Source organism: Oryza sativa, chromosome 1 (genome assembly GCF_034140825.1).
Source record: "Oryza sativa Japonica Group chromosome 1, ASM3414082v1".
NCBI classification, from domain to species: Eukaryota; Viridiplantae; Streptophyta; class Magnoliopsida; order Poales; family Poaceae; genus Oryza; species Oryza sativa.
The window spans coordinates 28401635-28471573 of record NC_089035.1 but is presented as its reverse complement, the minus strand read 5'-3'; the positions used below and the strand labels follow the sequence as shown (position 1 = coordinate 28471573).

Sequence of the window (69939 nt, the reverse complement as noted above, 5' to 3'; positions counted from 1 at the left end):
CTGTAGTATCCATGGAGGACGAAAGATGCGACCAGCTGACTCACCAAGTAGCGATGGCGCCGTCGGCGGGCGCCGCCGCCGCTGCCATGGTCGCTGGATGGCCCGTAAAGGGCAAGCGTGGCAGCGACCTCGAGGATGGCCGGATCGGTGGTGTGAGCAACCTTATACGGTGACAAGGCGAACGAGCGTGGGATATAGGCCGAGTCGTCGTCGGGAGCGAAGAGACGGTCGCCGCCGGAGAAGTAGCCCGTCGTGATCTGAAAGGAGCGGAGGAGTTCGCGCGCGTCGTTTCCTTCCGGTACCTCATTGGGTACAGGGGAGGGGTTGGAGCAACGGAAGGTGGACGCCGCGGCGGCGGTGGCGGGGAAGACGATAACGGAGAGGAGCACGAGCTGGAGGAGGAGGAAGGAGACGTGGCAGCAAGGGCGAGGGGACTTCTTGGCCGGTGCCATTGTTGTGTGATGCGCCGGAGATGAGGACTAGGAGGACGACGGAGGCATGAAGATGAAGGGCGACGGCGAAGAAGCAGAGTGCACTGTGCACCACAGAAGCTATGGTGCGAGTGCGACAGGACCAGATATTCTCAGACGATGGTTCACTGCCGTGAGTTTTACTACTAACCTCTGATTTAATGCATTATGTCGTTGACAGTTTAGTTATATTTAATCATTTATCGGTAGCGCTATTCCGAGCGCTTGAGCGCGGGATATTGTTCCGAGCACCGCACATCGCGCCCAGAGTCCGCAAAAACTAGTGTTCGGTTGCCCACGTTCGATCTGTGTAGATTAGATCTATTTGAATTTGGGGTAAATCAATTACAGATCCGTAAAATCGGTGGTCGGTTGAAAATAATCATTGTAATTGGTTTATCTCTGTTTCTAATCGATGTAGTTACGATATGGTGTGCAACAAACTGAGACCAAATCTTGTAGTAATCGAATTACTGTCGATGTAAATGAAAATTGATGGTGCATATGCCTGTAGTAATTGGATTAACGACAACCATGCTTGGTGAAATCTTGTAGTAATCGAGTTACTATCGGCATAAATAAAAATTGATGGTGCATGTGCTTGTAGTAGTTGGATTATGAACAACATTGGTTGATCAAATCTTGTAGTATTCGTATTACTGTCGATGTAAATGAAAATTGATGGAGCATTAACTTATAGTAATTGCATTATTGCTAGCCTTGGTTGATGATTTCTTACAGTGAATGCATCAAGCAAGAAAAAAAGGAAAATAAATAAGGAGGGAGTTACTGGGCCTAATTAGTTTACCTCAAACAATACGTGAATAAATTTTTTACTTATACATTGAATCACTCAATCCTAAATCACAGGACAAAAAATAAAGATTTTACATGCACATCATAGTAAAAGCACAAGAATAAAAATTTTACACACAAACACAACAATACACGCTATGGCCAGTTCCTTGTGACGGCTGAATGGAGTTTTTGTTCTGCTAGAGAGAGCAAGAAGACAAAGCAGCGGAGATGTAGGCTGGAGCCGAGGCAGCATCAAGTCTGCCCGCTGCGACCTCAGTAGGAGCCGGATCCAGCGACGGAGCCAAAGATGGAGGTCGTCGTTGCTGTTGTCACCATCTCACTGTCATAAACTAGGCAACGACAGATGTGATGAAACAAATCACAATTTCTTGCCGATGTTACCAAATCGACTGACTATGATAAATAGGATCTCCGCCATGCAAGGGAGAATAGAGAAGCACGCCAAGATGAGTGCTCAACTCAATCGAAGTCAGACGGCATAGAATCAAGAAGGAGAAAGAATTTAATTAATCATAGATTGTATACAATTTTTGCAAGAAACCAAGAATCTCATTAGGAATTGCTGAGAGAACTTACCGTCCCCACGACGTCCACCTCGTTCTCCATGGGCCAGACGTCTCTTCAGCATCGATCTGAAGCAGATGCTGCGGCAGCGAGACCTGAAGCAGTGCCTTCGCCTCAAGCTCCGCTGGCCACCGCTCGCCGGCCACCGCCATCAACCACCACGGTGTCGTCCTCCTCCTCCATGGTGCGTTGCCAATCTATGGGCTGGGATGGTGGATCGATTCAGATCCGGAAAAAAAAGGAAAAAAATGAAGTGGGGGCGAGAGTGGTTGGTTAGGTACGGGAAAAATAGAATATATACCAGAAGTAGAGAAGTTGTTTTTATCGAAGTAAATCGTTTACTCCGATAATGGTGGGAGCACGATGCCGGACGTGGGGTGGGATTGAAAGGGAAGTTGTTTTTATTATCGAAGTAAATCGTTTACTCCGATAACGGTAGGAGTGGGATGATGGGACGTGGGGTGGGATCGTAACCAGAGAAGCTGTTTTTATCTAAGTAAATCGTTTACTCCGATAACGGTGGGAGCGAGATGATGGAACGTGGGGTGAGGTGGGCCTGGCTGATACACGTTTCGCGCTTGGAGCTCCCAATAGTAATTCTAATCATTTATCCTATTAAAAAAATAAAAATATTATTTATTTTGTTGTAATTTATTTTTTCAGAGAAGAAACTATAATCATTATTTATACTTCAACATATTCATATTAAATTTCTGAATAAGAATAATATTCAAATGTTATTAAAAAAAACTACGTCATACATTAAAAACTATTATTTTTTTGAAGGGAACTATGCATCGGGCGGCCGATTCATGTGTGAAAAATCGAATGCTCAAATATGGCTCCATGCAGTTGCAGCGTGCTCCTATGCATTTTGGAGGGACGTCTGCTACTGCTTTCTACTCCCTCCGTCACATTTTAAGTGTAACCATAAGTTTTCTGTGTCCAATTTTAATCGTCCGTCTTATTTGAAATTTTTTATAATTAGTATTTTTATTGTTATGAGATGATAAAATATTAATAGTACTTTATACGTAATATGTTTTTAAATTTTTCAAAAAAAATTTAAATAAGATGGACGGTTAAAGTTGTGCATGAAAAAATCATGGTTACATTTAAAATAGGACGAAGGGAGTATATTTGATGTGGAATGCCCTCTCTCCTCTCCATGACTACTTTATATAAATATACTTCTTTTTACCAAACATTAAATATTTTTTTTGCTAAATTATCTATCCGTTCTTTGATCCAATTATACGGTTGTATTTCTTACAATTAAATCACAAGATCTTACATGCTTATATTTCTCTGAAAAAAATTAAGTTGTTTCATCACCTATAAAAAATTGTTTCATTACTTGCTCATTATATGTTTCAGATCATATATAACATGTTTCAGATAGATGCGATATTAAGAAAATATTGATTGTAATACTAATGACCACTACACGAAACATTAAGTACTAATGAGTTAAACATAAAAAACTCACATGAAACATACTATATATTTACATATACTTAATTATCTTAAAACATATTCTATACCATGCATATATTATAACCGTTGAAACATAATAAAATATTTACTGAAACATCCAAAAGAATACAACATGTGCAAATATCCCAGTGAAACATGAAGAAATACTTACCGAAACATGTAAAGAATATAGTGTGCAATATAAAACTAAATCCATTGCAATAAAAATAAAATAAATATCAAAATATAATCGTACAAGATCTTACTGTAAAGATTTAATTGTAATAAATAATATGGCTAAATTAGATTTTAAATTAGATGAATAGTTTAGAAGAAAATATATTTTAAAGTTTGATGAGATACCTAATACTACTGGACAGGAAGGAGAGGAGAAGGGGGGGGGGGGGGGGGAGCATATGCGCAATAGCAGTAGAATGGAGAGAAAGCCTAATAAGCGACGGAGGCAGTGTGTGCAGGGAGTATGCACGCGAACACGGAGGGCACCCGTTATTTTCTAAGCTGTATCGGTTGTCCAATCCAAGAGTATTTCACTTATTTTCAGTGCGCACTAAATTTTACTGTTTTTCAGCCACCCACTTTGGTCCGGGGAGGTTTTCCATTAGACCCTTATCCACGCTGTTTGACTTGCTTGTCTGGAGTTGAAGACTTGGTGAATGGGACAGTGGATGATGGATTTTGGTGGAAGAAAATGCATGATTTAAAATCTCTTAATTCTTTTATGTGATTTTTCGTATAGTTTTAGACTAGTGCTTATTTTCTAAAAGTAAACATTTGTTTGAAAGTAATTTTATGTGCAACTAGATTAAAGTTTATTAGCATGTTTATGAAATAATTTTTACATTTTTGGTTATCGAACCATTTTATGGCTATGATGGTTAAGTTACGGATGATATGTCGTAGGAAAATAACAAAGAAATTAAAAAAAATTAGAGGTAGAATCTACTCTTGGTAGTTTAAAAGTCAGGTGGAAAATAATGTCGTAGAAAAATAACAAAGCAATTAAAAATAGTCTATAGGTAGAACTTATTGTCAGTAGTTTAAAAGTTAAAGGTGTAAAATAAAATATGATGTAAATATCCCAAAAAATTCGACTGTAAATTTAAATTCTGGCTACAGCCTACAGCTATACACGAACAAGCAAACAAGGACTAACACCTTCTACGTCACTATACGAAATTGAACTGAATATTCATGACGCAAGGCAAGTCAACAGCAGTCTTGGGGATATTGAGAGGAAGGCTGCATGGATTTATCTATCTGGTCCAACTATCTATCCAAACGCATGCGTACTCTTCAAAGTAAACGTCAACCATTTCAGTTTTTGTGAAGCTGCTAGCTAAGCTAGCCCACTAGTTAAAGCTAAATCTACTAAATTCTCAAGCGTAAAATGATCCACTTGCCAAAGAAGATCCGCGTGCGACATGGTGAAGCAGATAGACGGCGACATGCCGTGCCAATGCCGGTTTGGACTGAGCAGGTCCTCCGATCCTTGACCATTTGGTTGGGGTGAGAAAAACTGAAAAATGTGTACACCAGCTGAGAGGCATCTTCGGGAGACGCACACAAAGACCACATCCGACCGACGTGTTATTAGTCCGTCCCTTGCTATGTTAATACGTTTGTATTCCCGTCTGTTTTGGACAGAAAATTATATTCTTGGTCTTGCATGGCCCTTCAAAATTCCATAACAAGAAAGGAAAAATTATTCAAGCTCACCTGACTTGAACTTATCCACAAGTCATTATATTTATATTTTCAATATTAATTTCACAGACGAAAACATTAACAATTAACAATTCCAAACTATTGATTACAATATCAGTCTATCTATAATATGGAAATACATAATTTCTAAATAAATTATATAGTAGAGACCATTTCATAGGAGCCCAACCTGCTCCCTTGCAATGAAATCAAGGATGCACCTCCAAGCCTTTGTTGCAAGAATAACACCAATGCTAGCAAAGCTGCTCCCAACGGAATAATGACGTCCCATGCTGCACTGAACAGATCATCATGAGAGTTTGCATATATATAAGATGACCTCAAGCTCGGTATATAGTTTTGAGCCCTGGATAAATCATAGACATGGGGCATGGCACGGATCAAGGTGCCTCCAATGTAAAACCATGGTGAAATTGCTTGAACTCTAGAGCCAGACAATCTATTGAAGATAATCTGAGGGAGTAGGAAGCCATCTAGTATCAATCCTGCATATGACACGAGGTCCTCCCATATGGTAGCCGGCTCTTGGCTGATGCGAACAACTACTGGGCTCTCCCTTCTAGTGTGAACATTTATAATATGGATGATCCCAGCTAGGATTCCTCCAAGAAAGTAAAGTGATAAGCATATTTGCAATGCTTTCCTCTTGGCAATAGAAAATGTCTCAGCTTTGCTCTGGTGGTCTGGTTTTCGGCCATACCAAACCAGCTGAAGAAGCCGCAGATGTAACACAAAGGCGATCAAAGTAGGAACCCTTAGCATCACTTCGTTCAACTCAACCCGGTTGTTCCTAAAGAATGGAACATATTGCTTTCTTCTGCTCAAGAACAAAGCCTCAAAGTTGAGCACAAGAGGGGTTAAGTACCCCAAGGCTAGAGTGATAAGCATGGTGATTGATGTGGCTGGGGGCACCTCAGGGTTCTTCTTGGTGTGGAGAATCTGCAAAATGGTGAAGACACAAGACAATGTTGTTGATAGCACTAGCATGATGCTTTCCATGTCCATCCTCGATATTGCCTCAAAGAGCTGCTCTGTGTACATCCCGTATAAAGTGATATCGATCTTCTCAAAGAAAAGACGGTCATTCTTTTCTCTCAAGCTACTGATTGCTCCCACTCCATGCCCCTGCGTCTTTGCATCAAGAGAAGAAAATTGCACAGTTATCAAAACTAGACAATCTGTCGAACTATTTATCTCTCGGCAACCGATCATGCACAAGGTACCCCTCTTACGATCATATATACCCTCTGCTGAGATTCGCCGTTCATGAAGACTAATGGAGTATGATCCATTCTTAGGTCGAATCCAATTTTCCGGCGGGGCATAATAACGTATATCATAGCTGACATTCAACAGCTCATGCTTCATGCCAACCACCATAGGGTCGGATAAAGAATCATTAGCTGCTAGCCTATCCTCATAAACCATCATTGACCCAATAGTCATAGGATAGGCATCTCCAGATCCAACATGGTTCGCAATGAAACGGAACTCTAAGTCATGGTAAGAGTAGGTACCGTTGCCAGGAAATGACCCCTTGATCTTTTTCTTCTTGTTGCTCAAACCCGAACTGATGTAGTGCTTCTTTGCCTCATCAACCACAGTGTAAGTGTACTTCACATGAGAGATATTTTCCCAGTGCTCTTGGATACCCGACACTGATATAATACCGGGGATTGCTCGAGAGTTGTTAACAATCCCTTGGCTTGAGTTCCAAAGCATTCCAGCAATGACACTCCTATCACGGATTGTCCACACATCCACAAACCTGAAGCTCATCTTGATCTTACAGTCCTGCACCACAAAATTTGTATGGGACAACCCAGACACCGAGCGCACAATTGGACAAGCATTAAAGCAGAGTTGACCTGTTGTTGGGTCCCAATACCCATCAGCAACAAGTGCCTCCTCTACAACCATGAAACGACCCTTGTATGGTAACATTTTTGTGTCGTTGTAGAACTCCACATAAGCGCGCACTGCTCCATTCGCAGTGCAGTGCACGTGGTTGATGTACATTCTAGTGGCGTGCGACCACATATTGTAGCCTCTTGGTGCCAAGGGGTCATCAACCATGTATTCCAGCTTATACAACCTTCTAAGATGTGTCTTGAGCTGGTCACAATTGAAGTTTTCTTTGACTGCCTGAGCCTGTTCAAGCATACTATTCTCCAACATGAATGGTGGGCAGAGGGCATTCTCACTATACACATAGTTGTCGCTTTCGTCGTAAGCAACAAGCGAGATGGTCTCAAAGTTGGTGCCCTCGAGGTGACCGGTAACTAAGGGGTTGGTGAGCTTGGAAGGTCGAGGAACCCATAGGCGAAGGACAGAATCCTCATGTAGTTTTATAGAGCCATCTGCAGCATAGTTAGTGCCGAAGCCAACCATGCAAAGATCATTGGAGGTGAAAGAATAATAACCATCAAGGATAAACGAGATGGTTTGGGTGATAGAGTAACGATGGTGGTGATGGCCGATGTAAGTGCTGCTACGAGGGCCAGAGAGTACAAGGGTCGCAGTTAGGTGGATGATAGTTGGGTCCTTGGTGCGGAAAACACCATGGGGAACAAAGGAGAACGAGCGGGGATTGACGTAGTCATCATCAGCAGAGAATAAGCTATTGCCTCCGCTAGAGAAGTAGCCGATGGATATCTGGAAGGAGCGGAGGAGTGCAAGGGTGTCGACATAGTCAGTATGGTAGTCGGATGCAGGGGACGGGGAGGAGCAACGAGAAGAGTAGGAGGTGGAAATAGCCACAGATAGAGTGGTGGTGGAAAGGATGAAGATGAAGCAAAGGGGATAAGCATAAGAGATGGTATTCTTGGATGGTGCCATTTGTGTTTGCTGGGAAGAAAGGTGTGGTCTTGTGGTATTTATCACCGCCCTTGGCACGGATGATCATGATAGGATCAACTTGCAAGATCGAGGCTGAACAGGTCCGATCAGTCTTACAGTCCACCACATAGGATGCTAGTTTGTCACTTATAGCTACTAGTATAACGCATGTCATTTTCACCATGATAGCCACCCATTCTGCATGAAGTTTCCTACTCAATCTTTTTTACTGGAGTAGTATCGATTACTTGACCTAGTTGTCGCACTAACGGGCTACGGGCCAAAATAAAAACAAAAACTACTACAAAATGCAAATGGATTGTCATGATATATTTTGACGGTGTGAAGTCATCATCATTCTGTTGAAATGACAAAAGCCGTAAAATTCGCCGAGACGTACTAAGACCTGGTTTAGTTACCCAATTTTTTTTTCCAAACATCACATCGAATCTTTGTACATATACATGGAGCATTAAATATAGATTAAAAGAAAAACTAATTGCACAGTTAGGGAGAAAATCGCAAGATGAATCTTTTGAGCCTAATTAGTCCATGATTAGCCATAAGTGCTACAGTAACCCACATGTGCTAATAACGAATTAATTAGGCTCAAAAGATTCGTCTCGCAGTTTCCAGGCGAGTTATGAAAATAGTTTTTTCATTCATGTCCGAAAATCCCTTTCGACATCTGATCAAACATCCGATGTGACACCTATTTTTTTTTAACTAAACAGGCCCTAATCTCGCAGAGCAGATAATAAGTCCGAGGTAAAATTGCTTAACTACTCGTTTGCAGACAATTCATAAGCACTACATAACCTGATGCATGGCTAACAGTGTCCGGTGAATATTAAAGACGGAATAATCAGCCCGCGATAGAAATTCCATCCGGAAATGTAAAGAATTAGTGCAAGTGCCCATATATATATATGGACGAGCTTTGCTTAGCTTTCGAAGTAAACCGCCAGTGTATCCCGCTTGACCTGCTACCTTGATGTGAGGTCATCTGCGTGTCTAATCCCCGCATTATTGGACAACGACGGGACGAGGGTGGACCGTAGAAAAACTGAGGCAAGCGCGTCGCGGTCGCGCCATGAGCGAAACTCATCGCCAAGGTTTGGAGACGCGACGTACTCCGGTGCCTGCGTTCCGATCAAAATAGTGTTCCCTGCCTGCGTGCGGAGCGCCTCCATGCACGTTTATCACCCACAGGCCAAATGAACCAAAAGCTATAAAACACGACCTGAAACGTACGTGACCAACCGCTTCGCCTCACGCGCGGGCGCGCGGCGAGCAATCACGTTGGTCGGTATCTTTGAAATTGAATTTAAAAATATGCTGTTCGTTTATTTATTTTTCTTAGAAACTAGCATGGTGGCCCGCGCAGATTGCGCGGCTAGCATCATTATATTTTTTTCTCATATAATAGCATATATGTTTTCTCATTATATTATTTAAATATATTAAAATGACATCATAATTTTAAATTTTGCAATAACTTTACGAAACTACAAATGTGTAATATTCATATTGTATTTTATATACGTGTTAGTTATTAATTATTTTTAATATCAAATTTTAGTTATTTGCAAATTATATATATTCCTATATGAACTCTAGATTCGTCTTTTAATATTTTTTTTAATTTCGAATTTTCTGTAAATTGTGTTTCTATATATACTCTAGGCTCTTCTTCCAATATTATTTATTTTTATCTTTGAATTTTTATTATTTTTAATTGTATTTCTATGTGGACACTAAACTCATCTTTCAATATTCTTTAATTTTTAATTTCGAATTTCAGTTACTTCTAAATTGTATTCCTATATTGACTTTAAACTCTTCTTCCCATGTTTTTCTTAATTTTGAATTTTAGTTATTTGTAAATTGTATTTTTATACGGACTCAAAACTCTACTTTTAATTTTATTATGTTTATTCCGAATTTTAGTTAGTTTTAAATTCCTATATGGACTCTATACTCTACTTCTAATATTCCTTATTTTTTAATTCCTAATTTCTTTTTTTTTAATTATATTTCTATATGGACTCTATAATCTACTTCTAATATTCCCTATTTTTAATTCCGAATTTCTATTATTTCCTAATGTATTTCTATATGGACTCTATACTCTACTTCTAATATTCCTTATTTTTAATTCCGAATTTTAGTTATTTTCTAATTGTATTTCTATATGGACTCTAGTCTCCTCTTCTAATATTTCTTATTTTTTTAATTCCGAATTTAAACTATTTCTAAATTATATTTCTATATGGACTCTAGTCTCCTCTTCTAATATTACTTATTTTTTAATTCCGAATTTCAGCTATTTCTAAATTGTATTTCTATATGAACTCTGCCTTTTCTTTTTCTCTAATTAATGTGAGAATTTTTAGGCCATGAGAGCGAACGTGGAGGCTCCTTTTTCTATTCCTTTAATAATATAATAGATAGATATTTAGGATGTAATTTTTTTAGCAAAAATATACCCTTCGATATCGCTAAACTATTGCGCGAGAATAATAGAGCATGATGACGCGGACCATCTTAAGTGGCAACGGCACGAGACCGAGAGCTCACACACAACAACCACACGGAGACCGAACACTGCAGGTCAATTCAAATTGATTAATTATCTGATTAATGATTAATTAATTATTAATTAATTGCTAATAATTAGATAATTAAATTATTACTCCGTATTAATTAATCGCTGTTTTTTTTAAAGGAATCAGCACGAGAGTGTGCTATTTCATTAAAAATAGTACAATCCCTGGGGGTAAAGAAAAGAGAGGAAAATTGTACAAAACTAAAAAGGCCTACACAGTTCGAAAGAAAATCCCGTAGCCTCCTTGCTCCCGTCATGGTCCAAGCCTCTTCTTTTTTTTTGCCATAAGACTAGAGGCCACAGTCTCATTGTTTTCGAAAAACTCGTTGATTTCTTTCCTTTTAGATCTCCCATACTATTAAAAGAATTAGAGTCCGTAGCCTTTCTTGGGCACCTTCTTTGTGTTGGCTAGCATTTCCCACCAATTAATTTGGACGCGCTGGCATGGAGCTCAGTGGCACAGGTCCAGCTGTTGGTAAGCCACCTAGGCGGCATTCAGGCTCCAAATCCTTCTGGAATATCTACAATGGACAAGAAGGTGGCTTGCTAACTCGCTTGCCATGCGACAGAGGGACACGCCCCGCTGTTTTGCCATCCTCTGGCTGCTAGTCGGTCTGAAGTCCACACCTGTTTTGGATCACAAGGCACATGTAGAATTTACATTTTGGTGGGGCCCAAGCTCTCTAAAATAAGGCGTTGAAGTTGGTACTGGTGATTCCCAGGTATTGTGCTTTGTATGCCGACGAAGCCGAGTATTCTCCATGATTTGAAAGCTTACAGGTGATTTGGCCGGGCTCGCTTTGATTGAGAAGAATGTCCTAGGTTGCTTCCGAGAGGGAGACGAGCTAGCTAATCAGGTCCACAGTGGGGAGGGGTTTTGCCGTTAAGGTCTAGTCTAGGTCATCGATTCAAGAGTCGTTCCCAATGCCTTCCCTTAGTGTTTTTCCTCTTTTTTTGATATCGCATTGACTAGTCGCATGGCCTTTGTCCCTCCAACCAGGCAGAGTCCTAGAATTGAATCATGTTCTTAATCGTTGTTTTAGCCACTGTCGCTATTGTTGTTTTGGTGATGTCGCTATGTTGGCCGCGTTGTCGTTGTTTGTCCGCGTGAGACGGCCTCGCACGGTTCAACCATATCGACAGTATATTTTTGTTAGAAAAATTACATATAAGATATTTCTCTGAAAAAAAATGAATGATCAGTGTATTTTTAAATTTTTGCCGTATCCATTCCAGGACTTCAGCGCGCGGAAATAATCATTTCGTGAAAATTTCCTCCCAAAACCGCCGAAAATCATTCAATAGTGTACTAGCAAAACCACGTTTTTTCGATATCATTCTAGCAAAGATTATTTTTTTAATGTCCCACACTAAATTTGACGCATTTTTAAACATGAGTTGCAATTCCGTGTAAATATAGGACGTCCGGCGCCCGGGCCCTAATTGCGCCCCCTGTATTGTTTATTCAAACCGCACTAATGTCTACGAATGCCACGGATTGCCGGTCAACAGTTAAAGTGTTGACGTCGAGACTATCTCGTATGATCCCCCCGGCTTCCTTCTCTTCACACAACACAGGAAATCACCTCCGAGCCGCTGCTGAAAGAAGAGCAGCACGGCCAGCGCCGCCGCCCCGCACGGTATCACGACGTCCCACGCGACGCTGAAGAGCCCGTCACGAGGCCCCGCGTAGACGTCGATGTAGGACGGGATCCACCTCTGCACGTACCCCCGAGCCCTGAGCCCGTCGTACGCGTGAGGCGCCGCGCGGATCGCGGTGCCGCCCACGTAGAACCACGGCGAGATGGCGTTCACCCTGGAGGCCGAGAACGCGTTGGACACGATCTGGGGCAGCAGGAACCCGTCCAGTATCAGGCCGGCGTAGGAGAGGAGGTCGTCCGACAGCGGCGGCGGCGGCGGCGGCGGCACGTGGATGGCGGACTTCATCTGGCCAACGGCTGATGATCGTGCCCGTCACCGATGTGGGGGATCCAGATCAGGATGGCTCCGGCGATGTATAGGGGCAGGCATATCCAGAGCGTGCTCCGCTCGGCTGCCCACCGGTCGTCCCCGCCGCCGCTCGCTCCGGCCGTTGATCTCGCGGACAACGCGAGAAGCAGGAGGCGCAGCTGCAGCACGAACGCCACCATGGTGCTGAGCCTCAGCACGAACTCGTTCAGCTCGAGCCACCGGCGGCCGCCCCTCGCCAGCTCGATGAAGTGCCTGTTTCTGCTGCCGCCGTCGTCCACGAACATGGCCTCGTAGTTGACCACGAGAGGGATCATGTAACCCAGGGCCAGGACGGCGAGCATGGTGATCGACGTGGCCGGGAGCGCGTCGGGGTTCTTCCTGGCGTGGCGCAGCTGCAGGACGAGGAAGACGCAGGACAGCGTCATGGAGGTCACCAGCATGATGCGCTCCGTGTCCACCCTCGAGATCGCCTGGGCCGCCTCTATGGCGGGCTGCGCACCATACGCAGCAAAACCAAGCGTCTCGAAGAAGAGGGTGTCACTCTTCTTCCTCAGGCTGCTGATTGACCCAGTGCCGTCCTCGCCGCCCAGCGCAGGGAGTTGCACGGTCACTAGGATCTGACAGTCCGACGAACTGTTGATCACTCGGCAACCTACCATGCACAGGGTACCTGACTTGGTATCATAAACGCCTTCCGCCGAGACGCGCCACCGATCAGGCACACGCGACACATTCCACGCCCTGGATGAATTCACGCGACGATAGAGGTGGATATCGAATTCGTAGCTGACACTCAGGAGCCTCTGCTTGATCATCTCTGCCACAGCGTGGCGAGAGAACGCGTCGTCGGCCGTCAGCGTGCCACCGTCAACCATGGCGGAACCGAGCGTGACCGGCGAGGCGTACCCGTATCCGCCGTGTGTCGTGATGTACAAACTGAACGCGAAGTCCCGGTAGGAGTAGTTCCCCGGAAACCTGCCGTTCCTCTCCTTGCTCAGCTCTGGGTTGGAGTGGTAGTAGTTCTTGGCGTCCTCCACTCTGGTGTAATGGTACTTGATGTCGGAGAGATCGCCCCTGAAGCCAGTTCTTGACACCGATATCGCGCCGGACATTTTGTTCGTGTCGCCGTCGTCGTCGCTCCTCGTGTTCCGGATCATCCCGGCTACGAAGCTCCGTTGCTGGATCGACCACACGGCCGGGAACCAGAAGTGGATCCGGATGCCGCAGTCGCTCTCGCGCACCGTCGAGCGCACGGTGCGGCACGCCCTGAGGCAGAGCCGTCCCTGGGACGGTTTCCAGAACCCGTCGGCGACGAGCGCCTCGTCCCCGTCGGCCTGGAAGCCACGCCTCCACGGCGCTTCGTGGATGCCTAGAAGAATGGCGTCCGATGAGGCGTCGTCGAAGTCGAACACCATGTACGCGCGCACGGCGCCGTTCTCGCCGCAGTAAATCTCGCTGATGTGCATGCTGCGAAGGCGTTGGCGCAGAGGGAAGCCGCTCGGCGCGCGTCCCTCCGCGTACTCCATGGTGTAGGAGCCTCGGAGCAGCGCCCCGAGACGGTCGCACGTGAAGTTTCCGTCGAACACCTTGCTCTCGGACCGCACGGCGCCGGGCGGCGTCGGGCAGGAGGCGGCCTCACCGTACTTGTAGTCACCCTCGGCGTACGCAACGAGGGTGACGGCGCCGAAGTCCGGGCCCTCGAGGCGGCCGGTGACGAAGGGCCGCGTGAGGGTGGCGGGGCGCGGCAGCCGGAGGCGGAGGGCGACGTCCGGGATGATGACGACACCCAAGCCGTCGTCTCTTGCGCGGGAGCCTGACCCGACCATGCAGAGCGCCGCCGAGGCAGAGTCGTTGGAGTAGTAACCTTCGAGGTCGAACGACACGGAGTGGGCGCTAACGTTGGTGCGCCACGAGCGCCCGCCGAAGAAGCGGTAGCCGGAGAGGGTGACCGTGGCGACGAGGTGGGTGATGGCGGGGTCGGTGGTGCGGGCCGCGCGGCGAGTGAAGAAGGAGAAGGAACGTGGGAGGCGGTGGTCGTCGGAGGCGAAGAGGAGCTTGTCGCCGCCGGAGAAGTAACCGTCGGAGGGCAAGGGAAGATTGAGCCGGTCCGCGATGGACTGGTGTTCTCCGGCGGTGACGACGAGGTCGGCGGCCTCGGCGGGGAAGCTGCAGAGAGAGGAGTACGACGTGGCCATGGCTGCAGGAAGGAGGAGCAGGAGGAGGAGGGAGAGGCAGGCGTAAGCGTCGTCGGGGCACCACGGCCGCGCCATTTTCGAACAGCTAGCCGGGAATGGATGCGTGATGCGTCCTCGATCGATGTCTTAGCTGCTTGGAGGAAGTTGAGTATCGGTTGGTTTTTCGTCTACGCATGCATCTGGAATCATATTGCAGAGAGAGTATGTGAGTTTCAGACAGAGACTGGCACGTTGGCGACAGGATGAACTAGCAGGGAAAAAAAAACAGAGAAGATAGTAGAGGGAAGGGACTGGGAGACCAGGAGGGTGTGTGCATGCAGTAGCTTATGCTAGTCTTGTTTACTTGTCAAAGTAAACGTCAACTGTCCTCCATGCACTCCATTAACTCTTGTGGAAATTTGTCAATTCCATCGCACGGATAATGCTCCATTTGCAAAAGGGCGATCCATGACGCGAGGTGGCAAACTGGCAATATCCCGTGGTCAGTACGGTTTGGAAGTAAGCACTCATGGTGGCACTATTACTACGCTGCGCCAAACCTCCATTATTATACGGAGAGTAATGCTCCAATGTATTCTACCTGCAGTATTCTACTGCAAGTAGAATTAATCTCGACCGTTTATTTTAAAGTGTAGATTAGTAATCTCTTAATACAGCTTAGGGGTAATTTTGACATGGGATTAATTTTTTTTCTCATCTTTTCGCCTTAGGTCCGACAAAACGCATATCGCCTGCGCCCCCGACGCAGGCACCGCTTCAGTCATCGCAGGCGGCGACGCGGCGAAAATCGCCGTCGGCTCCGGATTCGGATCGCCGGCGGACCTCCTCCTCTGGCCCCCACCTCCGCCGCCGCTCCGCCCGCCCGTCTACTCCACCGGCGGCTTGCCGACCCAAACCCCCCCCCCCCCACCAGTCATCGCAGGTGGCGGTGCGGCAGGTCCGACGCAAAAGCTCCCGACTCGCAGGCACCGCATCTGATTGTTCTTGTAATTCTCTGATTTAGCCTTAACCTTGTGCTATTGTGCTGTGTGTATGCATGGTTAAATTCTTCTCGATAAGCCTGAAGTATGTAGTGTTCCTTTTGGATATTATGGTTGATGTATAAACGGCATATGCTTATATTTGGTGCTTGTACCGTAGGTGAGGTCTATCATAATATGCAGCTATTGCTTTAACTGAGAGCGCACATGCTAGTAAACTAGTACTATTTCAGATGCAAATACTAGTGCTATAAGAAAATTTTTTGCTAGTTTTTCAGTTGTTACTTAATTATAAACACATGTACTTTAAATCCTGACCACTTTATGAATCAGCATATTTGATGCAAACCATTTTCATTATCGGCTACTTATCAATGTCCATTGGCAACAAAATGCAGTAGGACAATATGACACCTCAATGCTGAAAAGTCTACCTGAGATTCATAAGCTTAAGGAAATGAAGATTCTGTCGCACTACATGGTTGTCTGGAAGCCTTTCTAAAAAAAGAGGAACAGTTGGGCCCAGAAGACATGTGGTGAGTGCCCCTTAGGAACAGCTGTTATGCTCTTAGCTTCACTGCTTATTGAATAGCCTTCTTTGCAATCTTCATTTCTTTTGTTAACCAAAATAGGTTGATGTGCATATGTATGATGTGGAAATATTACCTCAATACGTGGCTTGCTTTGGATTCTGAATTGGAAGTTACTGTTGTATTGTTGTTGCATAACTGATAACCACTTTTTTCTCTGCTTTGCATTCAGGTACTGCCCATGCTGCAAAAAGCATCAACAAGCGATGAAGAAATTAGATCTGTGGAGGCTACCGGAAGTTCTGGTCATTCATCTCAAAAGGTTCTCGTACACCCAATTCACAAGAAATAAGCTTGAGACTATCTTTTTCAATGTCTTGATAACGAGCAAGGCTGGTTGGTTTCTGCAGCATGAAGAAGGGAAGGGATGGTACAAGTTTGATGATGAGTGCGTGAGACCTATAACTGAAGACAGTATAAAGACACCTGCTGCTTATGTGCTGTTCTACACACGAGAATGATCAAGATACAGCTGCAATACATCAAATATTTTTTCGGGATGTTTTGCCAAGTCTAGATCTTCCTACATATTCAACAAATGGGGCACTTGAATCTCTCAAGTCACTAACCTATACAACAGCATGTACAGATTCAATTGCCGACAGGACAACAAAAGACCTAGCTAATGAACTATTCTTTTCCAGATTCTTTTTGTACATGGCTTGGGGGTCCTACAATGTAATAGCCTGCTAGTGATTAGCCTTGGTTCTACAAAATTCTTTTTGTCAACGAATTGTTGAGAATAATTTTAAAACGATGTAACCTCTCCTTTTAAATTAACTCGTATGATCGATCTGTTCCTGTCGCGAGTGCGACGCCATAGCTACTCCTGTGTTGCTCCATCCATGAATGGCTATTTGCCAATTCCTGAGAGTCAGATGACACTGACATGATGATCATTGAAGGTCTGAAATCCCCATTCTGTAGCTTTGCTTTATGGACCAGGGAAATATATCCATGATGATTTCTGATTCCGTCCTATCTCCAGAACTCTGCTGTTTGACAAATAACAGAAGATTATTGCTGCCCTCAGTTCTGTTTAGCCTGATTGCCTTGGACAAATATTCTGACATATCTCAAGAACATCTTTTCTGCCTTGACATATCACAGAACCAGACCAGGTTGGATGGGCATCAGAGCTTTATGTGCAACAGTATGTTGATTGCAATTGTCATAAATAAGAACAACAAAAAAAAAGTCTAACTGCTCATTAAAAACATCCCATACCAGAGTTTGATTAAAATCATCTAAATGTCTAACTACTCATCTGTCATCTTATATCATTGACAAGAGTGAACTATCAGACTGCCACTATCGCTTCCTTCTAAACCCATCAATTCGTTCCTGTGTAAAACCTTTGTCCAGCCGATCCCCATTCCAGTGCTCCATCCACTTGAGCATAAATAAGCCAGAAGACAGATGACGACAGAGGGAGTGGAGAAGGCGGCGAGGGCGGGGGAGACGGACGGCGAAGGAGGGGCGCTGAGAAGGCGACGCGGCCGGGGGAGACGGACGGTGACGGAGGCGGCGAGGGCGGGGGAGGCGGACGGCGACGAAGGGGGGTGGAGAAGGCGACACGGGCAGGGAAGACGGACGGTGACGGAGGAGGCGGAGAAGGCGGTGAGGCCGGGGGAGGCGACAGCGCTGGAGAGGAAGGAGATGCCGATGGTGCTGGAGGCGACGAGGGAGATGGACGGCGACGGAGTCGGGGATGGAGGGAGGGGAACTGGCGACGGAGAGGGATGATGGGGAATGACGTCGTCGATTAGGATAGGACAGAGAGAGGGTGAAGAGTTCGATAAAAGACAAATTACGATAATATCCATACTCGAATTTTGACCTCTAGACAAATATACCCCTCCATATTTCTACTCCTATAAAATCTGGTGGGAGTAGAACTAGATCTCAACCCTACGATTAAATACGATCAACGGTTCGGATTAATTTCTACTACAAGTAGAAAGCACCGGAGTGGGATACTTATACGAAATTAGGTCCGTTTGGCACAACTTTAGCTTCAACTTCATCTCTTTTAGAACTGAAACCCAACCAAACAGTTTTAGCTCTATCCAAAAGAGAAATGAAGATGGCAAGTGTGCTCTCGTAAAATAAACTAGAGATTTATAGTTAAATTTAGAAGTTAGAACCCTACCAAATGGACCACTCCATATGTTCACATATCTAATAATACTACAATGTTTTTAGTCCAATACTAGCTTACTATAATTTAGTACTAATGGGGTATATACGTTAAAATGTTGATTGTTAAGTGGATCAACGAAATAAAATAAAAAATTAAGTAGATCGAGTAAAGCAAAAGGTAGATTAAATAGAGATTTTAAAGACTGCATGAAATAAAAATAGACTAAAAGCAATAAATTCTTTTTAAAAAAGAAAATTCTAAGACAAGAGGTAGGGATGTGTCCTCCATTGATATCTACTTGAGGACGTTGAGTATCGGTTATTTTTAGTAAGAGCATCATCAAACATCAAACTTTTGTCACCAAAATTTTAGTTATAGGAATCCTACACAAAATTAGGTTGTGCCAGACTCCACAGTTCTTCTGAAACTAAATACTCCATCTGTCTTAAAATAGCCCAATACTAAATTTAACATATCATGGTACTATGAATTTGAACATGAGTACTGCAATGTATCTAATCCAGTACTAGCTTACTATATTTTAGTGTTGTGAGAGTATATACTTAAAATAATGGACAACAATGTAGGTCAAAAGAAAAAAAGTTAACAAAAAAGCCGATCGAGTAAAGCAAAAGGCAGACTAAATTGGAACTTTAAGTACCGCAAAAAATAAAAATAGACGGAAAGCACATGAAATTCTGAAGAAGAAGAAGAAGAAATGAAAATATTAAAAACAACAAACACCTCTCGCCTCTAACCTCCATCCCATTCATGCTGCCAATCAGGTGTACTAGTGTTGCCTCCATTTAAGGGATGAAGGCAACAACGATAGGTCTTGGGATGATGACTGTGTTTCGTCAGTCATCCAACACTCCATACTTCTGACTAACTATTATCATGGAACATGTCGGAACTTCGCGAACAATACCCACAACATGGTAAGGGCTCCCTCCTTCATGGGGGAACCTAAGCTTGAATTAGGGATGGCAATGAGGCCCCGACACCCGTTCCCCAACAGGGAATTCCTCCATTAGGGTCTACTAACGGGGTGAAGTCATCCCCCACGGGGGTAAAAACGGCCAAAAACATCCCCCATCGAGTGGGCCGGGGATGGGGCCGTTCTACATGTCCCTGGCCCTGAAACCCCATGGGGGCCGAGCAAATAGATGTATTCTTCTTAGCATATCACATATAAGCAAGAAATAGCCCACTTAGAGGACCAATTCGCAGCTTGGTATATAAGCATCCTGAAAACCCTAGGGCAAGTGGTCAACCTCTCTAGTCCCCCTCCCCTCTTAGTCTCTCACGGTCGCTCTCTCTCTCTCTCTCTCTCTCTCTCTCCCTCTCTCAGATCTACGGTCGTCGGGGCACCACCAGCCAACGTCGCTACCGCTCACAGCGGGTACACCCGCCGCCGCCACCTAGACGTCACTGATTGTCGTTGGTGCGCCCACCGCCGCAGGCTCGAGGCCTCGACCTCCCTCGACCCCACGCGCTCCTGTCCTCCTCGACGCACCGCCCCATCCACGCCCAGTTCGCCATTGTCGGCATCTCCAGCGGGCCCAGCTCCACGCCGCCCTCGCATCCCCCAAGTACAACCTCAAGCCCCCAACCGGCCTCACTTCAGCTCCACTGTTGACACCTTCCGGCGAAAGCCTCCTCCTGCAATCATGCTATTTGTTTGAGTGTTTGATGATCCACTCTTGTAAGTTTGGCTTAAGTTCTTGTTGTCATGAACCATTATTGTTCTTGTTTGTTGAGTGTTGTTTTCATCTTTCATCCACTTGTGTTCGATGCTACCATACTACTCTTAGTTTCTAAGATTTCAATGTCGGGTGTGGGGACCCAGTGTGTGGTCCGTACCCGCATGGGGACGGGGATGGGGACGGGGACGGGGAGAAATCATCCCCCGTCTACGGGGATGGGGATGGAGACAGGAGCTTTTTGTCAGTTTGGGGGCGGGGACAGGATGGCAATACCCGTGGGTACAACCCCGTTGCCATCCCTAGCTTAAATACATGATGGCATAGAGGAGAGGAAGAGAGATGATGGAAAAAATGAGAGTCCATGGGCTCTAACCCCCTTGGAGTGCCCCTTTTATTCATATATACACGGAAATTGCATTGTTTCCCTTGGACTTTACCTAGGGGTACCCATAGGCTCAAGGTATTTTAGTCATTTGCTCATGTGCATGTAGGGAACCATATAAAGCATGTTTCATATAACTAATCTACAACTTAGGAGTAAATAATCCATCAATAGAACCATAGTTGGTGAAATACTCAAGGAGGGGAGGGAGCAGACAATGTGGCATGGTGATAGGACAAGGCACAGTCAGCCATTCAGGAGGGTGTTGATGTTGGGCCTTCAAACTCTAGACTGAGGTGGACAATAATGATTTGTGGATTGGGGGTGAATATCACTAGTTTATAGGTTAGATATGATCTAATGCATGTCATTTGAAGAGTGAATCATTGATGGCTTTGCAAGGTGAAATGGCACATCTAAGCCATCTAGCTTTCTACAAATTGTGTAGGGATGCATGAGTCCTATGCCACAACAATCAACGAGGCCTACCGATCAAGTGAAGCCAATGTCGTCTGCAATTGCTAAATGAGTTTTCTAGCCAACGCAAGCAACACTGTTAACCTGAACTATAGAGTGAAAGAGAATTGTTAGGAATAAGTCTTTCATGTTGCACTTATTAAATAATAGAACTACCAGCTCATGATAGGCATAAGTTAACAAGATCAAGCTAGCCTACTTGCATTACCCAACAATCTGGGTAACATCACTAATTCTTACATGGATGGTGAAATAAAAGCCACATGTGCAACATATGTCTTGAAAATAGCAAAACAAATATATGTTCATGCAATCTACCAATAGAAATATGGACTATAGGTCCATATCTATTGCAGGCCTTATGACCTTCACTTTGAGTTTTGAGGATAGAATCAATAATTCTACATCCATGCCAAGAAAACCAAAATTGACAATATCATCAGTTATTTTTATTCTTAGAGCTTCAATGTGGTGTCTATCATGAATTCATGACAATCAACACCTATACCAATGAATTCCATCATAAGTTCCTCAAATAATTTCTTCAATGAACCCTTAAACTTTGTTGAGCAGCCTTTGTTGCCTTTGTCAATAGCCTTCACCCCTCCTATAATGCTTCCAACTTGGGCACCATCCATATAGGCATTGCATCCTATGAGGATACTATGCCCATATTTGTGAAAATGACCAATAATGAAGTCGTCAAAATGCTGCGGAAGTTGCAATCGGATTATGTTTGCAAGTACCAAGTTTATATAAATAATTGCTCATTGCAAAAGAAAATAAATCACAATAGGTTTGCCACCCACTTTTGTCATCACAAAAGATGATAGTAAAAATATGGTTATGTCAAAAAAAATCAATGATAAATATACCCACGGATATTAGAACATACTAGATAAAAGAAAATTATAGATTTTTCATACCTTTGGTGGATTGCGAAGAGAATACAACATTGTTTTGCAGGACAACAGAAAAGTCTCCTGATTATAAGCTATAGACTTCTTCTCTGCCCGAGGTGTATTAGCATAACTTTCGAAACCAGGTTCATTAAAATAAGGTTTTGCATTTAATACCAAGGCTTGAATGGAGACTAGGACTTGTAGCGTTGAATTGGATGGGTTCCACTTCTCACATCCATCACCAGGCCATGTGTTTAACAAACTGAGACAGACTTTCCCACAGGCATAGAGATTTGGATTAAGCCGCATACCTCCAGAGTGATAGATCACTAGCTGAAAGAATGGTCAAATATATGTCTCACATCTTGAAATTAATGCTTAGAACAAAAGAGGGAATATCAAGACAATATGTATGCATATGACATAACAAACCCTTACCAGAGGGTTTCTAGGATATTGGGGAGGGAAATAAACATCAAAAAAGAATAGCCCGTCATGGTAAGGAGTGCCTGATGGTCCAATAATGACTGCTCTAAGCAGCTCCAACCTATCCTCATAAACTCTTACAAATATATTATCTGTATAATTTGGAGGGAGTTTCAATTAGGACATGAAACCATAGCATCTAGTGTGCATGCACAAACGAAGAAACTAAAGAACAATAATATGAAAAAAAGAAGATAATTTATCAGTTGTGTATCCATAGAAAACTAAAGCATAAAAGAGACATTCGCTACCAACCTGGCAAATCTTTCTCTAGGACTTTCCATTCATGTTGAATCCGCTTCACCCAGTCCTTCCCAGGCTGCAAATAAATGAGAATACATATTAAAATTAAGGATATGAATGTACATGTAAAGCATACCAGAAAGCACAAATATCTACCTCATTAACTACTTGAACCTTCCTTTCTCTTGGGTTCGAATAGAAGTGATCAGAGTGATCACCTACAATATCAAATTGCTTAAATTCCACGTATTTTTCATCAATTTTAGGGTCCACATGCTTCATCTGTTTATGCTGGTGCGGCTTCTCAGCAGAAGTTTGTCCCTCTACAACAATACCTCCCTCACCAAGTGCAACCAAGTAATAATATGTATTTATGTTTAAGTTGATATCGCTTCCCTCCAGCTTGAGGTAATCGGCAAGTGACATAGCTTTAGGGAAAGCTCCTACTCCATCCGATGGATCAACATTCTTCAATGCAATAGAACTTGGGCCAGCAACATCCTTAGTGGAACCACTCTAAAATTACCAGATGCAAAAACAGATATTAATCGTTTGTATGGTGTAATAAACAATGGGTGGCTCCAAAATTGAAGTGCTCAACATAATTCACCCATGTGGTTCATTGGTGAAATAAAAAATGTCTTAACTATTCTAATTATATGTTTTTTTCCATCAATGATCTTACATCCATCGGAATCATCAACACCAAGTTCAATTAGCAAATGGGAAACAACCTTTTGATTCAATATGTAGCATTAAAATTGTGCACAACATAAAAACACACAGAAAAAAGTGTAACACACATAATGTATATTCAAGCATAACTAACCCTACATAACATTTTATAAGGCTAGATAGGACACAACAATAAAGTTACAAAACATTGCACTAACTAAACATAAAATGTTTAGTTAAAATACAATAACATTTATTTTCTAAGAAATACAATAACTTTTAGGGTAAGTGTATAATAAGGTAAAGCCATAAAAAGAGGAATCACATTACATGTACTATTTAAATTCTAATTAAAATTGTACCCAAAAAAAAATGTTTGGAAGAACTATTTCCATAGATGTTGGGAGAAAATCACTAAGAACACTCAAGAGAACAAGGAAAATGTAAAAGGTAAATAGCATCACACTTCCAAAATTACACATCCAAATATTAAATTGTGTGAAGGCCATTTATATATGTTTATGTCGGGATTTATGGTTGGTTAAAAGTTAAGTCACTCCCTGTAAAATGTTATAGCATCGGGCTACATTTTTTGTTTCTATTTACTAGATATGCAAATGTTTATCAAAGGTTTTGTTGCATGTTTACATTCTAATGTAAAATCAAACCAAACACAACCACCAAAAAAGGGGAATGCTAGGGGATGGGATACCGTCCCCCAACGGGATAGCTCCTCCTCCACAACGCGATTCTTATCCATACACGCACCAAGCCTGCTCACCCGCCGCCGTCGCGGTCCCCCGCCGCTCCGCGCCCGTCCGCCGCCACTGCTGCGCCCATCCCCCACTGCCGCCGTTGTTGTCCCTCGCTATCGCCGCCGTCGCTGAGCCCGTCCCCTGCCGCCGCCGTCCTCGTCTACAAGGGACGGCTGTAGGGGGCCGACCGTGCGTGTCGGGGTGCTCCTCCCCCAACGGGCCCAGCTATATCTAGTAGGAATCACCTGATACCTTGTAGGTATCATATGATACCTCGCAAGTATCACGCGATACATGGTAGAAATCGTCTTATACCTGACAAGTATCACATGATACCTCGCGAGTATCACGCGATACGTGGTAGAAATCATCTAATACATGACAGGTATCGCATGATACCTCGTGAGTATCACGTGATACGTGGTTGAAATTGTCTGGTACCTGATAGGTTTCACATGATACCTCGCGAGTATCACGCGATACGTGGTAGAAATCGCATGATACCTGATAAGTATCACATGATATTTGCAAGTATCACCTAAAACATGAATAGAATCGTCTAATACCTGATAGGTATTACACCTGATACCTACTCGGGATCATCCTGTTGTGTAGAATCGTCTGATACTTGATAGGTATCACACCTGATACCTACTCGGGATCATCCCGTTTGAAAACGGGATTCCGTTATATAGCAGCCCCCAAAAAAAATGTTGATCACCACAAAAGCTAATAGTACGGTTATAAGGGGAAAAAACTAGCTCCAAGCTATAATTAGAACTCCCATGCATACATGATTTAGATATGCGAACATGAATATATGATTGGAAGACAAACATAATAATTGCAACCCATAGTTACAACCCAACTTCTCAACAAACCACATGCATGTCTTAGGTTTTCTTTGTTGAGTGAGACATCCCTAAGCCTTACAACATGGACAAAGTACTTTCTAATACACTTGATAGTATGGTACTATGATCTAAATCTAACCATTTATTTCCACTTGTACTTATGACATTTTTTAAACAAAGGATATTTGTGACATTGTTTGGGGCTTTTGGTAGGATAGTTTTCAACATGCATCTATTTTAACGTGACATATGACATGTTAATTCACCCCCAATCTCCACACATTTCAATTACAATTTTACCATGTTGGAAATCCTCTTACCCATACTACCATGTGTAATATAATATATTGTGATTAATTCGATCAAAAGTAACATATGATCCTAAGGTGCGCTGGAAAAAAATTCTAAAACAAAAGGGGATCTTCAGCATCACCTGGCTCCATTTTCGTTTTTGGCGAGCAGAACTCCATCCAGCAGTCGCCGATGCCGGCAACACCTCGACAGCATCAAGATCCCCCAATGATAAGCTTCCTTTGGTGGGGGAATTCCTGCATCCAAAACCAAATCCGAAACAAATAACGCATTAGAATTTGCCCCAAACGCAAATGCACCAAAAGACCGAAAGACAACAAAAAACAACACGATATGCGGCCCGAGGAAGCCGGCGTACTCACTTGGAAGAACCCTCCGCCGTGGAAGAGGGTACAGGCGAGGGGGATGGCATGGTTTCGTGGCGTCTGGGTGTAATTCTATGGGCAAAGGGGGATATTTCACAACAAAATGGAGAACACGAAGGGGAAAATAGGTCAGACGAGCCTTAAATTCTGACGTTACTTCTTTTCAAAAACAACCCAAGCCTTTTGGTATAGACAGATGAACTCATGGCTGACATAAGAATGGCTTATGGGGACCGGGCTGATGCATGCCATGTGTGGTACGCGTGGCAGTGGGAGTTGTGCAGGTTAGGTTCGGCGACACGTGGTTCACATGTTTTGTTTCGTATTTTACCCTTTTGCTTTTGTGATTTTTTATAGTGCCATGCTTTGACTTAGAAAGTTCAATATTAGCAATTTAGTTTCAATACTTAGCACTAATTAACATCCACCCTGTTTGGCATATTGTTTCAATGGACCAAGTCTAAATACCCCCTAACTTTAATTGACTGTCTGTATGTTAGTCTGGCCCCTCCAACTCTTGTTTGATCCAAATTTCGCTCTGAGCGGTTTTGTTAAGTCGTTTTCCCTGCGTGGCAAGCTGACTCAATGTTTTTTCATGTCATATTACCCTATAGACCACTAGGCAAATAAGAAAACAAAAGACGAGCATATATGACTTTAAAAAAGAATGACCAATGAGTTTAGATAAAGCAACATCCTAGCAATCTTTGCTCCTGACATATTTTTCTTATTTTGATTTAGGTACAAGCAGCTTGCCAGTGTGGTAAAATCATTGAGTCAACATGGCAAAACCATTAAGTCAACACACCATGTAAGCAAAACCAACCAACAAAACCTTTCAAGGGGTTAATTAGCACCATGTGACTCGATATATAGTTTAATAATTCAGCATGTTAGGCAGACTTTCAAGTAAAGTTTGTGGGGCTATTTGAACTTTTTCATGTTTTATATTGTTATATGCACAATTCTCATGAAAGTTCACATAATAAACTAGAATAGTGGTGGGCATAATTGACTGAAATTGAAAATGGAACAATGAGAAGAAGAACAATTGAATTTGTTGGTCTAACCGAATGCCCACCCCTAACTGGAACAATAGAAGATATTTTTTACATATTTATTTTTCCATTCTTGTGAAAGATTCTTCATTTTTCTCATCCCTTATATATTGCCTAAATGTATATACCCAAAAACGAACATATAATATTTCTTTTAGCAAAGTTTAAACTGCAGGCTTGCAACCATCCTGCCAGAAGATTAGTTTAAATTGCTATACACCCTCGAGAATGGGCCGGGAAATTAGGTCAAAACCTTGGGCTTTGCCCATGGCCCGTGGGATGGGCAATTTAGGGCCTTGCAAAAGGTATAAAACACGGAAGTCCACCTTGACTCCCTTAAAAGTAACCCGAATATAATCCGTAACCCTCAACCGTAAAACCGGATAGGACGACTCCCCGAACTATTAAAACCAGTGCAATTTGACTCCCTCTGCGGTTTTGAAGGGCGGTTTTGCTGATGTAGCGCTAACGTGGTAATGTTGACCTAGTTTTCGTCTCACGTGGCATTAGAATTAAAAAAAAATCTATAGGACCCATCGGTGATTCACACAGAAAAATATTGTGGGCCCCACTGACATGTGGGGCCCACATGTCATCCTCTCTATCTTCTTCTTCCTCCTCCCTCTATCTCCCTTCTCTCTCTTTCTCTCCCCCTTTTCTCTTCACCTTCTCTCTCGTGGAGCAATCGACAGGCAGGGGCAACGACAGCGGGCAGGAGCCAGAGCGGTGGCGGCAGGCGGGCGGGCTGGCGGGTGGGCGCTAGAGTGTGCGGCGTGGAGGCTGCCCCATGCGGCGGTGGAGTAGCGCGATCGAGGCGGGAGGAGGTGCGAGCACCCGGTCACGCATGACGACGAGCATCCGGACGACGGCGACGACGACGACGTAGCCGACATATGGAACGCGCTGCACTTGCCGCCGCCGCCGCCGCACTTGGGGTTCTCACAGGAGAGCAACTCGGGGTCCGAGTCCTGGTCCACCGAAAACCTCGCTCGCAGGTTGGCCATGATGAACACGACCGTGCCGGCGATGATGAGGGAGAAGACGATCCCATATGCTGCGGCAATTCTCCCGCGTCATCACCGTGTACACGAAGTTGAACGGCGGGTAGGTCGCCGGAATCCCACCGGAGAAGTTATTCGCCAGGAGCATCGGATACTTGAGGCTCTTCATGTCGGCCACCTCGAGAGGGAGCTCGCCGTAGAACTGGTTGAAGCTGAGGTTGAGCCTGGCGAACAGCGGCAACCGGAGCACGCCGAAGGAGACGATTCTGCCAGTGTAGTTGTTGTGATGCAACACGAGGTATCTCAATGTCACGAACTTGCCAAGAATCTCCTGCATGTTGCCGCCGAACACGTTGGTGCTCATGTCCAAGAACTGCAGCGACGTGCAGTTCGTTAGCTCCGGCGGAATCTGGCGATCGAATCGGTTCTTACCAAGTATCAGCCGCCGCTGCCGCCGCCGCTCCAGCCCGTGCACCCTGCGGCCGGCCGAAGGGGAGAGAAGAGAAAGAGAGGAAGAGAAGGGAGGAAGAGGGGAGGAAGAAGAAAGAGAGAGGATGACATGTGGGGCCCATATGTCAGTGGGCCCCACAGTTTTTTAATGTGTGTGAATGACAAACGGGTCCCACGTATACGTTTTTAATTCAAATGCCACCTAAGCGCCATGTAATCCCACAGACTAGTCAACACTACCACGTCAGCGAAACCACCCTCCAAAACTACGAAGGGAGTCAAAATGCACCGGTTTCGATAGTTCGGGGGTCGAGATATCCGGTTTTGCGGTTTAGGGTCATGGATTAGATCCGGGTCACTTTTAAAGGAGTCAAAGTGGACTTATTCCTATAAAACACACACAATCTTAAGCAAAACATTGTAAGTTACTCCTATAACTCAAGCTTTGCAACTGACAAATGATTAGTAACACGATTGCTTTGCCTTTTCTTAACTATCTCGCTCCCTTCAGATGAGATTGTTGCTGATAAGTGTTAAGCACACATTCTCCTTTCTTTTTACATGAAGAAATTCACGTGTTTTCTTTTTCTTTAGAAAAAAAACTCTGAGCTGTAAATGGTGGTACAATTGCTGAATAGCAAATACCCCCTTGTCTGCAAATCTACATGTTGCGTGCTCTTTCCTATGAAATATTAACAGAAACCAAAAAGGGGTGAAACTTTTTCCCCCTGTATTTCACTGTACAGCACAACAATGTTATGCCGACCACTTCCGAATCAACTGGTCGATGCGATCTTCTGCGTCTTGGTTTCAAAATTAAACTTGGTTGTTCTTGTTCAACTGTAACCTCGAAGCTGTGGCAGCAGTGGAAACCTTTGGACTAGGATTCTGAACTAGCACTAGCAATGGCTGTGAAGGACAACTTGAGTTGGTATGAGAAGTTCTCTGCAATGATACAATGTGTTAGACTCACTGAGTTTAGTACTAGTACAGTAGAGCAGCAAGAATCAGTGGTTTTGGTAGTGCAGTTGTGCATACCACTCCGACATGCCAGTGGTCTGATACGAGGCCTTTGAAATCGGCTGCATCCATTTCCTGTGTGTCGTCACATTGACAGCATGGGAAATTTTCATACTTGTGCAGATTAGAAAATATTAAAGAAATACTACTAAGTAGCAAAGATTATAGATTGTGTAAGTTTAGAGCATGTTACTGAACGTACCACACTGTAAATAGGAGGCATAGCAATCTCCCAAGTAGATTTCATAAGGGGTACAACTGGAAGATGGAGTGATGCTTCAGGTATCCTGAAATTCCACCTAAAAATGGGAACAAGAACTGCGTCACATCCGCTTTGATCTCATTTGGCTGTTTTGCATTACTTTCTTCAATCTATATTAAGAAATGATTTTGACTCACCCAATATACATGAATATGCAAAACTGTACCCATTCACGCACCAATACGCGAAACCAGTAGTTATCTGGTGTATCATCAGCCCTCATGTACACCTGAAGGCACAGATGGCACTATCAGAATTCAGGAGCGCTGCCAAACCAAACAAATCATACCAGAACACAATGCCATACGTATGCATTAAGTCATACCATGATGAATGCCACCACTGCAACCTGCATTGTACCTTGAAATCTCCTGAAAAGGGGAAAAGAGATGGATAAGCACATGACAATTTCTCGGAGTTTTGGTACTAAAATGTTTTCAAGAATATGATGATCAGGAAGATAGGAAATACAGAGTGGAGTAAAATTTCTTACTTGAACATTGTGTACTTTGTGTTCAGTGCGCCGTGCAGTGAATGGATGTCTTCTTCCTCTATGAAATTCAGCTGTTCTCTTAGAACCATGAGGTTTTGGGATGTGCGGCGAAATATGATGTAAAATGACATGAAGTAGTTGATCAGAAGAAACACCTGCACCAAACATGGGAAATCTCATAATATGCCGTACTCATGACTAATTCTAGAAGCCTGATAAGCCCGTTCAAAAAATATTTTTTAAAAAAATAAGTCCAGTGAGGCCTTACTGTGAAGTAAGGAACTGCAGCTTTGTAACCGATCAGGCTGAGGTAGAGAAGGCATCCCAAACCAGCAGTTGTTCGCCTCTCCCTGATCGAGAGGCGCTCGCACATGATGCAGTAACCATGTGATATGAGCATGAACGAAACGAAGGAAGCCGTCTGGAAGAGAATCCCTGTCACATACACGCCAAATGACATCCACAGCGAGCATGTCTGAAGGTGCACGCACGAGTACCTGCACATCCACCTATAATTTCAGTACTTTGTCTATCCCATAAAAATTCAGTACTAGAAAAGATTTGTCTGAACAGCTTCAGGGACTTGTTCGAAGTCCGATCACTAAGTATTCAGAGATCAAAGATGTCAAGTTAACTTAAGTTCAGATTGCTCACCAGAACAGAAATGATAGCGCCATTTGAAGGGCTTTGATCAAGGGCACCAAAGCCAGGATCCACTGAAGATTATTTACCTGCTGCAGGGAAACAAAATTGCTCAAGAACTAACATAATCAAACGCTTGAAACATGACTCTGAAACTGATAACTGCCGGCAGTTTAGAAGAAGTTGCTCTAAGGTCCCAATGCAATGATCAGTCAGTCAAATGAAGCCATAATCAATCTTCTAAAACACCATAATAAAAAACTGCAACAAAACACACTACCCTGCATAGAACTGAAGAACAAGGGCACCATGCCACCAAACATACCACCCGAATTCAGGGCCAAACAGAACGGCAAATGCAGGGACAATACCTGGAAATGCCGACTCCTCCAGGAGCTGAAGGCCCAGGAGAAGCCGGAGGCCGCCCATATCGCCAAGAACCCGAGGTACAGCGACGGGAGAGGCTGGTAGGCGGTGCTCAATGCCGGGAGAGGAGACGGAACGTCCTGCATCCTCCTCCTCTTCTTCTTCTTCCTCTTCTTGCACAGGTAAACCAAACCCCTCCCAAATTCCGGAGGAAATAGTTACAACCTACAGGTCCTTGGCTACCGGTTGGAAGGGATCACAAAGTTCTCAACTCCTTGGATTTATGGACGGATTGACGAGAGATGCATGCGTCCATGCAGGAACAGAAGCTCATGGAGCAGTAGCCATGGATATATAAACAGACTTGACTTTGATTTGTTTTTCCTTTCTCTTTTGTGCATGTCTTGGCCAGACGGTTCTAGTATTGGGTTTGGCATTTTTGGAGGGGAAGTTCGTGCATGTGGCCGCTTTTTTCTCACCAGAAGCGTTATGGTGAGTGTAGTAGTAGTTAGGGTCGTTGCTTGTTGGAGGGAAAATACGGGAGGCAAACGTGTCTCTTGATGAATTTAAAAGGAGACAAAGAAACTTTTTAAATTTATGGCGATTCTCTTCTCGTGTTCCTTTTGACTTGTAGATGTATGTAGGTTTAAGCATTTAATTAAGGCAGCATCAAACTAGTATAAAGTAGTGTCTCGATCGACCACAAAGAAAATAATCCAGGAAAATGTTTAGTCCACATCTAAAAAAACGCCTTTTATTATCCAGAAAAGTGTTTACCAATTACCACATATCTGAAAAAAGAAAGTGTTTACCACATATCTAAAAAAAAAGTGTCTATCTACCACAAATCTAAAAAAAGTATTTACTACATATCTATAAAAATGTGTTTACCACATAGAAATGCGTCCAAATGCATTGTATTTGCTTGTAGGTAGAAGACTAGAACAAAATACCATGATACACCAAAAAAAATACACAAGAGAAAACCAGATAGATGGGCATATCTGCGCACGCAGTAAGCGAAGAAGAAAGATCGTGTTTACAGGTTCGTAGCGATGGAAATGTTAAAAAAATCCCCAAAGCGCGCACATCAGTTGCCTTCAGCATACTACTTAAATGTAAAAAGAAATGCAATGACATCAAGAAAACATGTCTTAACCGCACAACATGCAAGTTTCACATAGATTAATTAATTAACTAATTAATTAGCTAGAGTCAACACATTGTTATCTCGTGACCTCTTCTTTAGGATCCTTAAGCGAGATAAGGCGAATGATTATGGAGATTAACCACACGCACGCATCATCAGCTCAGCTAAGCAGTGCCCGCGTTTAATCGGGTGGAAGTGTGGCGGATGGGTTGGGCTAATTCACCACTACATCAGTGGCAGTTGGCACAGTGGTTGCTCACTAATTCCACGTCTCCAAGATGGCCCTCTTTGACCGCATCAGCTGCGCCTACGGAGAGAGAGAGAGAGAGAGAGAGAGAGAGAGGAGGCACTCGCGCATTAGGTAAACCAAACCTCACCGAGTCGGATTGCCTCCGTTGCCTCCGAACTGAAACCGAAACACCACATCTGCTCCACGATGGAGTCTTGAAACAGCCTCCGTATCAGAATTCAGAACGCCGCCTAGCTCTTGCTTGGGCCTCTAGCTAGGCCGTGGCCCATCACAATGCAGGTGTCGACCTGTACAAAATGTACGAGCCACACTCACACTGTCACACATGGCCCTCTACAAATTACTCACACGCTCACTGTTGTTGGTTATTGTTGGTGTGCGTTGTAATTAAAAGGGGGCCGTGGTGTCGTACCGCTTGGTAGTACTCCTCGACGTCGTGCGGGAGGGGCGGAGGCCACCGCTCCTCGCCGCCGACGAGGAGCATCATCATGCGATCCCTGGACATGTGGTCCTCCGCCGCCGTCTTCTCGACTTGGTGAACGCCCGCCTCGTGCAGCGGGAGCGGGAAGAGAGGTTTGATCCGTCGACACCCAGTGTGTCATGGTGGTGGTGCTCCGGTGTGCCGCCGCCTGCACCGGCCATGGCTGCCTGGCTGGGTCGTCCTAATATGCCGGGGACGCTCGGCTGAGCTGGGCGTGGATTGTGTATCTTTAGGCATGGCGTCGGCGTGTGCCTTCACTACGCCGGACCAGGTCATCTCTGACGGGCCCAAACCCTCACCTTTGACGGGTTTGGTCTTGGTCAGTGATTAGTGGTCACTGATGACAAAATCACCTATGACGGATGAAACACCCGTCATAGATAACCCATCTCTGACCGGTATATAAGTCATCTCTGACGGGTTAAAACTTGTCACCTGTCACAGATGAGTCATCAGTGACGTGTCGTAACTACCTGACCGTCACTGATGACAAAGCAAGAAATACAATGAAACACCCGTCACAGATAACCCATCTCTGACCGGTATATAAGTCATCTCTGACGGGTTAAAACTTGTCACCTGTCATAGATGAGTCATCAGTGACGTGTCGTAACTACCTGACCGTCACTGATGACAAAGCAAGAAATACAATTTTTGAATTTTAAACGCAACAAAAAACCTCAAAAAAATATTTTGAATTTTACTAGCCATCCTATATATGGTTACACATCACTACCATACAATTTTTGAATTTTAAACGCAACAAAAAACCTCAAAAAAATATTTTGAATTTTACTAGCCATCCTATATATGGTTACACATCACTACCTACAAATCACAATTTTTCACGTAATATAACTTGCATGCTACACGTGAGATTCGAACTCAAGACCTCAACCTCCATATAGAGCTCCCTTACCAACTCACATACTCAACAAATATTGACTACTCACCCAATGTTATTATTTTGTCTATGCTTGTCTGAATCATTTAACATATATTTAACACCCTAAATGACTTCAAATGAAAATATTATCAACTAAATAGTGTTATAGATCTCATTGTGTTTTATAACTTTTACATAGAAAATATCTTCATCCGATGTTGTTTGAAGAATTCAAAATTTCATTTTTCAAAATATATCTCACTTTATAACATGTACATTTTGTGAAATGAAAATATTTTCAATTATAATGTTGTAGATCTGGTTGAGTTCTATTACTTTGATACGGGGCATGTATCCATCCATGTCATTTGAAAAAAAACTCAAAATTTTGTTTTTAAAAGTAGATCTAATCACTTGTAATGCATGTTCGGGGATGTAAACGATCTCTCTAATAGAAATGTTGTTAGTTATAAAGTTGTGGATATCATTGAGAGCTACAACTTTTATATAGGGCATGTTTCAATCCGAGGTTTTTTGCAAAAATTTAAAAATTTAAATTTTCACTCATCACTGACGGGTCATAACTACCACCCGTCAGAGATAACGTTATCTGTGACGTGTGTTAATTAAAGACCCGTCAGAGATGTGATGTCATCTGTGACGAGCCATGGTTGTGACCCGTCACAGACGATCTGTGACGGGTTACAAGTGCAAGACGTCACAGATGACTTCACATCTGTGACAGGTCCTCCCTGGTAGCCATATATTGAAGAGGATATTTTTTCGGCCGGTTAGAGATGACTCATCTTTGACGAGTTGCGTTAGCCCGTCACAGATGACCCGTCACTGAAGCCCGGATATGTAGTAGTGCTTGACCCCGGCGTGATCGTGGTCATCGTCGTCGTCCAGGATGTTGGACAGTCAACGTCCATCATGTCCGCGTCGTGACATGCCTTGACGTGGGACTACTGATGCCTCATGCCTCGACCACCGGGACTACGTACTGGCTGCTGCTGCTGAGGTAACTCGGTTGATATAGTTGTTGTGCCGCCAGATCTCTCGGCGATGGAGTTCTCGGTTGAGGCGGCTGTAGAAGCTTCAGCTCTCTCGGTGATGGGTTTGGTCTCTGAAAACTTCCTTGACCCGTCGACTTGTGTACCTCCACGAGCGTCGGACGACTCATCGTTCGAATCACCAGACGCCTCCTTTGATCCAGAAGACCCGACTTGCGTGCTGTCAAGCTCCACCTCCGCTGATCGAATCTCTGTATTGCCGTGCGTAGTATCGTTCTCCGTGTGCTCCCTGATAGGCTAGGGCGACGCTGTCCTGCAGGCGGCGTTGAAGGTCCGACGAGCTCACCGGCGGCGTTCCTCTTGGGTCCCGCGAGATCCAGCGGCATCCTGCCACCGGCCGGCGTGCACGGCGCGAAGTAAATTTTGCTTTTAGATTGCTTTGTTGTTTTAACTAGATTCAATATATTAATGCTTTGAATAATATCAATCAGCTAGTTTAAATCTATTAAGCTTACAATTAATCTTGAACTATCTTGGTTTAGTCCAATCTTTTTTGTTATAATTTGCTAAATAAGATATGCTCAAGTCGATGAGTTATCTGCTTATTAATCCCTCCGTCCAATAATATAAGAAATTTTGGAAGGATATGACACTTCTTAGGATATCCAAATTCGTAGTCTTATGAAGTATCACATCCCTCCAAAATCCCTTATATTATGGGACAGAGGGAGTATAATTTAATCTGCTATATCGGTTAACTTACAATATTTAGCATAATCGATTGGCCTGCTATTTTTATTATCTTCAGTTTTATATTGTCTTGGTTATGTCTGATATATTTTTCAAGTTATATACAAGGCCCCCTTCGCAAGGGAAATAGAGTCTTGAGTTCTACCGTTATCGAGAAGTGAAACAACGATTTCCATATCATTTAATGAAAGGGATTCGTTTGTTGACCCGCTGTCTGAATAAAGAAATTGTATAACATGCGGCTCTAGGAAGTCAATTCTTTAGGAGAGCCGAACCAAAAATTAGGAAATGAAGGGTTTAAGTCTTCCGCCTTCTTCTTCAAGGACCAACGAGGATCTAATCCAGGCAACTCCATACTAAGCTCAAAAGTCTATGGAGCGGCTAAATGATTGAAAATCCTTCCCTTCCCGGCACTCGCCGCCTCTGTCCCTTCTCGAGAATAATTATTACGCGTAGTAGCGATCAGTGCTTGCTTTTACTGTTCACGCCGGAGCTATTTCTTTTAGAAAAGCTTAATCCGTCTTTGACTCGCTTTCGCTCAAGCAGGCTCTTCCTTCCAGTTCCTCGCCAGACTCCACTTGTAAGTAACCCTCCCTTGAACCGAAAGAACTTTACGAGAATTAGTTGTTATCTATGATGTCTTTTTACGCCCATGCTGCAACAAGACCTACATTTACATGAAGTATGCTCACTGATTGAAGAGCTCGCACATACTACTAATTTATTTATTTATATAGAGCAATAATAAGTTTCAATAAATTCTTGGCATATCGGATTATATAAAAAAGATATATAATTGTCCATATTTTAGTTTATTACCTTCAATCTTATATTGTTTTGGGTTAGTCCGATCTATCAAGATTGTGATGACACTCTCGTAGCCCGATCTTCTAGTGAGAGGATAACGCTTTGATCAAGTGCGGCATTTGCGACATGGCTACTAACCAGAATAAGTCCAAAACGCCGTGCAATCGCTACACCACAAACGATGTCATACCAACCATGACGCGTGGTTGATTATCCCGCAATGCAAACGAGATAACACTGCAAAAACAAGATAAGATGCAATCTAAATATTGTGAATAGGTAATTAAGCACAAAGGAATAGTTGCGATTAAAAAGGTAAATCTAATCAACCAAGAAAATCAACAAACTAACTATTGGAGGCTCTGAATCTATAATCGTCGACTAATCAAGCGAGTACTAGAGACAAGGTAAATAGCATTTGGTAAAATTCAACTAAACGAACCCCCATTATTCAAAATAACTGGCACGTGACCGGCTGCACAGCCGGCCCTGAACGGGGCCACCAGCCACGGGCGTGACAATACAGTCGACGGTCGGCTCCCCCTTTGTGGCAGGCGCCCGGCACAAAGGGTCGGTCCAGCGCGATCCGGTGCAGTGGCCGTGACGGCAGCAAGGCTATGGAGGCTTGTGTGCGTGCGTACGACAAGTTAACCGCCGAAGCGCGGCTGGGCTCCGATCCCTTGCCGGCACGAGGCCACGCGCGCGGTCGCGAGATCGAGATCGGGCTCCGCTGCCGGGCACGCGCGCACTACGTAGATAGCCCGCGCGCGGTCGTGCTCACGCGCGCCCCCGAATTCCGGATCACGGCCACGATCGATGTAGGCATCTGTAGCCTCCTGGCCGCGCTTTGCTCAACAAATCGGACTGCGCTGTTGGCCGGCACGGCATGCCGGCCTGGCCCCATCTGCATAGCACTCTCCACCAAAGGCACCAATCCGCCATCATTACATAGACAGATAACTAAAAATGCTGATATATATTGAAACTCCAAGAATGGACGGTGGCAAGCATAGAAGTTGGACAAGAGAGTGTCACTGTGACAGAGCCCAAGAGTGCCAAACCTCTCACTAAAACAGGCAAGAATTAAATCATTAAAAATTAATACCCAGTCATAACTTGAAGAGCGATTCACAATCTTTCACACGATCGGTTGATAGGTTGTTGCCTCTTCAGAGAAAAAGAGGCAACAACCTATGAAATAATCAACTGCATCCAAGATGAGCTAGGTCATTGGAGCATGGCTAACGTGAAGCACATTACAAGATTGTTGCCATGAGGAGTTGAAAGGTCTGACTTGCAAGCTTGTTTGCAGCCAGAATTATACAGTTTTTTTTCTTTCAGCCTTCAGCTGTGTAACATAACCCCTTCTATCAATATAACGCCGACCAATCTGTTTGGTTGTTCGAAAAAAGAAAACAATCAGCCACGCGCCATCATTCTCACGTCGTCCTCTGAACTGATCTACAGCTAGTATTGATATCCAAATCAAATTTACACTCCAGTTATAGTTATATTGTAACAACATTGTAGTAACCGTATTTACATGATAATCGAAGAATAATACTAGCATCCTTAAAATAATACGAGGAGGTAACATATTTTAGTGTAAAATTTGGTACTCTAAATACTAGTTACCCTATTTTGAAACCTACATATACTTTCTAATCTCAAGTACCGTAAAATTTCTTTTCCACCAAATGCATTTTTCCAAAAGAAAATGTCGAATATGTTAGAACCTAATACTAATTTTATTGTTCATTTGGCATGAATTACAAGATGCATGTACCTATATCTTGCCTAGTAAGCAAAATATCAAACATAACGCCGAGCACGCTTTGGAGCAGATTCATGTCATACACGGTCATGATGATCACGGATGGAGTAACTTCCAAAGGAGTGTTCATCAAGGCCTGTCTGTGGGACCTCCTGTTTTCGTGCCAGTTTGAGTCCTAATCAAGCGGAAAGCCCCTTGACGAGGAGCATGTTTGCCGGAAGCTACACGCAGTAGTATCCTGCCCACTTTGCTGCCCCTTTCGCAAAGGCACCCCCTCTACATTAGTAATTTATTGGCACACTACTTGTCACCTTAACCTCAGTGTTGTTTCACCTGCCACGCCAGCCGAACTCCCTCTCACGCTTTTTCCAGTGCCATCACAGGTAACATAATTGTTTACGTACTGGCTGCCAATTAAGTTAAGTCATCACTTTGCACGGGACAGACATGTATATATATAGCCATTTGGCCTCTTAAATCTTAATCTCTCCTTACACTCTGACGCACAAACTCAGGGGATTCATCAGATTATTGTAGTTATAGGTGGAGTACGACGCTGATACAGAGAGGTAATCAGCTCTTCTACTCATGAAATTATTTCTGCATGAGGACGTTATAGCCCTCTTCTTTCAGCAACAATCTTATACTGACTTATCATTATCGATCCCTTTTAATTTTCTAGTAGTTTAAGGTGACGGATTAGCTGCCGTGAAGGAATGGAGAGTGCCGTGCAGTTGCCGCAGTACATCTTCTTCGACCTCTCCGGCTCGCACCTCAGATGCTTCTGCCCACCAGCTCCGGTCATGGAGCACACCGGCGTACCGTACGACAGTCAGGTCGTCGGCTTGCAGGCGCTTCACCGGACACGGTTATCGCGGGCCGGCGGCAGCAGCACCATCGTCTCAGCTCGCCCGGCTAACCAGGTTGACAAGGCGATGGTGCTCTGTGATCGTGCTGCTCAAATCGGCGACGACGATGACGACCCCGACACCGTGTCGGACGCAGGCACGTCGGGCGTTGGGGTGGTGGATGAGGAGGAGACGGCCGGCGACGACGAGGAGGACGAGGTGGCGAGCTTGGATGAGCTCTTCTGCGACGAAAGAATCGTGAGGAAGATCGATGCACTGGCGCAGCTGGTGGGCATGGATGGCGCCGCCTGCCAGCCCGCCGCTGTGCTGGGTGAAGTCGTCCGTTTGATCCAGGAAACGGAGAGGAAGAATGGGCGTTGCGTTTGTGCTTCTGGGGCCGTTCGATCTTGATCGGACCGTTATGGGTTTTTTCTTGCTTATTATTTTTTTCTTGGCCTTTTTAGGGCTGTCACTAATGTTTCTTTAGGTTGGTTTGGTTTGAGGCCTATATTGGCCTTACCAATATTTGGCAATTTCAATAGTGTTTATTGTCTATTTTGTTTGGAGCCAAATTTTGGCATGCCTAAGAAAATAGGTCATTTCAACAGTTAATTTAGGCTATTTTGGCTTCAATCCAAACACAATTTTTCCTTTGCCAAAATTAGCCATGCCAAAAGTTACCAAAATTTGACATTGACAAAAATTGGTAAGGCCAATTTATGCCACAAACCAAACCAGACGTTTTTGCCGATAAGGCTGCCAGCCTGCCACTAATGTTGTTGGTTCAGGTTACTGTTTACAGTTTAAACGAATGTTTGTTGGAATAAGAAGTGTACCAAATGAACAAATTAATGCAACTTGAACCATACTCCCTCCATATAAGCTATATAACGCCATTGATTTTTTAAATAATATTTAACCATTTATTTATTTAAAAATTTAGTAAAAATATATAAAATTATAAGTTAATATTGTAGTTTTTTTCATGATAAAACAAGTCACAATGAAATAAATAATATTTATATATTTTTTAATAAAACAAATGGTTAAATGTTATGTGAAAAACCAATGATGACATCATATATTTTGTGACAAAGAAAGTACATATATAGCAAGTTTCAGCTTTCTTTTTCTTTAGAACTACTTAGCGAGTTTCATCTTCTCTAACTTTTTTTTGGAACTACTCAGCAAGTTTCACCTATGAGTGATGTGGAGGGAAATGTGAATGTAGTTCATGTCACTCTCCAGGAGATGGATTTTCATCTCTCGAGGGAATATTCTCTTTTCTTACATGTCATCTAAATAATCATTAAAATTCTTTTTTAAAAAAACAACATAGATTAACATGAAATATATTACTATATAAATATGCAAGATGAAATTCAACTTCTATAAATTACAATAAAAGAAACAAATTAAACTAAAAATAGTTAACGTACATTCACGGCTATATTTGTTTTTTAATAACTTGTAGAAGTTGAATTTGAACTTGTATGTTTCTGAAAGTTTGTAGAGTGATATTTTTCATATTAATATATCTCATTATTTTTTAAAAAAAATGGTACTACCTTTATTTCATGTTATAAGACTTTCTAGCATTGCCCACATTCATATAGATGTTAATGAATTTAGGCACACATATATGTCTAGATTCATTAACATATATATGAATGTGGGCAGTGCTAGAAAGTCTTATATATGAAACGGAGGAAGTAACTATTTAGGTGGTAGACAAGAAAAAAAAGGACATCACCTTGAGGAATAAAAACACTCTCCCGGCTCTCCACAAGCCTGTAAAATAGTGCGTAAAATTGTACAAGATTAAAACACTAGTTGTATTACATTGGCTTTATCCATATCCGTACTTTCTCTAAACACAACACTATCTTGCCCAGATTTTCCCTTTTTTGGGGGGCAAATACATCACGAGATTGAAAAATCGTAGCGAAAACATTCTCCTACTTTGCGGGCATAAGGCTGCTTCGTGGTGCCACTATCCCAAGTATACACTGTCAACACCGTGTCAAACGGCAAACGCGGTGGAGTGGTGGACGCAAAAGCACCACGCGCAACGCGCCACTACACACTGTCATCGTCGTGTCAAGCGGGAGAGGTGGATATCTTCTTATTTACATATCACTTAAATAGTAATAAAAATTTTTAAAAAAATTAAGATGATGTATTAACCTATGAAATATCACTCTACAAACATTTACAACTTAAAGTTTAACTTTAACATATAAAAAAAATATGATATATAGAAGTTTAATTTTAAGTTACATGTTTGTGAAGTGATACACTACATATTAATATATTTTTTATTTTTTTAAATAATTTAAATGACACGTAAATAATGAGGGAACATCCTCAGGAGTTAATAGTTTCCCGTTGACATGCAAAGCACCACGCGCGCGGGGTTCACGTATGCTCTTTTTTACTTGTGCATCTTCACCCACGCAGCCTTGCTCGGCACCCCCTTCGCCACCACGTACACCATGTAGTAACCCGGCGGCGCGAGCTCCGGCTTGGGCGGCGCGTCGACGGTGACCGTGTGCCGCTGCCCCTGCGCGGCGAACGCCGTGACGGGCAGTATCAGCAGCCGCTGGTTCATGGAGTACCCATGCGTCGTGAACGGCGGCGCGTACATGGTCACCTTGAAGTCGCCCTGCCCCACGCCCTGCGCGGGCGTCGTGAACCGGAACGTGAACCTGGCGCCGTACCGCATGCCGTCGCCGGGGACGGACGCCGCGTCGATCGCCGGCCGGTTGGGGGACAGCTGCGGGCTGAGGTACGGCGGGGTGAACCGCTCGACGCGCACCTCGGTCGGGAAGTCCACGCCGCTGAAGTTGTAGGCCGAGTTGGTGTTGCTGCCGGCCACGAGCACGGTGGCGTCGGGGAGAAGCGCGCTGGTGGAGTGGTACATCCGTGGGATGTTCGACGGGTTCAGAACGCGGAACCGCTTGCCCCGCCGCAGATACGGCGAGTACAGCACAGGGCTCAGCAACGCCTGCCGGCCGAACCCCCAGCCGGAGCAGCCCTTGGCGGCGCCGTTCAGCATGAGCAGGTCGCCGGTGGGCAGGATCAGCACGTCGCCCATGACGCGGCCCGAGGGCATCTGGTCGAGCGCCCACCGCGCCCCGGGTTTCGACGGGTTGATGCGCGCGCAGTCCCGGAGCGCGGGAGGGAACGTGCTGGTCTCCCCGAGCTTGAAGGCATTCTTGGTGGCGCCGCCGCAGATGATGACCTCCGCGCTAAGGCCGGCCCCTTTGCGGAGGTCCAGGGGCAGAAGCGTCGACATGGCGGAGGCAGGGTAGTTCCGGGAGCCGCCGGGGAGGATCGGAAGCTCGCGTACGACCTGCCCGGTCCTGTAGTTGAACACGATGGAGCGGTCGTTGGCGAAGATGAAGAGGGTCCCGTCCGGGAGGAGGTTGACGAAGGGGTACAGGTTGTTCTCCACGTCGTCGGTGGTGTCCCGGAGCAGACGCAAAGGCGTGGCCCTGGCGTTTGCCCGGCCGGCCGCCGGGACGAACTCGTAGCTGAACGCGCGTCGGCCGCCGATCACGATGAAACTGCCGTCCGGGAGCACCAGCTGCGTCCCGTACCTGCTCGATCTCGCGCGTAAAGCTAAAATGTCAATCCGTGTCGAGATTTGTAGTGTCAAAAATTACCGTTTCGATCTTGCTAATGTATGTACTACCATCTTCCGTCGGCAAGGCTCTTGGGAAACTCCTTCCAGTCGCAGGTGCCGCATGCGCTCAGGTACCTGACAGACTTGTCCCCTTCGAAGAAGCCGCCGGTCTGCACCATGTTGCCGTCGGCGTCGAACGCCCCCGACGAGCACCACGTGTCCGTCACGATCTGCAGCGTGCGTACGTGCCCGCGTCGTTGCGTCGTGACTCGTGAGCGGCAGCTGCAGCCAGCAGAGAACAATTGAGCATTTGAGCGGAGGAGTGCTTAACCTTGAGAGAGCGGAGCGCGCCGGTGTTGTAGTCGAACTCCACGGCGTGCGCCCAGCAGTCCATGGCGCCGGGCTGCTTGCTCCGGGGGTCAGGGCGGCATCTGCCCGGGGGCAGCCGCATCAGCGAACGTCCCGTCGTGCACGTGTCGAACATTATGGCCTTGCCGTGCTGCATGACCACCAGGTGCATGGCGGACACGCCGGAGTTCTCGCTCACCAGGTTCCACCCGCCAGCGAAGCCCGCGGAGGTGTCCACGGGGAGCTTCAGGCTGTCCAGAGCCACCTTGCTGGGCGCGGACCGAGGCGGCGCCTTCGAGAGCCCGCTACCGCCCGGGCCCGCGGCGCCGAGCTCCTGCTGCTCGCGGCGGAGGCCGCCTCCACGCGGCAGCGGCACCGCCTGCCCCTGCTTCCCCTGGAACGCGTTACGGTAGTAGTCGCTCTCGGAGCGCGTGCCGAAGATGTCGAGGACATCGTGGGAGCCGTCCGCCTCGCCGGCGGCGAGCAGCGCCGCGTAGACGACGGCGGCGCGGAGGAGGAGAGGCCACATCGTGGTGGGACGGACGATGTGCGTCGCGGAGGATGGCGTGGTGCGCGCCGCCCGTCACCTTCTCTAGTTCCATGGTGACCATCCCGGTCGCAAGCTTCTAATTCTCTAGCGGCTGTGCTTGTTTGCGCGCGCGGGGAGAGCACTGGAGAAACGTGACGACCTATTTCAAATATAGACGTTGTGATGATTTGTGACTCGTGAACGGCGTTGTGTTTCACGGCTTCGCGCCAACTACAGGACTACTACTGTATGTACAGAGGAGAAACCAATAGAGCCTGCGACTTTCACGGACCGGACCAAGGTTCTTAGACTTTATACTCTGATGAGAGGAGCCCATGTTGTAGCAAATATTATTGGGCTTTGAACCAAGATATGCGAGTTGCCACGGGCCGTGACACCGGGCCACAACGAGCACAAGCCCAAACCGGTCCGCCTCGGCATAACAGACACGCTCTCCCGGGTCCCGAACATATCGATCCCCATCTGGATCGCTCACGATCCCTCGCCAGCCGCCAGCCGCCAGCCGCCGGCCGCCGGCCGCTAGCCGGTGCTCATGTTCCATCGCGATCGAGAAAGGCGCGGATGATTGTCGCGTGCTTAAACTATTCTGAATAGTTTACAAATACTTTTATACACTTGGAAGTGTGAATGATAATACTACTGGCTATTTCTGTACCATTATATTACAAACGGTATCGAGCACGGTTCAAAGGTAACTCCCCACTATATATATAACTGGCGAATAGCTACTCGATCTCAAAACCTATGGGGTCAAGCCTTTGAAATCGGTGTTTTATATATGTATTTCAATGAAGATATAATTGTATTCCAAAAAATGTGAGAATATCCCACAATAAATGTGAGGTTTATAAACCTTCAGTGTCAGAATGGACTTTAGATTAATTTCTCGGGAAAAAATAGGACTACAGATAAGAAACTTGTAAGCTGCATATGGGAAAAAAATAATATGGAAATGCAGCTTTTAATGAAAGAAAACAAAGTATAACACTTGCATGTACAATCTATTTACATAATGACATATATTATATTTTATATCATTTGGTTGATCCATTTGGCTACTACATATATATGCATATGGACATTCGAAAATGATCGGGTCTGCACATACTTTTGATAATATTATATACGCATTGATCAACTAGCGCTTCCAATGGCTTGAACAACTCCAACTTGGTTGCATTCCTCCAACTACACCTAGTACGACGTACAGTGATTTGGTATACGTTGTACTACGGGAATAATGCAGGCACTGTGCAACTTACAGGGGCCGATGAGAGCAGTGATCAATCTAGCGCTAACTCCCAAAGTAAAGCCTTTTTGGCAGGTGGGAGATTTGCAGTTCAATATATCCAACTTGATGTGGCCATATAACATAACGTGCATGCCTGCATGCAGCCTCTGCCTCTTGTATGCCTAGTGGGTAGTACATACACGTATTAAATACTTCATCCGTTTCGTATTATAAGTTGTTTGATTTTTTTTAAGTGTGATTAAATTTATAGAAAAATACACTTAAACATATTATCAAAATATGTTTAATGTTAGATTTAATAAAACTAATTTGCTGTTGTAGATGTTTTTTTATAAATTTGGTTAAATCTAAAGAATTTTAATTTAAGGAAAGTCAAACAATTTATAATATGAAATGAGGGAGTATCATGTCTATCTCTCTAATTCGTCTCTATACGTACGTATGTGGAGAGATAAGAGTTTAGAGGTAGAGAGAGCTAAAGGGACGCTTTTGGCAGGAGGGTAAGCCATATATATATATATAATACTAGTAGTATATACCAGTTGGTAATAAGCATTGCAACTTGCAAGTTGCAAGAAGGCACAGCCTAATTCTTTTATCACTCAAAGATCGTCAGATTGCATATAATATGTGGAGCGCGACATATGCATGCGATGATGAACTGAAAAGGTCTGATTTGAATAGTACAATTTGGGATTTGTGTAGCTTTGCATCCGATCGAAGCCGATCCGGTCCTGAGGGGACAGCAAAGCCCCCTCATCATATGAAGTGTGTAGGAGTAGGATCTTTCCATGAAGATTCCTACACGCTTTGGATGGAGATTGAGAGGATCATCCGGTGTGATTATGTCGTATACTTAATTACATATTTTATTTGTTAATTATGACATCTATTATTGGCTTGCTTCAACCCAAATCAACTAACACACAAATAAGGCGTGCATTATGTGCTTGTGTGAAATTGTGATGTTGAAGATAACTTGTAGAATATCCCCCTCAACCAAAACGGTGTGATATTTTTGGCTCATTAAAGACATTATAAGATGCCACATTGATCACTAAATTTCATTCGTACAAATTTAATCATGCCATTTTCAAATATGATCACTTTATGTTGTACATGCAATGATTTTCAACGCATATTGAAGACCACCATCACCGCCAGCTAGTGTGGTTTTATGTTCTCTTTTCACATGGAGAAATTTGAGAAAAAAAAATGTTGCAACACATGAAAACAAAAGAATATGAGTGTGGTATGTATTTGGGGGTATATATAATGATTAATTTGACCTTTCGATTGGTACTTTTGAAGAACAGAATCTTTTGATGATATTACACAATTGTGTGAAACAATAAGTATGTATACCGTAATGTATATATAATGAGAGAGCATAGGAATGGGAACTTGGTACCTGTAATACTAGTCCATATGTATATGCATTTATCAACTCATTGCACTGAAACTTTCAATTTAAGTCAGCAAAGATAACCTATGCATAATTTTAAGTTCAATAATATTTGTAGGTAACACTAGATTTTAAGAGTTATATCGCTAGCTTTCTGCATGCTGCACCTACATATCTAAAGAGTAGGACTGATGAAATGTATATATATTGTACTATTTTAACATGAACCATGATCAACATTGTATCCCTCTAGCTAGTAATATCTGCATTTTGGACATCGACATAATAGTTTTCCAACAACTGCAACTTTGACTACTAATTTCTATATGTTGTAAGCAATTGTAAAATCCATTAAAATTTATTATTACAGTAGAACTTTTTTAGTACAAATTCACGTGTATAATTTTTATTTATCTGATATGATTATTCGAAAATATATTGATTAGTCAAAGTTTTGAAAGTTTGCCAAAAACTTGTCCATAATGATAGGTATTTGTACACATGCATCATCATATGGAGTAGTAAAATCATTGACACACCGCTTTTTTTTCCGAATTTAATTTGGTGCAGACATATGCAAAACTAGGACTAAAATTCATCACACTACTTGATGAGAAAAATTATGACCCAGAGGGAGATTGTTTTATTTTATTGGAACATAGGAAACGATGAGGATTATGGGTACTTCAGTATTTTGCTCAAAGGCATTTATATATACGTCTGCTTATAGCTTCTCAAACTGATCATATACAGTAGACATTGCAGAGTGATTCAATTATATATTTCCATATTGTTTTACGACAAACTAGCTAGTATATTGATATATTGTACGTAGAGGAATCATACCCTTACTGTAGAGTTAATTAACCGAGCTGGAGTACACCATACTTGCCGAGACTAGTACTGATCCAGGCCACTTGCATTAATTACATATGATCTACACAAGAGATTGAAGTTCAGAGAACTATATATATGACAGTGCCATACGACACATATATATATTGCAGTGTTTAAATATATGCATGTACATGGACTAGCTAGCTTCACCAAGCTAGTAATGTCAAATCTTAAAGCACTCTCGATTAAGCATGCATGCAGACTTGCAAACTGCACACGCATGATTAATTAGAAGGCATGTATATACACTATACGCCCACGGGCTAGAAAAGTGTACAACATGTCAGCTTTCATTGCTTCATCATACGTACAATGCATTATGCATGCATGGAGATAAAGAGCATGATCATCCACCAGGCAGACAACACACAGACACACATGCATGCAGAGATAGAGATCTTCTTATGATTATACAGATAACCAAACTAATAATGGAACTGCTGACACAAGCTGGATTAGAAGTAGTACAGAAAGACAGCTGTGTCTGAGATAGTACAAGATAAATTAAGTGGTTATTCTATGCCCATCTTGTGCTTCTGGATCAAAAATATTCTGGCATGCAAGTGTGTGTCTCATACACATTTGAACATTCTCTCTGATCTCAGCAGTGATGAAAATTGCATAGCATAAATTATGAACTGTGTCAGTGTATACTTGCAGTTGCAGGCAAGGGTCAACACATCTATGCTCCACACCAGTACAATCAAAACGACTGCTATAGATATCAGCAGAGATTCCCATACCCATAACGTCTTGTTTAAAAAAAATGTGCATCACTATTCCTTTCTTCTTGTGCGCATTACAGCACAGAAGATGGCAAATCTTTTGGTTCTAGCTAGTGGCACCAATTAAGAAACTTATTGCACCACAAGGAAAAAAACCATCAAGACTAAAATTAAGAAATTAACTATCCCTCGCAGCAGATGGTGGCAGGGAAGAGAGAGAGAGGAAGCTGGGGAGGAAGAAACATCTTAGGATATATCATAGCTTGAGCTCGAGGTCCACATCTTGCGGATCGTCAGAGTTCATACTTGTCGAATCTGCCGATCGGCTTCGGTCATGGTGTCCCCTCAAGCGAGCAGACTCCTGAAACAAAATCAATGTTTAAGCAACCACGCACTAATGCATTTATATACAGAAAACTGCATAACACTTGGGTCAATAATGCTTCAGTTCAGCTGCTTAAATCTGCCTTTAAAACTTATGGTTTATGTACATACCTCTGGTTCAAAGAGTGGCAATGTGATGCTAGGATTATGTGTGTAATGTGGGGCACCATAGATAGTACTGCTGCTTGGTGATCTGGTTGCAATATAATGCAATGGGAAAATATTCAGTATTAATTAGAGCTCGGTCACAAAAAACATAATGCAAATGAATTGTAATAATATATCTTGTAAGGTTACTGAAACTGATCTAGCTGATCATATATGTGTGTGCTACCTCATGATGGGAGTTTGGAATTCACCGTATCGTACGTCTCCTCGTTCTCCATATGCCATCTACACATGATAAAGTCGGCATAACATAAGAGATTTTTCTCAGCATGAAGTTCACACGCATGGAAATGGAACACTGATTGGTAGTTATATATATAATTCATACAGTACTAGCTAGTGACTACTACTGCTAGTAGACGGCAAGCACCCAACCAGATGATTTTTGAAAAAAAATCATCACGTATACTGGTTCTTATAATTGAAATAGTAGGAAACGTTTTCTTGAGAAACTTTACAGACAAAAAGAGAACATGATGATGGACAAGTAACAAATAACAAATAATGAAGAGGAAAAATTATACATGCGCGTATATGTAGAGCTAACGAAAACAGTGCAGCAAAGATCAAACATAAACATGTTTTTCAGGGAAAACAAAAACAAAACAAAATTAACGAGGGCTAATTTTCTCGCACTAGTAACTTCTTATGTAGTTGAGCCCAAAAATAAAATCTCCTGTTTTTACTGAACAAATTAAGAAGAAACAATTTTCTCCCATGTGTGGCACATAGTTATTAGTACATGAAACCGCAAGTCATCCAAAGAAAAATTCACTAAAACTTTCGCTCATATGTGATAGCTATCTCTCAATTTTTTAGATGCCAAATTCTTCCTGAAACAATTAGTATACATGCAGAACTCAGAGAAGTTTGTCCATGTACCGCAAGATTTGGATGGATTGGGAACGGAGACGAGCTAACGGCGGTAGCATGGAAGGGAGACGATGGGGACGACGACAGCGAGGATGTGGACGCCCGTGCATCCTCCTGCTCGATCGATCCATGCCAAAAACCACAAGAAATTAGAAACGCCTAATTCTCTCTAGAATGGCCACACAGGAAAGACGAAATAGATGCATATACTCTATGTTAGCAGCATATGTATATGCATCGATCCCTTGACTTACCAAGTTAAGGCTGCCGGTTCTGTGGATCAAGCTTCCCGGCTGGCCAAGAGGGTTGAAGTACTCGGCCATTTCGCTCTGTAACCTGATCTTCTCCAGCTGCGCCACCCCGAGCCCTCGTTGCGGCTGCTTCGGCTTATCCGCGCCGCCACTGCCGCCGCCTCTCTTGCCCTTCCTGGAGGAGCCGGCCGGCGACGACCTCCCGCTGTTGCCCCATCCCATGCTGTCTCCAAAGTTGCTCCCACTCATGTCCAAGAAGAAGAAGACCTAGCTAGCTTGCCAGGAGGAAGACTTGGAAGGACAAGATGAACAAGCTAGAAGGGGAGGACAAGGAAGGGAAGAGAGAGAGAGAGAGAGAGAGAGAGAGAGAGAGAGAGAGAGAGGAGAGTGATTGGATGAAGCACAAAACCCTTTTAAAATGAAAGGGAGAGATCTCCTTGCAGGGGCAATATATCCCCCTCTCTTTATTAAAGGGAGACTTGCCCAAGCTTTTCTTGCCACAAGTTTTAAATTGCAACAAGTGTCATGGCCAACGTTAGATTATAGTTAACACCATGTGCCACAAATTAAACCGTATCGCTTGAAACAAAAATCAGAGAAAATTAAATTTGGTAATTCGTTTTAATTCGGTAGGTGGTGATCTCCTAGGATCTTTGCCATCAAAACAACACTTATTTTTTCCTCTGAAATATGTGATCAGAGAGCTGTCACCATACCTATTCTGAGGGAAATAAAAGGACTTAATTAGCAGGATGTTAAATGATTTTTATATTTTGTTTGTTCGTAGCTCATGTACGTACACTACAAATTTAGTGGACAGAAATTTCTTTTTATGTGGTGGGTAAAGTTGTGAATGTGTAACACTACCTACTAAAGTTCAAATCCGGGTGGAAAAAATAAACGGCCGTTATATTCATACACTACCACATAATGTGCTATCATTGTTGGTTCTATGTGAATGTGACAGTGATAGAGTAACACTGCTAACTAGCTCGCACAGACTATCCTACTGGTTTATTAGTAGGACTGTCTGTCCCATGCCCCGATCATCTAGGTCGAGCGTTTTTTTTAAATTTCCAGACAGATATCATTGCCGGTTCTTGACACCGGTTGGCAGTAATAAGCAATGCCCTACCGTTACCTGGCTGTGCTATCACTATTGGTTCTAGGTGTGAATCGATTGACATGCAGTGAGATACCTTTTCATTATCGGTAAAAAAATACTAACAATATTGCTCGCAGGGAACACTGTCAGTAACCCCTTGCCGGCAGGGAAACTGGCAATGATTGGTCCCATGAATTGGCAGTGTTCGATCTATGGTAGTGATTAAGAAGAATGTAATTTAGCAACACATGTTAATTTGTGCAAACAAGTCTTTCTTGCATTATGCAAGAACACACGTGGCTAGAAGTACCACCCTTCTTACAAACACTAATGTAATTAATCTTCTTAACTTAATGAGAGGAGAGCTCTCTGTTCTCAAAAAAACAAAAGAGAGAGAGCTGTCACCAGGGTTATTATTGTACTTACGCGATTAATTTACGTGTAGAAACTATATATCATATTCACTCACCATTCAATACTATCGTGTATAGATATTGACCAAGGAAATCTAGCAAATTGAGGATTCCTACTTGATGAATCTGTTAGCTTGCTATCTCTCCCACCCCCATAAGTGTGTCACATATATTATCCTGCTGATATATAGGTACCTTATCCTAGAATATTCCTCAGGCAGTAGTGTGTGGATTCAAGTGTGTGCATGGCACAAAAATGCTGTATTATTTGAGCCAGGTTGATTGATTCAAATTATGAATTGTGCAACCATTTATATTTTTGGAAAATAAAAGGAGTCAATTATTGTTTTAATTTAATGAAATAATTCATGTCATGATGATAAAAATGTCAAACAAAAGGACCGGGGCCAATGAAAGGGAATGCATATGGGCCCTTTGTACCTCTAGCTGGGGGTGCAAACTCTGGTGGCATGTAAGAAAATGAAAGGGATGGCATGGGGGTCGCTATATGTATTTGGCAGCGTCCATGCCTTTTGTCGCATAGTTATCAAATCACCCTGCTCACGTTAGTTCCGGTGTACTAATTAAGTGCTCAGTACTTAATGGACATCTTCTCAGGGCACAGTTACACAAAATACAGTCGTTTTGCGCCGCTAGCTACTTCCTCCGTTCCATAAAACTTATCATTCTAAATTGTTTAGCATATATTAAGGGGAGAAAAAAACTATAATATCCTTAATAAATAATACTCCATCCATCTATTTTTGTTAGTCATATTTCTAAATCTGAAATTTATTTTTGATAGGCATATTTTAATTCAACAACCTATCATTTTAATGGCTTTCTCGAATTTAATGTATGACTCTCCATTCTTCCACACATGATTGGCTACATGGGTATTGAGAAATGTAAATATTAATGAATCGCATGTTTACGAGGAATAACTAGTAGCATGTTTAAATGGATGATAAGTACAATTACTTATCCTTGGTCTGTGTGCCAAGATGAAATATGACTATCAAAAATAGATGGAGGGAGTATAGAGTTAGATATAGGATGGTGGTTAGGAGTAGAATGGTGGTTAGGGGTAAAATGGGGAAAATTTTGAATTGAAAATGATTGTGTGACAAGTAGTACTCCAAAGTGATACTCCCTTCGTCCCAAAATAAGTACAGTCTTGGTTTTCCGCGTTCAATTTTAACCATTCGTCTTATTTAAAAATTTTTTGAAAAGAAAAACATAAGTCAAGAGTAAAGTACTATTCATGTTTTATCATCTCATAACAACAAAAATGCTAATTATAAAAAAATTTCAAATAAGACAGACGATTAAAGTTGGACGTGGAATCTCATGGCTGCACTTATTTTGGGACGGAGGTAGTACTATTTTTGAATAACTTTTGAATACTAGAACTACTACATTCGTCTTAAAATATAACAGCTTTTGGCTATAAATCTGGATATATTGTCCAGATTTATAGCTAAAAATGCTTATATTTTAGGACGGCAGGAGTAGAAGATAAGTATTGTGGGATGAATAAAGTAGCTAGAACGACTTAAATATGAGATTAATTTCCAGCTAGCTAACAGTAAGAGAAGAGGCCTCTGGCTTTGTAATTAAGCTACTGTCCATCCGTTAAAAAAGAAACCAACCTTTGAAAATAAATCCAGATAAATGTCCTTAAAAATTGATTTTAATTTCCTGAGGACGAAGGGTAGCTAGGCAGCTAGCTAGCCGACCGGGCAGAATGCCCTTTGAGCCAACGATGACACATACGTTGGTATGTAGTACTCCCTCTTGTAATACTCTCTCTGTCGCATAATATAAATAAATTAAGATAAAATGTAACGTTTTATAGTACAACAAAACTGAACAGGCTTCCTGTCTAAATTTTTTGGATCATGAAAGATCACATCCAGTTCTAAGTTATTATATTATGGGACGGATGGAGTAACAAACGAATCTACAATTGAATATGGCATATCTTGGTATTAGAATACGTCACATCTAGTACAACGTTGGTTTTTTTAGGATGGAGGGAGTACTAGTTAGCCACACTTAGGCCAAATTAATTTCGCCCCTTGTTTTACATTTTTTAAATGCCTCCTGTCGTATTTTTTTCCACATGATGGCCAAATCAATACGGTACGTATTAGAGTTAGCTTCACTGCTTATTAGGAAACGCTAATCAAGCACTGAACTAAATCAGGTTATTTTAATACTCTCCATATTCCAAATTAATCTACATATTTCATAGGTACACCAAAACCAAAAAAAATTAATAACTCTCTCATACTATATTTACTCTAACAACAAACTCGATGCATACATCATCCCTACTATTTCCTAACCAATAGCAAATCAAGATATTGTGCATGGATGCATGCATCAATGGTCATTTACTCCAATGCACAAATAACGAATAGACTTAATGAATGAACACAAATATGTAGATCATTTAGAAATAACCTAAAAAAATTATATGTAGATCAATTTAGAATGGAGGGAGTATTGGCCCACTCCTGTGATTTGGGTGGCCGGGCTGACTACTTGGCTCGTTCCTGTTTGCACCGCCTACGTACGCTAGACACAGCTAGATACTGTAGCTAGTGTGCCTCAGCTCGCGTGGTTTGCATTGCAGCGCCAGCTAGCCGAGCACGTACGTACGTACACTACACCACCAACTCGATCAAATATTGCTGAGGTTGTTGGAGCGAGCGAACCGCCAACTCAACTCCGGCCTGTGTGAGTGTGTTTTGAGATTTGGGTGGGGATCGCGATTCGCGAGCGCAAAGCTAAACAAAGCCGCTCGCTCCGACACGGAGGGTGGGGAGCAGAAAAACGAGCCCCGGCCCGCGGGGCGCGTACGTATTTTATACTCGAGGCGTATAGGCGCGCGCATAAACAAACCAACCGGCGGGATCGGCTTTCGGTACGTACAACTCAGAGGGGATCTACCCGGGGATTTGGGCGCGATTTCGCCGTGTCGGAGAGCGATCTCGCGATTCGCTCGATCTCTCCCTGCCACCGTCCGAAGCTTCGCTGGCGCCCCCGCGCACGCAGCCTCCCACCACCTGCACACCTCCCACCCCACCTGCACACGCGGGCGTTCGGCAGCTTGTCATGCGTGCCTAGCTAGCTACCCACCGGCTTTGGGTTTTCGGACTCCGGCACGTGGACCACCTATAGATCGATATGCCGGCCTCAGCAGGCACGCGACTGGTCGGGCTTAAGCTTGTTTGCTCGAGTAGCTCTGAATGTGTACGTGAGTGGCTGTGTCCGTGCGCGCGGCTGGGCTGGTTCTTTTGCGCGACAAAGGTACAGATCATCAGTTCGGTCAGAAGTACGCGCGCCGATATATGCTCTTCGTTCTTTTAATTTGCTCGCGCACTTGTGTTCGGAATATTGTAGGTTCGCTTCTTTTCCATAGATTCTGATCATCAGAGAGCCTCGCAGGGTACTCCGTCCGTCCTATTTTAAGTGCAACTATAAGTTTTCGTGCCAAAAACTTTAATCGTCTGTCTTATTTGAAATGTTTTTATAATTAGTATTTTTATTGTTATGAGATGATAAATAAGATAGACGATCAAAATTGGGCACGGAAAATCATGGCTGCACTTAAATGGGACGGATAGAGTATATACATATCGGGTGTGTGTGTGTGTGTGTATATATATATATATATTGCCAATCCTAACGTATATATGTGTATACACGAATGCACCTTCAACATCCGAAATGGATAATATAAACAAAAAACCAGATCCGGTTAATTAGTTCGTATAAGTTGGAACAAATTGCTAAATACTACAGATCGGCCAGAAACATGTTGATACGAATATGAATATAGATAGAAAATGTAGCGGAATGCGAATTTAGGCTAAAAAAGAATGCGGCCTGAAAATATGATGTACTGTATAGTTGCCATCTGTTTAACAGTACACTGAATCCATTCTAACACAAATTAAAATCTAAAATACATATTGTGTACCACACGTTTATATGACCAGTACATATTGTACGTAGGAAATTTTAGATAAGCGAGAAATTGGAACTGGGAGTAAACAATAGATCGATGATTGGTCAAACCAAAAACGTACGTAGAAACTTTCCTGGAACAGATTATAAGGAGTAGAAGGATGATTCCTTGAATGACAAAACAAGAGATAACGTCGGGGCCGACGCTTATTTTATCGGAATGATTCCATCTACATCCAGTCACCATATCTATGATTAATCAAATAAGCAAGAGCTCCGTATGGTACTTGACTTGTGTTTTCTATAGATAATAGTTAAATATATGGTTTAAGGGAATTCGGGTTTTTATGTTTTACTCTAAATATTCCTTATGTTATTCATCCAAGGAGTGGGCTCGTGATTTGCGGATTGGACAATAAACGAATCTCCACCTCACCACCACCAGAGGGGAGCAAAGAAAATCCAATGGCCCTCAAGAAAGGCAGCAGCAGTGGCTTCTCTTTTTGGAAGCTTGCAGAGTGTGCCATGGTAGGAGGCGACGGGGGGCACAATGAGGAAGGAGGATCACGATGGCCTGGAGTGAACAGGCTTTTTGTGCCTGGACCTACCGACATCGGGATGGATGAGGGGGAATGTAAAGAAGTATAATATGTTAGTTAGAGATAAGAGTCAAAAATAAATTATAGAGATAAGATATATTTTAGAGATAGAATCCTAAGATAGAGTCCTAGAGATATAATCCTAGAGATAAATCTACTCTTACTTGTATTGTACTCTAAGTCTCTATCCCATATGTACTTCTATATATACCAGAATGATTGTGAGTAGATTTGAAATCTTCTATTTCTTCATCTTCTTCGAGTCACCATCATCGATTGCATCTCTGGTGGACGGTCCTCCACCTGGTGCCTGCGTTCCCTTCTGTGTCGTCCCTTGACTCTCCTCTATTTCCTCCCGCAGTCATAGCGGGAGTGTCATGGACGATAGCGGTGACACGGACGCTTTGACTGGAGTTTCCGTAGATGATTCTTGTTGTAGACATTCGTCGATGTAACCGATCATGTAGTAGCCGTGGTCGTGGTAGTCATGGTAATTGATGTAGCCGCAAATAGCCGAAGGCGAAAAAAAATATTTACACTATAGTGTGAAGACGAAACTGCAATTGTGAGTATCTTGCACCCTGTAGATGTCAGAGGATGCCATTGGGGACGTCTTGCATATGTCAGAGGACGTCGTTGGTGATGAGGCCACCACTTCGGTTGGTCCTTTCGCACCGTGTAGCAGTCATCACAAAAGTGATGCCGAGTTGATGCAGTCGTTGTTGTCGTAGATGACGTGATCGATGCCGTCGTCGGTGACGCGGTCGTTGCGGTCGTAAAGGACGCGGTCGATGTCGTCGATGAAGCGTCTTGCAGATTAATCTGTCAGACGACGTGAGATGTCCATCTTCGTGGACGAGTCGGCGGCGGCATGTTACCATGTTGATGAAGACCATAGGAGTCGATGTAGTCGTACAACTGATGATGAGTATTGTCCGTGAAGATCCGAAGACATGTGTTGTTGGCGCGGAGGGAGTCGATCTCGGCGACCACTGATCGCCCGGCCGCCGCAAATTCATGCATGTGAATCCTCCTCGGGCTCGGTGCATCGTGCTGCTGCTTGCCTGCTGCTGATGTGTGCACGCGCTAGATGCCTCTCTGATTCTTGCTGCTCGATATGACGCTTGAATTGGCTTATACAGATTGATGGACAATGGTTGCTTCCGCTCAGGAGGATCGCTTTTATGTTGCTAATGAAGAAACTAATCTAATCTAATGCTAATTAATGGAATTGGCGCTGATTAGGCACTTGCTTCTTCGGCTAATGATTGAAGAGGCATATAATGGCGTTGCCACAGGGGGAGGCGTTGCCCCAGGGAGAGCTTATGGATTCCTCTAGTCTCCCTGGGGCAGCGCGAAGGATCGGTCGACGCTAGTCTATAGCTCTGATACCATGTGAAAAAATCTATTTGTTGTATTATGTTGTTTTTATGATATATTAGATCGACCCTCTCATGGGGTATATGTAGGAGTACATATGGGATAGAGACTTAGAGTACAATACAAGTAAGAGTAGATTTATCTCTAGGATTCTATCTCTAAGACTCTATCTTATCTTTAGGATTCTATCTCTAGGATATATTTTATCTCTATAATTTGTTTTAGAGATCTCTATAATTTGTTTTTGACTCTTATCTCTAACTAACATATTATACTTCTAACAGGGACTGCCATATTCCGGCATTCTTAGGTGGCATGTGGAAAGGACTTTAATTAATGACATCGGTGACACCTGTGGACGCTACACACCTTGCTGGAAGAGATCTCACAATGCCCCTTCTCTCATCCACGCGTGACGTAGCATGGACACTCTCTAGGTGAAAGTCTTGTTTTGAATGTTTGGAAGAGCAATGGTGACATTTAAGATATCGCAGCCTTCTTGAAGTAGTCACATTAGAGGTTCCATGTTAGTGTAGTGTCTTCATGGCAGTATCCTCATTGGATCGGGTTTGTTTTTAATTAAGTTGTAATTTTGTAATTCGTAGTTATTCATGCATGTATTGTATTTATTAGTGCAATCCAAATGAGAAGATGATAATAATTGATTTTTGGTCTTTGGGTTAAGAGTGATTGTGCATTATATTTTGAAATAGAGGGAGTCTTGTTTAATATGTCCAGCCTTATGCAATCATGCCCACAAACATATGTGATATTTGTATAATCTTTTTACGAGGATTACTGTAGCGCCCGTTCCGTCGTGGCGCCTAGCGGGAAAATGTAATTTCTAAAAACCTTAATTGCGAAAATTGTTTCCTCATTTGCAGTCAGTCTCCGTGCCATTCCAGATCTCAAATCCCCGATCTATCGTCAAGTTCAAGTCCCGAATCCAAATCCAAACCATAATCTCAATTATCCTTCCCAAATCAAATCCCTCCGCAAAAGTCTATTTTGCCTCCCTTGGGTTCGATGGGCCGAATTCCTCTCGGCCCATCTCTCCCTCCCTCCCCATCTCTCTCTCTCTCTCCCCCGCTCTGCCCGTGCGCTGCGCGCGCGTGCGCGTGAGCCGCGCCGAGCCGAGCGCCCTCCACCCTCGCTGCCGCTTCCCGCCGACGCCGCCCAAATCGCCGCGCCGCCCGTTGCTTCCCCCGCGCGCGCGCCGTGGTGGCCGACCGCCTGGTCGCCGCCGCCGTCAACCTCTGCCGCGCCTGTCCACGCCTGCCGCCCGTGTCGCCGCTCCGTTCCAAACCGCCCCCGCCGTCATCGCCGTCGTCATCGACTCAGCCCCGCCTCTCCCCGCGCGTGCTTCCAAGGAAAGGAGGCAGGGCTCCTCCTCATCGCCCTCTCTCCCTCCCTCTTTTCTCAAAGAGGCAAGGGGCAAGCCCCCTTTCTCTCCTCCTTTTTCCCTTTTCTCTCCCGCCGGCGTCATTCCCCTCCTCCCTGTCGCCGTTTTGGCCGCGAGCGCCGAGCGCCAGCTCGCGCCTTGACCACCCAAGGTCGGTTTCCAAACCGACATTGCCGCCCTATAAACCCAGGTGCCCTCCCTTCCTTTTTCCCTCCCAATCTTCCCCGTTTTTAGCCCGCGCCATTGCCGTCCCGTTGTCTCTCTCGCCGACCGCCGCCGTCGCGTGTGCCGGAGGAGCCGGTGCGTGCCAGGACGCGGGTGGGGACTCCGGGCGCTCGCCTTCTTCCTCTTCCCCGGCCCGAGGCCGGAGAGATCACTCCCGTGCCGTCGGCCTTTCGTCTCAGCGCCCTCCTCTGCAGCGGTAGTGCATCATCCCCGTTCTCCCTCCTCGCTCCTCCTCCTCCCCTTAGCTTTGAGTAGCCGCTCGAGTAGTGCCCCAGTAGCTAGCTGGCGCCGCCCCGACTGCTGCCGCCGCTCGCTGTGTGCTCGCCGCCATCGCCGCCCGAGCTCGATAGCGCCTCTCGTCGCCGGCCTCGCTGGGCGTAGCTCCGCCTAATCCGGCGCAAGGGATGGATTCCCGTAGCCGCGTAGATGCTCTCACCACCGGGAATCGGCCCCTCGTGACCTCGTCGCCGTTTCCCCCTTTCCTCGCCACCGGTTGCCGCCGCCGCAATCCGCCGCCGTCGAGCTCCCTCCGGCGAATCCAAGCCGTTGGCTCGCTCCCTCTCGTTCTCCCTCGTCATTCCGGTGTACACCCCATCGCCCCTTGTCGTCGCACGGCGTCCCGGAGAAACCGCCGCCGCCCACCGTCCATTCGCGGCCGGCGCCTTCGTCTTCCTCTCGCCGGCCCGCGTGGCTGCCACGAAGGCGCCACGTCGGTGCCACCTCGGCCGCGACCGGGTCGAGCCGACCTCGATCGGCCGCTCCCTCCGTTCCACCCTCCCCGTGAGCGCGGTCCACCGCGGGCCGTGAGGCTGCATGTGGGCCCGCCGCACCGCGTCCTCCGCGAACCGTGCGCATGCGCCGCGCCTCCCCTCCCCAAACCCTAGCACGCCCCGCGTGCACCTCGCTCACGGTGAGCCGAGCAGCCGACAAGCGGGTCCCACCCAAGACCACGCGAGATGGACCCGGCCCACCGGCTTCCTCTCTCCTCCCCGCCCGCGCGCGCCTTGGGCCGCCTTCTTGGGCCGGCCGGCCTATTAAGCTCGGCCTTGCCGCCCCTTTCTCTCGGGCCGCGCCCTAGCCGCCCGAGGGAAGTCTAATTCCCCTCCCTCCTTCTTTTCTTTTCTTTTCCTTTCAAAAAGGATTTAAATAAATCCTTTTCCTTTAGACCAAAAATCCAATAATCTTAGAAATTCAATATCTTCCCAACCGTACGTCCGTTTGACTCCATTCAATTTCGAGATCTATCTAATGGCACGCTTAGAGGTCATTAATAGGGCTTTATTTTCGCCGTTTGTTGAGTTGTCCCGTTTCGCGTGTAGTTTCGGAGCCCGAAGACCCGCAGTGCGAGGATTTCGAGGATCAAGCTCAAGATCTCGAGCAAGACAAGCCACCCTTGAACATATTGAGCCTATATTTGAACTTAATTATATTGCTTGCAAAATATTATGCATTGATAGGAATGCACTTAATTTGTTTGCCCCGTCTACGAGGCAGACCGGTGGGCCTACCTAACTTGTTGCATCTGATCCTTCGATTGTTAATTGTTATATCATGTTCCGTTGTAACCATCTAGTTGCACCTCGATAATTCGTGCACTCTGTGCGAGTATCGACGGTCGCCTTCAAATATAAAATTTGAGTAACATCTTGGGTAAAACTTGGGTTTTACAAAAGACTTGGAAAACCCGACACCTGGGTCGGTGCTTGCGAACTAAATGAATTTCCAAAATCGTGGACCGGGGAACGTACCAGGTGTACGGTTTCCCGCTCCTGCACTTAAGGACCGTTTTCTTAGAATTTCATCTGAACATAAGACAAGTGCGACCACATGGGTGGAATGGGACGCCCCTGGCTGAGTAAATAGCTAAACAGGGGAGCCTTGATGCCAAGAGACATGTGGATTCAACGGGGTGGTGTCGGGGGGAACCCCCGGGCTTCCTAGCACAGTATGGTCTGGGACCTAACCTGTTGTTGGTCTGGGACCCCTCTCGTTGGCATATGGCAACCCTGTGTCAGCTTTGGAAATGCCTTGTCATGAAAGCCTCAAAGTCACCAGACGTGGCTGTTCTGCACGGGCTGGGTGACCCGGGTTAGTAACGTCGTGTGGGTAAAGTGTACCCCCTCTACAGAGGTTATTAAACTGTTCGAACAGCCGTGCTCACGGTCATAGGCAGATGTGAGGTGATTCCTAGCGTAGTTTTGTTTGACTACTGCTTTGTGAAATTTGCTGTTGTGGATTGGGTTCGATGCCTGGAAAATCTGCGGCTGATGGGATCAGCCAGGCCCGGGTGGCCGTTTGAGAGCTGTTGGCCGGATGCCAACCTTGATCAATTCAAAAGACTGATACCTTGCACATACTCCGACCGGACGAGACGCACTGTCTCATCCGTGTCGTTTGAGAAGCACACACTTAGTTGTTTCAGAAAAGAGTTTAAATAAAATCAATTGCAAAAACAACAGCCTTTTCTTGAAGCCTGCATTAAACACTTAATCTCCATGGCTTGCTGAGTACTCTCGTACTTACCCTTGCTCTATATAAATAATTCCCCCCCAGTTGCTGAAGAAGATGAAGTGGATCTCGCTGACGAGGAGTTCTTCCAGGAGCAAGTCGGCTACGATGAGTTTTAGGGTTTCAGCCTAGTTCCCAAGTCGCGCCTGTGATGTTTGGTCCAAGTTTTGGCTTCCGCTTCTCTTTTGTAATGCAGTTGTGAGCTCGGGATCTGTCCGCAGCCCAACATGACTGTACTCCTACTCTGTAATAAAGAGACCACTGTTGCTGTGATATTCTGTCTTCCTGTGATACCAGCACTGTTTCCTGGGACTGGTATCGATTAACAAGTTAATTTGGAGCGTCACGGGCTAGTTCCGCTCGGGGCTAGTTCGGGGCGTGACAAGAGATGGTATCAGAGCACAGGCTTGGCCCTAGGGCGAAACCCGACGTTTAGGATGACCCTAAGGATACTAAGTTCAAAACTACTTGCGAAAAGCTAAGGCTTCTTTTGGTTTCTTTTTTTTTAATAGTTTGTTGCTAAAATGGTTACTGATCTTTTCTCCTTCTTTCAAAATTGTAGATGGCAGTGAACGCCAGCTTCAGTTCCCACGGTTTTGGTGAGGGTCACCACGTCGCTCAGCTTCGTGACCTCGCCCGCTTCCTTGGCTTCTCGTGTCCCGAGTACACGGGGTACTCCGTGGACCGTGTTCCCCCTCGCTGTGAGCTTTCGGTGTACCTTTACCCTCGTGGAGGTATACACGGAGCTGGCCTTCGCCCACACCACTTCACTGTGGCCAGGCCCACTCTCCAGATCGCGTACCAGGACCTCTCCTGGACAGCGCTTCGTCGCTTGGCCCACGACTACAGCCACCGTCTCGGGGGCTCTGCCTTCCGGCAGCTCCCACGCCTTCCTTCCGGCCACACAGACGCCAGGTACCCTTGTCCGTACAGCGAGTCTCAGCCAGTGCTGACTCGCATGGTTGAGCTTTCGGAGGCTCAGGCCACTCAGCACGACCTACTCCTTGAGGCTTACCGCTCCCTTGCCCGCCGCTACGCCGCTCTGGAGGCCCGTCTGGCCGAGGAGGGTGTCACCTTAGTTGACACTGTCTCTTGGGACTCAGGCCGCCTCTGCCACGCCAGCCACCTGTCCTCCCACAGCTCTCGCGGCTCAGCCCGCACTCCCCCAGCTCGCGTGCGCCATACTCACCAGTGTACTTCCCCTACCCACACCCAGTTAGCCCCTTCTACACCCCGGACATACCCCAGTTGCTTCCTCCCGCCGTGGCCCACGCTTTATCCGCACTGCGCGGAAGCGTGTTGTTGGTTCTTCCACTGTGTTCCGCTTCGACTACCCAGCTCCCCCACTGCCAGCGGCCCGTGCTGCTGCCGGCCCTCGATAGGTTCCGCTGGTCCCTTCGCGTCAGCCGATCGATGTTTCTTCGACTGAGGAGCCGACTACAGGAGGCAGCCAGGCAGACGAGGAGTAGAGGAGGCAGTCTTCAGCAGCCGTCCGTGTGTTAGGCCCTTTTGTTCCGCCGCCAACTCTTTTGGAATCGTGGCGAGGTAGTGCGTGCGTGTGATTGATGTGGGTGTTGTTTGGTAGTCTGGTTCTCCTAGGTGGTGTGCGTACAGTCAAGCTCGGCGTAACTTTGTGACTTGTCCACGCCCGTTGTATCATGTGTTTTTATGATTTGAAAAATCCAGTTTATGCCTAGTGTGTGCTATCTGAGTTGTTATTTACTTTGCTCCTTGCCCTCCTAAGTGCTTATATGATTCTTACCTCGCCTTCTTCTGGGAGTTTAGATGGCTAGCCGCCCCCGCCGTGCTGCTCATGCACCAGCCCGCTTCGGTTTTGAGGAAGGTAGAGTTGAGCCAGAAGCAAATCATGAGTCAGCTAATCAGCAGTCTCACCACAGCAACCGTTCGCACCGTACTGCTTCCCGCAATGCAGAAGTTGAGCAACCCCACCGCAGCAACCGCTCGCATCACACAGCTTCCCGTAATGCAGAGGTGGAACAGTCTCACTGCTCTCACCGTGCTGCCAGTCATAATTCTGGAGAAGAACGCATCCCCTCCCTACCTCATGTGGAAAACAACATGCAACACTTGATGGCAGTTCAGACACAGATCTTGCAAGGATTAGCCGCAGCCATAGCCGGCTTCCAGCATAATGCGCATGGAAATGACCACCCTCACATGGGCAACAATAGATCCAAGCTGACAGACTTTCTGAGGTCTCGTCCGCCAGAGTTCTCTTAGACCGTCGAGCCCGTCGAGGCTGACGATTGGCTGAAGGATGTTGATAGAAAACTCAACTTAGTGCAGTGTACTCCTGTTGAGAAGACGCTCTACGCCTCTCACCAGCTAAGAGGACCTGCTGCAGATTGGTGGGAGAATTACTGCAATGCACACCCTAAACCCACTAACATTGCTTGGGATGAGTTTGCTACGGCTTTCCGTGCAGCTCATGTGCCTGAAAGCACCATTGATATGAAGAAAGAGGAATTTAACAGGCTCAAGCAAGGCAACAACAGTGTCAATGAGTACCTAAGTCAGTTCAACAAGTTGGCTCGGTATGCCCCTGAGGAAGTGGACACAGACAAGAAAAAGATCAGGAAGTTCTTGAAGGGAATCGCAGTTGGAATGAGACTCCAGTTGCTTGCTCATGACTTTCCCACTTTTCAGCATATGATCAACAAGGCACTTCTACTTGAGGATGCCAGAAAGGAGACCACCGAAGAATACAAGAAACGCAGGTCTAACCATCAGGGGAATTCTTCCCGAGGCGCACCTCGCCCTCGCTTTGGTCAACCCATGCAATATCACCAGTCGGTCACTCAGGCTAACTGCTAGCCAGGCTATGCCCCTCGTCCTCAGGGTTAAGCGTGCTTGGCCTGGAGCAATTTGGGATGGGTGACTGACCGGGAAATTCTTTCCAGGTGCACACGAGTGAGGACAAAGTGTGCAGAAAAGACATGTGTTGGTCTGTGAGGGCAGTCTATGACCTATGAAAGCTATCAGATGTAAGTGGGCCCGGCCTGGGGGAAGGCGGGACGTTACAAAATGGTATCAGAGCCGACTCTCGCGGTTTCACGGGCGCGTGTGTCGCAGTTGCGCAGGCATGGTGCGTATGGCTGGTGTAGACCGGGAGTGGTTACACAGCATGGCACATGCGCTGGCACTGGACACATGGACGTGGCCAAGAGAGGACGTTCCTGGCCTGGGGTTGATCGACGGGGGCGTCGATCTCTCTTAAGGGGGTGAGGGTGTAACATCCCGGCCTAGGACTTAATAGGATTAATAGAATATTTATATCAACAAGTTGCAACTTCTTTTTCGGAAGCCAATCTCCAAAGAACTCCAGGGTTAAGCATGCTTGGCCTGGAGCAATTTGGGATGGGTGACCGACCGGGAAATTCTTCCCGGGTGCACACGAGTGAGACACGAGTGAGGACAAAGTGTGTAGAAAAGACATATGTTGGTCTGTGAGGGCAGTCTATGACCTATGAAAGCTATCAGATGTAAGTGGGCTCGGCCTGGGGGAAGGCGGGACATTATAATTACATGCATGTTAGATTGTTATCATTTTGAACTTTGCCAAAAAAATTGGGAAGCCAAAAGTTTTAGGGATGCCTCCTAGGAGTTGAATCCCCAGATGAACAGGGTTTTCATCACAAGAACTCTAAGGGCATTAGCAGTGCGCCACCCATATTGCGGAGCTTGGGACTGTCACGTAGGACGAAGACACAAGAAGAATAATACTTGCCACAAGTTTCACATTGCTATGTAGCCTCAAACGGGGTCCACACAGATAAAAAAGTCATTTCTCTCTCCTTATCCTCGGCGCTACTCCCCACCCAGTCATGCACTCGCGCACCTCGCCTTCTCCATGTCCCCCGCCGCACCTCTCCCCTTCTCTGGCCGTCGTGCCTCCCCTCCCTCCTTCGGCGCCGTGGCGGTGCCGAGCGACCTAGCTGCGGCGTCGAGCATCACGGCGGACGATGGTGGCGGCGTCAAGCGGCACTGTGGACGACGGCGACGGCGGCACGGTTATCCTTATGGAGGTCGCCACTGACCGGAGCCGCGCGCGACGTGTTCCTCGTGGAGCCGGGCGGAGTGGCGGCCCCAAGCAGCGACGGCGCCGGCGGGGTGGCCAGATCTGGCCTCAGGCAGCGATGGCAGCGACTCGCCGGATCTCCCCTTCTCCTTGCCGGCAGGTGCTAGACGATGCCATTCTCCGTCGCCTCCCTCTCCCATTCTCTTCTCCTCCACCACACCTCCCCTCTCCTCCGACCGCCGCAACGTAGAATGGGGTGGACGGGGTGAGGTGGCACTCGAAGCGGCTCGGCGGCAGATCGATGACAGATCCATCCTCGTCTTCCTCGCCTCTCCACTGCCCTGCCCTCTCCGTGACAAGGTCGGGACGTCGTGTGGAGTAAGGGCTCCCCGGCGGCGGCGTGGAGTAGCGAGCTTCCCCATCGAGCCGGCGAGCGCCCGACAGCTCTCCTCCCTTGGCAATGGTCGACGCGGCATTGAGCGTGGCGATGGTCGACAACAGCGTGGAGCGTGGGGATGGTCGACGACAGCAACGAGGTCTCTCTCCTCCATCTCCTTTCCCTGACGATGCGTTGCTCAATTGTGGGCCCCACCTGCAAAACTGATGAGGAACGGGGAGCTCAAATTGGCTCCGCGGTCTTGAGCAGGCTACACGGTTTGCTTATGTGGCTAACAATATTCGCTTTTTTGCTACGAGGCTGAACGCCACGTCCTTGCACTGTAAACGCCCTAACAAACTTACCTACGCTTATCTCTTGTATGTTCATTTGTATCTGTTGCAACATGCAAACAGTAGAGAATTGAAAGTGTAAATAATCTACTCTGAATTTGATAATGATTAAACCATATCCATTGTGCACTTATGTAAGTTGAGACAGATTACAATACGAATCAGCCAGATGTACGTTGAATACGTATATGGATAGGATACTAGCGCATTCGGGTCAAATATTGGTATTTTTTTTAATTACACGAAAGACATATACACTCACAAGTACGTCCCCTTAATACATATTTCAAGATACGAAAATCAGTGATACATCCCTAGCACAATTAAATTCTTATTAAAAGTGCACTCGTGTGTAACATTCATAAGCACCTGGAGCGGATCTATAGTATAATGGTCGATGTCGGGTGACACCGATGACTTTTGACAAAATCTATAGTTAAATTGCTTATCCATATATATTATAACACTATGATCTAAACATAATTAGTATATTATGACACACCAGTAGATACGTTATAATACTAACGAATCAATTTTATGGATTCGCCACTGATAAGCACTAGGTTGTAAACCCTGAGTAATATAATAGTCATACGATCATAACTTCACCACAATACCACCTGTGTTTCCCCGAATATTATTCTATTTTTAAGGCTAAATGGGCAGCTGTAGGCCTATATGTAAATAATAAGATTGAAAGATATCCTTCCACGTTAGCAAAAATAGATTTTATTTGATCAAGATCATGTTATCAAAGGCACCAATAGAATAGCAGGGCACACCACACACATACAAGCTTCGATTGGACTCCAGCCTGGCCATCGAATCCTGTCAGGTCACATAATAGTACAACACAAGCTAAAGCCTCCTAACAATATAAGATCAGCTAAAAATTATTGCGCAAGCAGATTATCTGAGAAAAAAGATTGTGCACACAGGAGATGAGCTAAAACAACATGGCAAGGAGTGGAGTACATCTTGTCAAAGACCATCGAGATGGCTGTGTGCTGGCTAAGCTGGCTTACAATTTTCGGTGAAAAATATATAAACAGGAGAATCTTTGAGTCAAGCTGGAGCGTCCGTCCCTGTCAAACTCCTTAAAGGAGACAACATCTACCCCGCATGGCCTGATACCCTTCCTTTCCCCCTAATTTAAGTTAATTTAATGGGGGGAGTTAGTGAAGGATCAGATTAGAAATAATGCATCACGCATTGCATGCCGCGTAGTATTTTATCACTATGCCTAACGCCACGGATCTTTTTTAATATCAATTGCGGCTAGCTCGATCATCTAGCTAGCTGTCTGCATTCCTTAATTAGTCGCATCAGCAAATATTTTTCTAAAGTGTCACTGATGTTTACAGTTTGGTAAATTTTCAGAAAGTTGCTTTCTAGCTCTGTTCAAATGCTTATTGCTGGTTCCAATTAGCTTGGACCTCAAACAAGGCTGAAGCTCTAGGCCCGGCCCTAAGAAAATATTAATTCCTTTGCCTAGCTAGTCGTACAAAACAGAATGTAGACGCTGAAAAAACTAGCGATACGTGGATGTCAAACAACACTTATCACCCGCTCTGCTACCAGCCTACCACAACTTGAGACATCGCCTTTCACCTTCTCGTTGAGTGTATCTACATACACGAAAAAAAATCTGGGATCTGATGGGAACCAAAATCTCGTGCGAGCAAGTCAAGCCATTGGAAGGCAATATAGATAGTACATGAGCGGTAGGAACCCAAACATGGGGACACACTCCATTGCTTCCTCGTCCTCCTCGTATCCTAGAAATTATGGAAGGAAAGTTACCAAAAGTATTTTTAGATAAAGTACTTTCAATAATAGTTTTATTAGGATATATACAATGGTTATTAATAGGAGGATTTTTAACATTGCTAATTAGAAATATTTACTGACATAGAAAAGAGAGAAAGAGCGGAGAGGGAAAAACATCGTTGCTATGGTTAACAATGGCTTTCCTTTCCCATTTTCTACTCTCTCATTTTTCAATCGCATACTTCCAAACCACTAAACGGTGTGTTTTTTCAAAAAAAAAGTCACTTAAAAATCATATTAATATATTTTTAAGTTAATACTTAATTAATTATGTGCGAACGAGTCCATCCATATTTTATGCGCGGGATTAGTTTCATACCCTCTATGCCAAACACAACCTTAGCCTTTATAAAATGAAAATTTGGTTACATGAGGGTAAAAAAAACAGTAATAAAAATTAAATTAATGATTAGAGCATTTGTCGTCTCAACTGTTAAAAAAAAATAAGAACACAAACTTTAAATAATTTTATATTATCCAAGAGCCAATACTAATCTATACTTTCTATAAAGTTAAAGCCCATTAAATCTAAAGCTCAACATGCAACCATGCCACATCATTACCCACTAGCAATAATTACATATTTAATCTCATGCAAACATACAACATGATCTACAATTTATTTAATTATACAAATCAAAATGCAAGCATATTTAGTCATCACCCCAATATCATTTGCACAATATTTTAACTATCACTTTTACAATATTTAATATATATTTATCAATACGTTTCACACTAAAACACGAGTATCATTTGACTGATAAACCCTAATGTTTCTTTCTTTTTTCTTTATACTCCTAGCTTGATTGTTAAAAAATATTGAGAATTTCTTAGTAATTCTCGCAGCAAAACGCGGGGAATCACCTAGTTATACTAATAAGTTCTACTATTAAATTTGCCCTTAGCGAAAATCAAGAACGTTGTAAACAACAAAGGCATCTCTCCCTGCAGGCTGAAGCACATATCGTCCATTCATGATCGGGAAAGCTTCGAACTGAAATATATAGTGAAATTCTTTTGTTAGGTTAGCTGTGCAGCCATCAGCGAGATGCCGACGCTACGCACGTGTGGCTGCAGCCATCAGACGATGATCGATGGAGTGAGCGGAAAGCGAGGCATCACCTCGTAAAGATCCAGGCAAGAATCTCTTCAAATCTAACTTGCAGCAACCAGCAAGAATCCCGCCGCCACTTGGGTACAGAAAGCTCTCGCTAGATCTCAACGTCAGGCTGGGTGATCGACCGGCGTGGCCACCCTGTACACATAGCGGCCGCATTTGCCAAATGCCATAGGCATTCGGCAGATCAGGGATCCAGTTTCTACTTGACTTAACTTACCTAATTCTTCAGCCTTTTTTCTTTTACTTTCTTTCTGACCTACTCCTCCTTCCTTTGTCTCGTTTTCTTTCTGAACATCGCCTTCCGCAATTGTTTAATTGAGAGGGCCATGGAAGCTCATGGCCGTGGATTGGCCAGGTTGCCTCCCTAAGTATTCTGCTTTAGCAAATCATCACAAGCTAAGTATTCTGCTTTGGCAAATCATCACAAGCACTAGTTGATGGTTTCCCAGCTGCATCAATCACCATCCTAGCTTTCTTGCACTAGTGTTAAATCACACGAGCACTTCTGTACAATCTTGGCACTTACTTATATTTTTCAATTATAGGAAAAGGAGAAGCAGATAGGAAGATAGTAGTAATTTATACTTTTATAGTACAAGGGATTTGGAGAAATTCAAAGAGTCCGCTAACTTGAAACAAAAGAAATTTGGCGTCTCAACGATGTTTTTAGCGACATTAGGCTGACATAAGAGCCTTTGACTAAAACTAGCCTAGGTTCAGCATTCAGATTTGAGAGTTCTTGTCCAATTGTCTGCATAGCTAGAGATAATTATTCTGATCCTTATTGATACTTCCATGAATGACCAGTGCCAAAGTTTGATTGGTGAAACACCTGTCGATCAGCTGTTGATGAGCGGCTAATGATTTTTTTTTCAAGGAACTGATTGATCACATGTCTGAATTGGCAAGGAATACGTCGTTATCAAAAGTTCAGAACACAGAGATGGCAAATTGGCTTGGCATGCAGGCATGGCGTGGCACACGTGTTCATACGACACACGTACGTAAGCATGGAAATAATTTTACGATGCAAACGTTAATGGCATGGCTAATCTGATGGATTATTGTGCTTGATCTTTGATTCTCTTGTCGAGCGAGCCTTTTGTGAATTTTGCTGAGTGGAGCAGGAAACGTGGATCGGTTATTTTGGCGCGGGACACATGCTGAGAGTGAAACTTACTTACCACACACAGTTGATAGTATCTTTACTTCTTTAAAAAAAACTTTATTACCGGTGAATATGTCACTCACATACTCCTATAAAAGATTTTACATATTGCCCCCTTAAACTTCTTAACATTACATAACGTGCTTTTACA

General features: G+C 44.6%; 7 protein-coding genes and 1 pseudogene across 10 annotated transcripts in view; 1 reads left to right on the top strand and 7 right to left on the bottom strand.

Moving 5' to 3' along the window:
- The window catches only part of LOC4325270 (uncharacterized), a 3796-nt gene extending 3224 nt beyond the window's left edge, over positions 1–572 (bottom strand). The window contains exon 1 of the mRNA XM_015771792.3: positions 1–572. This exon is cut by the window's left edge and continues 3224 nt beyond it. Within this exon, the coding sequence (XP_015627278.1) occupies positions 1–452 (452 nt within the window). The 5' untranslated portion in view covers positions 453–572.
- A 4480-nt stretch (positions 573–5052) lies between these two features.
- On the bottom strand, positions 5053–7943 carry LOC4325269 (uncharacterized). Its single transcript, XM_015774217.3, has one exon. The coding sequence runs from the start codon at positions 7911–7913 to the stop codon at positions 5211–5213; it is 2703 nt and encodes a 900-aa protein (XP_015629703.1). The 5' UTR covers positions 7914–7943; the 3' UTR covers positions 5053–5210.
- Positions 7944–11828: 3885 nt separating this feature from the next.
- Positions 11829–15336, bottom strand: LOC4325268 (uncharacterized; annotated as a pseudogene).
- Positions 15337–21059: 5723 nt separating this feature from the next.
- LOC107276513 (putative ubiquitin-conjugating enzyme E2 38) lies at positions 21060–25708 on the bottom strand. The gene is made up of 7 exons (XM_015758091.3): positions 25555–25708; positions 25314–25428; positions 22753–23112; positions 22609–22672; positions 22306–22445; positions 21892–22200; positions 21060–21675 (listed from the first exon to the last, which is right to left on the bottom strand). The coding sequence occupies exons 1-7, from the start codon at positions 25602–25604 to the stop codon at positions 21421–21423; spliced, it is 1293 nt and encodes a 430-aa protein (XP_015613577.1). The 5' UTR covers positions 25605–25708; the 3' UTR covers positions 21060–21420.
- Positions 25709–28525: 2817 nt separating this feature from the next.
- On the bottom strand, positions 28526–31231 carry LOC9269273 (uncharacterized). Of its 2 annotated transcripts, none has more exons than XM_015779403.3 (9): positions 30855–31231; positions 30496–30572; positions 30110–30338; positions 29842–29996; positions 29674–29719; positions 29486–29577; positions 29289–29385; positions 29105–29161; positions 28526–29011 (listed from the first exon to the last, which is right to left on the bottom strand). In XM_015779403.3, exons 1-9 carry the CDS (start codon positions 30993–30995, stop codon positions 28883–28885), a joined length of 1023 nt encoding a protein of 340 aa, XP_015634889.1. In that variant the 5' UTR covers positions 30996–31231; the 3' UTR covers positions 28526–28882. The 2 variants fall into 2 exon arrangements, with proteins under 2 accessions (XP_015634889.1, XP_015634884.1); XM_015779398.3 differs by having other exon boundaries at positions 30496–30575; positions 30855–31163.
- A 7171-nt stretch (positions 31232–38402) lies between these two features.
- Positions 38403–39429, top strand: LOC4325522 (uncharacterized). Of its 2 annotated transcripts, none has more exons than XM_015791299.3 (2): positions 38403–38529; positions 38643–39429. In XM_015791299.3, exon 2 carries the CDS (start codon positions 38677–38679, stop codon positions 39217–39219), a length of 543 nt encoding a protein of 180 aa, XP_015646785.1. In that variant the 5' UTR covers positions 38403–38529; positions 38643–38676; the 3' UTR covers positions 39220–39429. The 2 variants fall into 2 exon arrangements, with proteins under 2 accessions (XP_015646785.1, XP_025878354.1); XM_026022569.2 differs by having other exon boundaries at positions 38421–38529; positions 38646–39429.
- A 1133-nt stretch (positions 39430–40562) lies between these two features.
- LOC4325521 (aldehyde oxidase GLOX) lies at positions 40563–43406 on the bottom strand. Its single transcript, XM_015790367.3, has 3 exons — positions 42768–43406; positions 42506–42666; positions 40563–42410 (listed from the first exon to the last, which is right to left on the bottom strand). The coding sequence occupies exons 1-3, from the start codon at positions 43311–43313 to the stop codon at positions 41243–41245; spliced, it is 1875 nt and encodes a 624-aa protein (XP_015645853.1). The 5' UTR covers positions 43314–43406; the 3' UTR covers positions 40563–41242.
- Positions 43407–47271: 3865 nt separating this feature from the next.
- On the bottom strand, positions 47272–49708 carry LOC4325520 (protein SPEAR3). 2 transcript variants are annotated; one of them, XM_015777319.3, is made up of 5 exons: positions 49293–49707; positions 49048–49152; positions 48332–48390; positions 48109–48190; positions 47272–47974 (listed from the first exon to the last, which is right to left on the bottom strand). In XM_015777319.3, exons 1-5 carry the CDS (start codon positions 49536–49538, stop codon positions 47870–47872), a joined length of 597 nt encoding a protein of 198 aa, XP_015632805.1. In that variant the 5' UTR covers positions 49539–49707; the 3' UTR covers positions 47272–47869. The 2 variants fall into 2 exon arrangements, with proteins under 2 accessions (XP_015632805.1, XP_015632813.1); XM_015777327.3 differs by lacking the exon at positions 49048–49152 and having other exon boundaries at positions 49293–49708.
- Between the last annotated feature and the right edge of the window lie 20231 nt (positions 49709–69939).

What these genes read in the sequence shown, in the direction of transcription:
- LOC4325269 (XM_015774217.3), bottom strand. Translation starts at nt 7,913, where the DNA reads ATGGCACCATCCAAGAATACCATCTCTTATGCTTATCCCCTTTGCTTC.
- LOC107276513 (XM_015758091.3), bottom strand. Translation starts at nt 25,604, where the DNA reads ATGCCATCCCCCTCGCCTGTACCCTCTTCCACGGCGGAGGGTTCTTCC. An exon ending in CCTAGAGAAAGATTTGCCAG is followed by an intron (nt 22,446 to 22,608) that starts GTTGGTAGCGAA and finishes CAAATTATACAG; the next exon opens with ATAATATATTTGTAAGAGTT. An exon ending in CTCTTCGCAATCCACCAAAG is followed by an intron (nt 21,676 to 21,891) that starts GTATGAAAAATC and finishes CAACTTCCGCAG; the next exon opens with CATTTTGACGACTTCATTAT.
- LOC9269273 (XM_015779398.3), bottom strand. Translation starts at nt 30,995, where the DNA reads ATGCAGGACGTTCCGTCTCCTCTCCCGGCATTGAGCACCGCCTACCAG. An exon ending in CAGTGGTGGCATTCATCATG is followed by an intron (nt 29,578 to 29,673) that starts GTATGACTTAAT and finishes CTGTGCCTTCAG; the next exon opens with GTGTACATGAGGGCTGATGA. An exon ending in TGCATATTCATGTATATTGG is followed by an intron (nt 29,386 to 29,485) that starts GTGAGTCAAAAT and finishes TCCCATTTTTAG; the next exon opens with GTGGAATTTCAGGATACCTG.
- LOC4325522 (XM_015791299.3), top strand. Translation starts at nt 38,677, where the DNA reads ATGGAGAGTGCCGTGCAGTTGCCGCAGTACATCTTCTTCGACCTCTCC.
- LOC4325521 (XM_015790367.3), bottom strand. Translation starts at nt 43,313, where the DNA reads ATGTGGCCTCTCCTCCTCCGCGCCGCCGTCGTCTACGCGGCGCTGCTC. An exon ending in GCGCGCTCCGCTCTCTCAAG is followed by an intron (nt 42,667 to 42,767) that starts GTTAAGCACTCC and finishes CGCACGCTGCAG; the next exon opens with ATCGTGACGGACACGTGGTG. An exon ending in AGCCTTGCCGACGGAAGATG is followed by an intron (nt 42,411 to 42,505) that starts GTAGTACATACA and finishes GAGATCGAGCAG; the next exon opens with GTACGGGACGCAGCTGGTGC.
- LOC4325520 (XM_015777319.3), bottom strand. Translation starts at nt 49,538, where the DNA reads ATGAGTGGGAGCAACTTTGGAGACAGCATGGGATGGGGCAACAGCGGG. An exon ending in CAATCCATCCAAATCTTGCG is followed by an intron (nt 48,391 to 49,047) that starts GTACATGGACAA and finishes TATCATGTGTAG; the next exon opens with ATGGCATATGGAGAACGAGG. An exon ending in TGCCACTCTTTGAACCAGAG is followed by an intron (nt 47,975 to 48,108) that starts GTATGTACATAA and finishes ATTTTGTTTCAG; the next exon opens with GAGTCTGCTCGCTTGAGGGG.